The sequence below is a fragment of the Brassica napus genome, chromosome C6 (assembly GCF_020379485.1).
Source record: "Brassica napus cultivar Da-Ae chromosome C6, Da-Ae, whole genome shotgun sequence".
Lineage (NCBI taxonomy): Eukaryota > Viridiplantae > Streptophyta > Magnoliopsida > Brassicales > Brassicaceae > Brassica > Brassica napus.
In genome coordinates this window covers 46,941,346-47,004,407 of record NC_063449.1, presented here as the reverse complement: position 1 = coordinate 47,004,407, position 63,062 = coordinate 46,941,346, and the positions used below count along the sequence as shown (strand labels likewise).

The window sequence follows — 63,062 nt, the reverse complement described above, 5'->3', positions numbered from 1 at the left end:
CGCGGTTTCCGTCACACACTCCTCGTTTCAAGACTTTTTAAATCTAACAATTTGACCCCAAAAAAAAAATCTAACAGTCGTATGCCACGTGTTCTAACCAATGGCTCAGATTTTGCCGTCATCTAACTTAGCTGTATGGTCATCGTGAACTGTGCGACCTACCTCCACAGGCATGATTAACTCCGGTCTCTTGACTGAAACTCTTATTTTCAGCTAAAAGACATTTTTAATTTTTCTTAGATTTTAACTAAGAAAAACTAAGAACCATCGCTTAAATAAGAAATTTAAGAACCGTCTCTTAGCCGAAAAATGTAAAAAAAAAATGTCAAAACATAAGTTAAGAACCTCGAGAGACCGGTCTAAGTGCATGATTAACCACGGTCTCTTAGCCGGGGTTCTTAACTCATGATTTGATATTTTTTTTATATTTTTTTAACTTTTCGGCTGAGAGACGGTTTTTAGAGCATGATTAACCGAGGTTCTTAATTTGAAGTTCTTAACTCATGATTTGACATTTTTTTTACATTTTTCGGCTAAAAGCCAGATCTTATATCTCTTATTTAAGAGTTAAGAACTCCACCCTAAGAATATGGATTAATCATAATCTTATATTTCTTATTTAAAAGACAATTTTTAATTTTCCGTAGTTAAAATTTAAGAAAATCTAAAAATCGTCTCTTACCTTGAGTTAAGAACTCTTACTTAGAGATTGAGGTTAATTATGGGCTTATGCCTCTATCTCCCTTTTTGTACTAAGAGTATCTTATTTTACTCATATTACAAAACAAAATCAACTTTAGCATAATAGTGTTACAAATTAAATTTTGTTTGTGTTATAAGATAACCATTGAAATTATCATCCACTTCTTTACCAAATTAAGCACCATCTTTGTTATTTTATGTATTGTTGTTCACTATAAATACCATCACTCATCTCATTCTTTTGTACACCAAAAACAAGAACAAGAGTTTATAATCAAATAATCATTACATTTTCTTCTTCCTTCTTATAATAAACTCTCTCCCTTATACTAGTGTTATTTGCTTCCTACGGGTATTAAATTTTACTCTTATTTAAATTTCTCGATACTATAAATTATAAGTTATTTCATAACACGTTATCAGCACGATCGTTCTGCAATTCGGTAAAATTTATTGTATCATATATACTCTGCTATAATGGTCGGTATACCGCCTGTACTATTATTTATATTATGTTATAATGACCGGAATACCGCCTATATTATTTATTAATATTTTAATTTATTTATTGGTCAGCCGAGCCGCCTTATATTCTATTTATTGTTAACTGGACGGCCGAGCCGTCTTTATTTTCTGTTTGTTGTTAACTGGTCGGCTGAGCCACCTTATATTTTGTTTATTGCTAATTAGTCGGTCGAGCCGCCGTATAATTTATTTATTATTCTGCATTGACCGGCTGAGCCGTCGCATAATTTATTATCATAACAAAAAAAATATTTATTCACCATAATTTATATTTTTATCAAAATTTTATGAAATTTAATAGATTTGATTGATCGTTTAATAAGATATTTTCAGACTGATTTTTAGTGCACTCGATTTAACCCCAACGGTCACAAAGAAAAAATTTCAAAATTTTTCTCTTTTTCAAACGGCTATGAACAGTATTTTCATCTATAAATACAACTCATTCTTCACTTCATTCACTCATCCAAAAAACATTTCATCTCCTCTCAAAATTTTCAAATCGCCATATTTCGGTTTTTCAATCGCAATGAAGATGAGTCGCTTAGCTTTAATTTTATGTGTGATTTATATTTTTTCGGCTATGTATTTTATTTTTGTTGGAGGAACCACTGATTAATATTTTGGCATTAACATCGCCTTATGTTTGTTTACATTATATTTACTTGTTATTGCTTGTATGATTAATGTAAACGGTTTTTAAATTATGAAGTTCATAATAAATGGTTCATTTTAAAATTGCGAAATTCTAAAAAAAATAAATAAATATATATATCAACGCTTGTCTATATGTAAGAATAATAGTTATTTGATGAATTAAATTTTGCTTATTATACTTTAATATGCTTCATGGTTTAATGGTATTAAGGAAACATACTTTATGATTCATGGTCTAACATCATAAAAGAAATTATTTGTAATCGGTTAGTTTTGTAGTCGATTAGTCTTTGGTCTAATATCATAAAAGAATTTGGATTATATGTTGATATTTACTAATGTAATGACCATGTTTATATGAGCAAAATTTAAAGTTTTCAGGATTGTGTATTCTCTCGGAAAGATATGTACAAGTTATCAGCCAATTCAGAAACGTGAACAGCTGAAAATTTCATCGCCGATATACTTCTGTTTATAAGATAAGTATTTTATGCTTTATATACAAGTTTAACAAACTTGGTTAGATAAATCAATTTGCATGAAGTTGGCAGTGATATAATTTTGTTCATTAAATTGATTGATAGGTTAAACTTTGTTAAAAAGCACGAGAGTAATAATATAGTCTATATAATAATTACTATGAAAGTTTTATTTATTTTCTGATATAATAAGACACCTTTGTTAATACATATTTATATATATTTGAAATATTTTGATTTTATTACCATTTATATTGAGGATTTTAAGTTTAAAGCTTCACTCTAAAAGATCCATAAGTTTTGGAGAATAATATATATAAAAAAGGTATTATCACCTGAAGTGATTACCTAAAGCTCATTTTGTATTTTGCATTTAAAGATTACAAGACCTGAAGTCTGAAAATAAAGCCAACTATGTTGGATGTTAAGTTTAAAAGTAAAATTTCTTCAATAAATTTTTTATGATGCATATATATGAAAAATATCTATTGATAAATCACGTCTAGTTGATTATGATTCATTCTCCTGAAGAGAATATGACATTTATACCCTTTTAGACGTGAGCATTGGTCAAGAAAATGAACATAAAAGTGGTTTTAGACGTAAGCATAAATGAGGTCAAGGTCCAAAGAGTTTCTTTATAGAACTCATACTCTCACTTAAAGTTGAGAAAATAAACATGGTAATAAAGAAAAGAAATTATGAATTCATCTGAAGATGAAAGAAAATTTATTGTGTGTACAATACAAGGTAGTAAAAACTTATAGAATGCTTAAAAAGAGATCTATATGATGCTCCAGAAGTGTACATAGTATTACTGCACATAAAAAATTCAATTTAAAGTTCTTAAGAATGAAATTTAAAGTTCTTAAGGTATTGTATTTTTATAAGTATTAAAAGTTAAAAGGATCTACGAAAAATACATAACCCATGTAGGATATGGTGTTGATTAAGAAAATGAGATACATTCGAGATTGATAAACCTGTAGTATTATCATCTCGAGGGGAAGAGTTAAAGAATCTCACTTTTTATGATAAGTCAAACATCCAGAAGATTATGTTTACACTAAAACTAAGATTGATGAATTTTTCTCAAAGTAAATCCATGAGATTTTGAGACACTTATGTTGAGACAATAAGCAAACGAAATGATATATACATTTCAATCAGAAATAATTCTCAAAACAGTATAAGTATTTTAGAGAAAATATCTACAGCCTCTTATATATTGTACTACACAAAGATTAGTATAATGAAGATAAATGTATAGTAAACTAGAAGTTTACATTTGGCATGAATCAGTTAGACCATTTTGGTTCATTAATAATGCGAATATATAGGTCATATGCATAGTCATATAAGAACCCAAAGATTCTTCCGAATGATTTGACATATATTGCTTACCCATAAGATAAAAGGGTAATATGGTTTTCACCAGCCAAAATAAGATATTGGCATAAATAACGAAGATGTTAGTGGACTGATCACCCACTATGCATTTTTATAATATTGGTGAATTCACCTCTTAAAGTCTTTAACGACTATACCACATTCACTGAGATAAGTGCTAAACATTTTGAGCAACACTGGTTCGCATCAAGCCAATAAATATTCACTAGTTCTCCCCATCATTGGTATAGGATCATAAACCAATCATTTTCATCTAAGAATGTTGGATGTTGCTCCGCCACAGAGCTTCAAATGAAGATGTGTTTTCAAATGAGGTTGGAAATATATGTTGGATATAAATCTCTATTGACACTTAAGAATCCAGAGCCATCCCCGAAAAATATAAGTAAGGTTATACATGAATTCTAAAAGTGAGTTAGTACTTCCAACATAAGGGGGAGAAAATAAACAGCTGGAAAAGAAAATAAGTTGAAATGAATTATCATTGATCCTCGGGCTAAACACAATGTGAAATAGAAGTCCAAAAGATAATTCATTTCAAAACTTACTAAAGCAGTTGCCAGACATGACCCATATAAATATAGTGATCAAGTCACATATAACAGCTGTAAATGCTCCAATAAGAATAAATGTTCTACAAGAACAATATCAAACTGCTAGTCACGCCTGCAGCGTGGTAAACAGATTGGTTCCCAAGATAAATCCTCGTAAATGAAAAGGAGCGTATATTGATAATGGTCAAAACGAGGCAATATAGTTTTGTATGATCTCCCGAAGAGAAATTAAACATGACTGACGAAAATTCAGGTACCTGAGACAAATGAAGAGATCTCAATAAGTTATGTCATGTATGAAACAAAATGGAACCGATAAGAAAATTGACGTCGATGATATTATACATGCAAAGTAGCAGTTGATATAATAAATGAGAAAGAGGATCATGAAAGAAAGTCTATTGAAAAGTGTACACAAAGAAATGATTGGCCAAATCAGAAAGATGCAATAGACAAAGATATAAACTTCTTGTGAAATAGAGAAGTATTTGGACCAGTAGTTCATACACTAAAAGGTGTAAAACAAGTGAGATGTAAATGGACCGTTGCACACAAAGAAGGATCAATATGAAATTGATTGTGAAGAGACATAATTTCAAATGGTAGATGCAACTAGTTTCAAGTTCCTTATAGTCTGGTAATAAATGAAGAACTTGAATAAAACAATCCACTTGAAAAATGTTAATCCCTGAAAGTATAATCCATGAAGGATTGATGATATCAAAATCATCTTCTCGGGAACTCTGCATATTCGATCGAATTGAAACAAACTATTTTATGAGATATATGAAATATTATAAGGTTAACAAATGTATCCATTTGTATTTATCAAGAGATTATAAATCAATAGAATCATGATTTGAATATAATCAAAACTCCTGAAGAGTTATAGAAAAATTATATTTTGAAAGAAAACTCTTGACAATACTATATTGTTTTTATGTATTCTAAACTGGAGATCTAAAACTGAGATGTTATCATAAAGATCCTTAAAGTATTTTATTTAAGACTCTCGTATATGTTTGGTCCTGAAATACAATACGTAAGAGTGTTATTTAAGAAAATTATTAATCTTTTCATTACTGAAAGATGTAATTTCATATGAAAAGAAAGAAAATCATAATAGTAACTTCTATAGTTACAAATGAATAATTCGTATGTACGTGACGAATTTCTATACGATTATTTGTAAGAAATTTGGTTTGAAATCCAAATAGACTAATAAACTATTGTCTAAGTCAAAAGAGAATTATGGACAAGAAGTCTAAAGGCCCTAGATATCATAATAGAAATGAATAGAGTTTATTCTCTTAAGCTCAATTCTCTGAAGAGAGTTGATTGAAATGCATATCCTGAAGATATTGTTTCCAGGGAAAGAAATATGATAGTAAGTGTGGTTGTACTCTTTTTCCTTATCATGTTTTTTTTAATCCCATTGGGTTTTTCCATGACAAGGTTTTAACGAGGCAACAAAGAACATACAAAAGATAGACACCCAAAGAGAATGTTACAATTTGAGAGATGAAAATCTATCATTGTTCTAAAGGTTCTATGACTACTCATTCGAGGGGGAGCTTACGTAGTTGTACTCTTTTTACTTTTACTACGGTTTTTCCCATTGGGTTTTCCATGACTAGGTTTTTAACGAGGCACCACGTAATACAAGATGGATGATCAAGGGGGAGTGTTATAAGATAAGCATTGAAATGATCATCCACTTCTTTACCAAATTAAGCACCATCTTTGTTATTTTATATATTGTTGTTCACTATAAATACCATCACTCATCTCACTCTTTTGTACACCAAAAACAAGAACAAGAGTTTATAATCAAAGAATCATTACATTTTCTTCTTCCTTCTTATAATAAACTCTCTCCCTTATACTAGTGTTATTTGCTTCTTACAGGTATTAAATTCTACTCTTATTCAAATTTCTCGATACTATAAATTATAATTTATTTCATAACAGTTTGGTCCATTTTAATCTCAGTACTGTAAAGTAAAATTTTAGCACAATAATCACAAACTTTTACAACATTGTGATTTAGTTTTGAAGATATATAAATAAAATAAGAAATTTAAGTTTTGACAATGAAAGATTCTGCAGATAATAATAAAAGGTTGTCGTCGTTTTCAAAGCAGTTGGACGTCGTCTTGGTGAGGAAGATGAATGTGGCATCATGTGAGCTTTAGGTGAATTGTCCCCTTCAGATTTTGTTCAAATAGTAATATCTTTTTCCTCTCTGGTTTTATCTTTTTCGCGTGAGATCGTGAGTAACGTGACATATGGTCCATTTCTCCATTTCTAAAAATACTAACAATTAGTATAGATTTTGTTTTACAGACTGGAATTCCAAAACTAGTACACAAGTTTTGGATTCTATTACGTTGTTGTTATCAGTAGACATAGTTCCCAATTTGAGTTGTAACACCGTTATATTGGATGAATAATATATCTTAACATCGATTCATGGGCATTATGGGTATAAACGTTCATAGAAATTATGATGAAGTTTGAACATGTGACTTCTGAAAGTAAAGCAAAAAAGGAAAAATCCATCAAAGAAAACAGAATCCAAGACTCTTTTACTAGCTAATGAGAAGAAAGTTAGGTGTTGAATTATGAATAATGTTGTTACAAAAAAAAATTATGAAGAATGTTCCATAAAGCTTTAACATTTCAAATAGTACATGGCACATCCTTGATCACTTTTCTTTTCCCATTTTTCAAAAATAAAATATCGACCATCAAATCACTTAGGCATGGGCGTCTTGGTAGCTGTGATGGTTTCGGTTCAGATTGATTTAAATTTTTAGATTTTCGGTATTATGTTCATAAACTTCATTCAGATTTTACTAATTATCGGGTCGAATTCAATTCGATTCTATCTGGATTTAGTTCGGATCGGATTATAACCAATGTCTGAAATCATCCAAAAATATTTTTTTTTAACTTGAAAATTGACAATTTCTCTTCAAGATATATAAATTATTCACAAATCTAATTAAAAATTAGTCATCTAAATTAACTAAAATAACAAATAAGAGAAACCGGAAAATCTTTAGAATAGGATAAAATATCTAAATTACCTTAACATATATAAAATCATTAACATAATTAACTAATTTTGAATATCTTCGATTCCGAATTCGGGTTTCGGTTCGATTATCTAAACCCTAAAGTACTAGTCTCATTCGGATATTTTTGTGTAACAGTTTGGATACAATTTCGGGTTTTTTTTGTTCAAGTTTAGATAGGTATTTCAAGTTAGGGTAAAAACGCTCAAACCTAAAATCACCTAACAATCTTTATGTCTGAATATAATCATAAGTTCATAACCACCATTAGATTAGAATCACTAAACATAGGGGTGATTGGTCATTTGGTTGGACTGTATAAATTGATTTTAGCTTTAATTTTCATCTACAGCCTTAAATACTATCAATCATGTTTTATCTTGGTTTTTAAAGCTACAACCAAAAACTAAAGCCACATCAAAAACACACAAAAAATAATTGTAAAAATCTTATTTTCTAAAACTCCATCTTTTTAACAGTAGGAAATTTTAAAACTACATTCATTAAAGCTAAATAAAAAATTTCTACGGACTAAATTTTAAAATAAATTTTCTATAGTTACAATCACCCCGTAATCCCCAAAAAACGAAAAGAAACAAATATAGTTTATAACTTATATTAGTGGACTAAAGGTTCAAAAGCCCAGTAGTATAGGCCTTCAAAAGCAACTTAACCAGTGATAGGGCAAAATTCAATCCAAACCGGAGTTTAATGTACAAACCAGTTGGTTTTATTGATTCAAAATATTACTTCCTTTTCCTTTGTTCCTAAATATAATATATTATATTTAGGTAGAAACATACATATTAAAAAAACTATTTGTTATCTAAAAATTATCATTAAAACTATAAATTAATGATATTCAACTAATTACAAAATATACTATTAAAATATGATTGAATACACAGTTTTTAATAAAATAAAAGTTACATAAAAAAATGAAAACATCTTATATATTAGAACATCAAAATTTTGTAAAACATCTTATTTTTAAGGAACAGAAGAAATCTTACTTTTAGGAACAAATAGAGTATTAACCAACCCATGTTTTAATTAAACTGAAACAACCTTGCATAGAACTAAGAGCATGATTATCCGGGATCTTTAGTGGGTTTCTTAGTGCGTGGACCCCCACAAAACCCTTAAGGATCGGTTACAAAAAAAAAACTACTAATTAAGAACTGATCTTAGTGAGTTTCTTACACTGTTCGCGGATCCCACTGACACGTGGAGACCCGCGATTGGTTTGTTTTTTAATTTTTTTTTTTTTTTTTTTTTAAACTAAAAAACCCTCTTAGGGATAATCATGGCCTAATATATCTATCAATAAACTTACATAAAGTGGGAAACAAAGGTACAAAAGTCCACAAAAACAACGACTTAACCCTTACCAACGTCGTAACATAACCTCTCACACACATAGAGCTCACTGGAGTCAGATCAGAAAATGGAATCCAAGTACAAGTGGTTACGCTTCCTACTAAACTCCAACAAGCTACCGTATGTACGATCAGCCACTCCCACGAACAGTGCTTCCGTGTCAGGACTAAACGATATTCCAGCTATTTCTCCAAACATATCAATCTCTTGACACTGACTATAACCAGCTTCCGTGTCAAACACGTGCACAAAGTCTGCTGGCTCAGCCATGGCCAAGAACCGTCCATCAGAAGCAAACCTCAACGCTCTAATAGCTCCCATGTTTCCTTTCAACACTTTGAGCGACTTAGATAAGTTCCTCACGTCCCATAGCCTGCATGTTGTGTCTTGGTTCCCCGTGGCTAGGATTTGCCCGTTTGGATGCCATGCTGATGAAAACGAGTAGTCGAGATGGCCTTCGAGGGCATGGATCACTTTACCTGATCCAGCATCGGCTAGTAAGCACTCGGGACTGTCTCCTAAGACAGCCACTAGCTTACCGTCTGGACTTGCCGTCACGTTCTAAACAAAGATGATAAAACACATTAACACTTTTGAAACACAAGAGTATATGTAAGTAACAAAGGTGATTTGATTTACTTACATTTACCGACCAGTCAAAGGTAAAACTGTTGAGGAAAGCAAAGTTTGTAGCGTCAAGTACACGGACGGTGCAGTCATTGTTCGCGGTTATAACTCTTAACGAGCCACTACATGGATTGAGAGACCAAAGTATTCGAGTTAGAAGAGGAAGGCATAGCGAAATGAAATGTTTGCATATAGCTCCAAAATTTTAAAAATAATTTATATAAAAAACTCCCAAATTTTTAAAAAGATTTTTATATTAAAACCTTATTAAATTATTTATAGCCCCCAAAATCTGAACCAGGTGTATATGTTCTGTTTAACCTAGGTTATTAAGTACCTTGGTGCGTTGTATATATCAACCGAGTTTGTGATGTCGTTTTCAACCGATGTTAGAACAGTACAGAACGCAACTCCAGGTTCGTTGATTCTCTGTAATAGAGAAGATCACAGCGAGTGAGATCACTCAAACTCAAGTGTATAAAGATTAGATGTGTTTAATACCTTACAGATAAGCTCTCCTTGGAACCCTCCCGCAACTATCAAATCGTCTTTAACTGCCATGGTGCTTATCTGGACTCTTGATATAGACTGCGACAACAATCCAGGCTGCTTCTGTAAGATTGATGTACCAATAACGTTAACTTAGCGTGAAGTCCGAGGTTTATGGACACGGGATAGAACAAGTAAAGTTAACTCACCATAGTAGGAACAATTGGCTTTGCCACGTTAAGTACTTCTTTGCTCCTTTGCAGCAAAGAAGACCAATGCATGAGGGAGTAGTTCTTCATGAAATACACGTCGTGTTTTGTTGTTGCCCAAAGCAAGTTCCTCAGCTGCAAAAAAAAAAAAAATGTGACCATGGAGGTTAGGATTCACATCATACACATTTGATCATCTTAAAGACGACAAAAGAAACATATAAGTTCACATGCAAACACAAAAGGCAAGAAGGAAACAGAGCGACCCTTCTCAGTAATCTAATGTGAATGTCAGGAGCTAATGAGTCGATGATACAAGCAAAGTGTTACAAACAAAATACAAAATGTAAAATATCCTAAAGTAATAATAATCACAAGTCACTAGTGACAAGTGCATGGTAAGGTGAAAGATGCATAGCGTCAAGGAGCACTCATATACAAGTTCAAGCAAAAAAATAAAATCCCTGCAAAAAAAAGGATTATGGCAAAGTTTTAGTCCTTGTAAATGTGCAAACATTTTCCTATCATACCATATTAAAAATGGTTTCTCTATGGCGCCAGCTGCTCTCCCAACCTGTTTAAGAAAGGTTAAATCATACAGTAACTGTTTCTCAAAATGCAGTGGAGGTAGTGGCTAGTCTTCAAGTGCTACTTACTCTGTTTGACTATTATGGACAAAATGATCCATAAATGGACACTAGGCAACGCTAATGCAATGCAAGAGAACTTATAACTCTGCCTATCAACCTCTTAAGAAGTTGTTATTTCTAAACTACTCTGCTTCGACCATCCTAGAAACATATCTTGACATTTTCTTGAATCAGTTAGAACGTTAGACAATATGGCAGTACCTGAGTAAACATTAAACGTAAAATTATTAAAAGTTAGGAACGAAGCAGGTTAAATTAAGCACCCTTTCAAGATCATCTGCAAAAGAAAAAGGACTTTTTGTGAATCAACACCCCAGCTACATAGCTGAGGAGGTATAACAATGCACATAAGAAAACAAAAGTTCTAGAACCAATAAAATAAACAAGTACAGCTGAAACACGTTATACGTCTTCGAACAAAAACGTTAGCATCATGTGACTAATACAAATAATTCCCTAATTTCATAAATGAACTAGGAGAACTCAGTTTTGATAAGAGGCCAACTTGCATAGTATCTTTTGCAGTTGCAAACTCGTTTACTAAACACAAGAGCTAAGTAACAGAGTATTTTATAAAATGAAGAAAAAAGAAACCTAGATGACTCCAGGTAACATAGGTAACAAAGTATATACCAAACAAAGTTGAGAAAGTTGTCTTGTCTACCTGAAAATGTGCAATAGTGGACTTAACAAGCCTCGTGTTGAACTGGAAGTCATAAAAGTGTTTTCCTTTCTCTACTTGCAAGCATTCCTGTCAACAACAAAACCAGAACTCATTAAGACATAAGAAACTTAAAAATAAGTAAGTTTAGATTACAAACCTTATCAAGGTCTTGTCTGGACCTAAAGAGGATCTCAAAATTCTTATACTGTTGCAACCTCTTGTAACGGTATTGATCTCTACTGTAATTAAGCCTCTCCCAAGGGATCCCTTGAATATCTTTCCCGTTCCTAGCTTCTAACGCTGACGTATCACTCTCCTGAGTCTAAAGATTAACATAACTCATAAGCTTAAACTAAGTAATTACCACTCTACTAAACTAGACCAGAATTTTTAGCATACCGGGTCAAGATCATCCTCGAAATCAGAGTCAGCTTCACTCTTGTGATCAAACTCTCCAAAGGGTTCATCATCTTCAGAATCAGAGAAGCCGTGAAAGTCATCAACGAGGTATTCAAGGTCAGAGTTGTCGAAGATATCCATTACAAACCTAGTGAAACCAAATCAAAAACATGTCAAGAAACACCATAAACACAAAAGGGTTCTCAAGAGTTTAAAGAAGCAAGGATATACTAAGAGCTCACCGTGTGATCGCGACAAAAGATTGTGGAAATGGAAGAAGAGGTGAGTAATGAAAAGCTTTCTGTGGTTTAGAGAGGAAACGGTGGGGAGGTGGTGGTGGTGTGCTTTATAACGGTGGAGGTACAAGAGAGCTTGTGTGGGTCCCTTAGTTATATTGTGGGACCGGTTAGAGCCGGTAAACCAACTTGGCGAAGAAGGTTTGAATCCGCGAGCGTTTCTAGGTTGAAGTTCTGAAGTCTTTGGGACCCACGAGTTTAACCGGAGCAGTAGTTAGATGGTCAAATGGAAAACGTTAAAAGTCTTTTAAGAAAATAGTCTCTTTTTTAAAATTGTACACATAGATTAAAAAATTATTAATTTTTTATATTTTCTAAAAAAAACATCATTAATTATTTATTTAACCAGAGATCAATCAATAATAAAATAAAAAATATATTATTATTGGTCATATAATATTAAGTATTAATAAATTTTACATAGAAAACCAAAAACGTCATATAATTTGGAACATAAAAATTTCTCTAAAACGATTTATATTAATAAATAAAAAGAGTAATAAATTAATAAATGCGAGATACCACAAAAATAGGAAACCCTATATACTTTCTTTATTTTATTTTTTTGGTATAACTTTCTTCACACTTTGAAATCTTAATTTATTGCATGTAAATATATTGGGATATTATTTCTATAAATTGTTGTTTAGTATAAAATTAGAGAATCTAATCAATAATAATAAAATATTGTAGAATATATGCTAAATAAATATAAATACATAGAAATTTAAATTTAATAAATTAAGAAACAATCTAAAATAGATTTAATGGGACTATTACGACTAATTAAGACATAAACTATCAGGAATTTATTTAAAAGATAAAATATGAGACAGCAGGCCAAGCGACATATCATAGTAATAAATAAAAGATTAGTAACAACAGACACTCGATGAAATTTTCAAACATTTGTAATAAATATATGTTTGTTGTTAGAGTCTCTCTTCCTTACGTGGCCACATAATTCTACCGACATCTCATAATCACTATTTTAATGTGCAATATTGTCACCCGCCTGTTTAGTCATGAATTGGTCACGAACCTATGACGACACGAAGACAGATACGGTTACACACTCATCACTCGTCAACCAGACGTCCCACGTGCTGGGCTCACCTTCGTTCAGGTGGCGTTAATTTGATACCAGTGGTTTGATTTTAGCTGTGAATATTTATGTATGTTTTGACTGAATATTAATTTCTACGAAACTCTTAAATACATTGAAGAATCTACTAATAAGTACTAAGCATTTTACTATGTTTTTGAAACCGACATTTTTATCCAGTCAAATCTAATTACGTGACCAGATAAAATTTGATAAATGGGAATTAGATTTATTGTGATTAGGACATCGCGATAAGTGGCTTGATTTGGAAAGTTGCCAAGTGATTAATGAGATAACATATGTATCCATTTCAACTTTTATGTGATTGGTTGGACGGTTATATTTGTTTACGTTTCTTAACAATGCATAGCTTATTTTTTTTTCCTCTAAAGCTTCTTTTACTCAATATTGTCTATCAAAGACAATAATATAACCGCTGATAAATAAACTCTTGAAAAAACACTATAACCCGACAGAACATATAATTTGACAATTACGATTACAAGAAAAATCAATGATGAAAATCAGTAAAAATTGGTTGGATAATGACAATACATTGATGACACCAGCTTGTTTCGTGTTTGTTAACAATCGAAATGTTTTTCCACATCACGACGGACTGTAGTCACTTGGGTTACTTACACGAAAAAAGTTCTCTAGATAAAGTTAGATCTTTTTTCAGTTAAATTTGTTCTAAAAAAATTCCTTCCAAAAAGTTTACTTTTGAACCCGTCGAACAATCTGTGATAATCATTACAACAATAAAACGGAACAAAATGAGAATATCTCCGATTACGAAAGCCGGTGAAAAACGAAAGATATGTCCAAAAATTTAGGGAAAAAGATCAAACATAAAACCATAGTACTGGAAAATAAAAAGAAAATTAGAAAAAAAATTCCGGATCCAGTGCTCAAAAAATCACAGCACAAAATCACAAAAAATCTCTTTTTTGTTTTGAATAAAGAAGGGAAGACAAGAGAAAAGAGGAATTGGTGTGTCTTATTCCATGAATAATGAACTCTTCATATAGGGATACAATATGAGGGTTTAGCTTGGAGACCAAGTACAAGTAAATCTCGGTGAACAAGACTTTCTATAATTGACATCACAATAAATATAACACTTCCCCTTGATGTCTATTATGCGCGTATGATACTGCCTCATTAAAAACCTTACCAAGAAAACCTAGTGGGAAAAACCATGGTTAAGGGAAAAAGAGTGCAGTGCGCAATTACTTCCCCTCATGTATACTAACGTCAAGATCCTTGAGACGACGTAATCCAATAAGATGAACCAACTTCTTGAAAGTAGAAGTGGGTAGCGCCTTGGTGAATAAGTCAGCTAAATTGTCACTTGAACGAACTTGAACGACACGAACATCGCCATTCTTTTGTAGATCATGGTTGAAAAAGAATTTCGGTAGAATGTGCTTTGTCCTGTCTCCTTTGATGTAACCATCTTTGAGTTGAGCGATACATGCAGCATTATCCTCATACATGACTGTTGGGGATTCTTTCCCTGTAGATAGACCACAATCTTCTCGTATATGTTGAATGACAGATCTTAACCATACACACTCGCGACTAGCTTCATGAATGGCTAAAATCTCTGCGTGGTTGGAAGAAGTAGCAGAAATTGTTTGCTTCATTGAACGCCAAGATATAGCAGTTCCACCACAAGTAAACACATATCCTGTTTGTGATCTAGCATTGTGGGGATCAGACATGTATCCAGCATCTGCAGAACCAATCAAATCTTCTGTGGATGGGTTAGGAAAGAATATTCCCATGTCTTTCATACCTTGGAGGTATCAGAGTATATGTTTTATCCCATTCCAATGCCTACGAGTTGGGCATGAACTAAACCTTGCCAGTAGATTCACTGCAAATGATATATCAGGTCTTGTATGACTGGCAAGGTACATTAATGCCCCTATAGCACTTAGGTATGGTACTTCAGGACCAAGAACTTCTTCATTCTTCTCTCTAGGGTGGAAGGGATCTTTATTCACATCGAGTGATCTTACCACCATTGGACTACTCAAAGGATGTGCTTGATCCATAGAAAATCGTTTAGCAACCTTTTCTGTGTAAGTTTCTTGATGCACTAAGATTCCATTCTTAAGGTGCTCAATTTGTAGTCCCAAACAAAATCTTGTTTTTCCAAGATCTTTCATCTCAAATTCTTTCTTCAAGTAATCCATTGTAATTGAAATCTCTTCAGGAGTTCCAATAATGTTTAAATCATCAACATACACTGCAATTATAACATATCCTTTCTCAAATCTTTTTATAAAGATACATGGACTGATAGGATCGTTTTTATAGCCTTCTTTCAACAAGTACTCACTTAGGCGATTATACCACATACGTCCTGATTGTTTCAGTCCATAAAGAGATCGATATAACTTTATGCTATAACTTTCTCGAGAATTAGAATTTGCTGCTTCTGGCAGTTTAAATCCTTCAGGGACTTTCATGTAAATGTCAGTATCTAGTGGGCCATATAAGTAAGCTGTGACTACATCCATTAAGCGTAAATCAAGTCCTTCCTTTATCGCTAGACTGATAAGGAACCTGAATGTAGTAGCATCCACCACAGGAGAGTATGTCTCTTCATAATCAATTCCTGGTATTTGTGAAAATCCTTGAGCAACTAAACGTGCTTTGTATCTCACAATCTCACCATTTTCATTCCTTTTTCGCACAAAAACCCATTTATATCCCACTGGTTTTAAACCTTTAGGTGTACGGACTACAGGTCCGAACACTGCTCTCTTTACAAGAGATTTTTATTTCAGCATCTATTGCTTCTTTCCATTTTGGCCAATCACTTCTTCGTGTGCACTCTTCAATAGATTTTGGTTCATGATCCTCATCCATAAGATCAACTGCTACATTGTATGCAAAAATATCATCGACGTCGATTTGCTTTCGGTTCCATTTCATTCCAGACATGACATAGTTAGTTGAGATCTCTTCATTATCAGGTACCTGAATTTTTTTTTGTGTCATGTTCTCTTCTGGAGATTTTTTATTTGTAGTAATTACCTCGGTTTCATTATTGCCAATTTCTGCTCCTTTTCTTTTTCGAGGATTTTTATCTTTAGAACCGATAGGTCTACCACGCTTCAGGCGTGTTTTAAACTCATTAGCAGGTTGGTTTTGTCCTTCTTGGACATTCATTCTAACTGGAGCATTTACAGCTGGGATATGTGACACAGTCATTCTTTTTGGGTCAGTAAGTGCATCTGGCAACTGGTTTGCTAAGCTTTGTAAATGAATTATCTTTTGGACTTCTAAGTCACATTTTTAGTTCGAGAATCAAGATAAGATAATGATAATTCATTCCAATTGATATCATTTCCCACATATTTCTTCTCTTCCCCTAATGTTGGAAAAACAGACTCATTAAAATGACAGTCTGCGAATCGGGCCTTAAATAAATCCCATGTGGATGGCTCTAAGTATTTAATTATTGATGGAGAATCATATCCAACATATATTCCTAACCTTCTTTGAGGTCCCATTTTAGATCGCTGTGGTGGAGCAATCGGAACATATACTGCACATCCAAATATCTTAAGATGGGAAATATTAGGCTCATGACCCATAATCAATTGTGATGGGGAGAATTGATGATTACTCGTTGGCCTTATGCGAATCAACGCTGCTGCATGTAATATAGCATGCCCCCACTGGGAGTTTTGATTTCATAAGCAATGGTCTAGCAATCAACTGAAGACGTTTAATTAACGATTCAGCTAAACCATTTTGTGTGTGAACATGTGCTACAGGATGTTCAACACTTATCCCAATAGACATGCAATAATCATTAAAAGCCTGGGACGTGAATTCACCAGCATTGTCTAGGCGAATTGCCTTAAGGGGGAAATCTGGAAAATGTGCTCGTAATTTGATCAATTGAGCAAGCAGTCTCGCAAACGCCAGGTTGCGAGTTGATAAAAAAGAAACATGTGACCATCTTGTTGATGCGTCAATTAGAACCATAAAATATCTAAAGGTTCCACATGGTGGGTGAATCGGCCCACAAATGTCTCCTTGAATACGTTCCAGAAAGTTTATTGATTCATGAATTATCTTGGCTGGTGAAAGCCTTATAATCAATTTGCCTTGAGAACAAGCAGCACATGAATAATCATTAGGAAGAATCTTCTGGTTCTTCAGTGGATGCCCACATGAATTTGTGATTATCTTTCGCATCATTGTTGAACCGGGATGACCTAACCGGTCATGCCAAACAGTAATATTTTCAGTAAACTTCTGGTTTACTATGGCATTTGCCTCAATTGCACTAATCTTAGTGTAATATAATCCAGTGGAGAATGTTGGTAGTCTTTCTACTACTTTCTTAGAGCCATGAATAATACTTGTAATGTGAAGAAATTCAATATTTCCTTCATTCCTAGTCTCACTATGATATCCATTTCTGCGAATATCTTTAAAACTTAGTAAGTTTCTTTGAGACTTAGGGGAATACAATGCATCAACAATTTCAAGTTGTGCTCCCATAGAAAGTATTATGTTTGCTCTTCCAGAGCCTTCAATTATCTTTGCACTACCTGTTATAGTGCTCACACTTGCTTCTCTATTTATTAAATGAGAAAAGTATTTCTTATTTTTCAGAATTGTGTGACTAGTTGCACTGTCTGCTAAGCATAAATCTCCACCATCCATTTCTCTTCAAACAAGTAAATAAAATAAATTATAATTTCATATAAAATAATAAAATAGCTTAAATTCATTAATGCAAAAGAAACAACATCTTAGTAAATAAAAACCAAAGCCAATAACTAAAAGCCAAATGATTAAAAGCCAATAAATAAACTAAAACAAAGCATCTCTTAAATAGTTATTGCTCAATCACTTTTTCTCTTCATCAACGAGAAAATCGGAAAGGTCAAGGTGAGTGGCATCACCAAAATCAAAATCATCCTCTCCACCTTCGTACACCATGTTTGTTTCCACATTCTTTCCCTTTTGTTTTACTGACTGTTGATACAAGGCAACAAGATGTGTTGGTGTACAGCACGTACGAGCCCAATGGTCTTTACTTCCACATCGGTAGCATTCATTTTCTTGTTTGTCACCATCTTTCTTTTCCCACTTCTGGTGAGAGTTAGAGTTCTTAAAAGAAACTCCCCGGACTCGAATTTGACCATATCCACGTCCACGTGTATCTCTACGACCACGTCCACGACCACGGCCACGACCGCGACCACGAATGTAGCCATTTCCGCGGCCAGTGTTGTTCTGTTCAGTCACATTCGCTTCAGGGAATGGAGCAGAACCAGTTGGACGTAGTCCATGATTTTTCATCAAAAGCTCATTGTTCTGCTCAGCCACAAGGAGACAATATATAAGTTGGGAATACTTCTGGAATCCTTTTTCACGGTATTGTGTCTGCAGGACAACATTATTTGCATGAAAAGTAGAGAATGTCTTCTCTAACTTATCAGCTTCCGTGATTTTCTCCCCACATAACTCCAACTTGGAAGTTATTTTGAACAAGACTGAGTTGTAATCACTTACAGACTTAAAGTCTTGTAATCTCAGATGTGCCCATTCATAACGAGCTTTAGGTAAAATCACAGTTTTCTGGTGATCATACCTTTCCTTTAAGTCGTTCCAAATGACTTGTGGATCTTTCACCGTCAAATACTCATTTTTGAGATCTCCATGGAGGTGATGACGAAGGAATATCATAGCCTTTGCTTTATCTTGATTTCCGGCTTGATTTCCTTCTAGGATTGTACCTTCAAGTTCCTTTGCACTAAGGGAAAATTCGGCATCTAATGCCCAAGCCAAATAGTTGTTTCCAGTGATATCAAGAACTTCAAATTCAAGACTAGAAATTTTCGACATAGCTCACTGAAATAATAAAATAGTAATCAAATTCTTATAAATAAAATAAGTAAAAATGAAATCATCCTTATTAAAAAGTAAATAAGCTATATATGCATATATTTACGTACAAAATGTATAAGGCAATATCAATATTTTATAATCAATGCATAACGTTTCTCACAAGTAAAAAAATAAAAAATAAAATTAATTAATTAATAATCGTAACTCCACAAAACTAAACGTGTTACCAAACTATCAATCTACACGGCAAGGCAATAATAAGTTAACAATCTACATGTATTAGTGTGCTAAAATAAACTCGTGTCATGTTGATCAATTCGAGCGAAACATATCTATATGTTAAAGAACAATATTATGGGATGCAGCCATAAAAACAATATTAATAAAAATATGGTATGCAGCCGTAAAGTCAAAACTATGAAATATTCATTTGTGAATGCTATCAATAATATGCAGCCGTAATTTTCTAAGATCAATGCAGCTGTTAAGAAAAAAAAAACAATCGATTCACACATGTGGGCTATATCTAATATGTCTAATCAAATAAAAACATGTGAGGAAAGAAAATAGCTAGCATGTATAAGAATTAAAATCAATGTGTACACATTATAGTTAGTAGCTAAACATATTTTAATGTTTGAGCCAATATATAAGAAATAAAATCAATGTGTACAAGCGATGTGATTAACTACTATGATTTAAAGGCATTGGTAGTTCACTTGTTTAATAATAAACCATGGATCTAGAGCCGTATTCAATTAATAATAAACGATGGATCTACAACCGTATTCAATTAATAATAAACGATGGATCTAGAGCCGTATTCAATTAATAATAAACGAGTATTAAGCCATATACAAGAAGCAATAGCGTATGGTTACTCGTGATTCGGTTCATAACGTCGATACGATCTCAACGAGATTCAATGATTTTCATTCCTTGAAAACAAGGTCGAATCAATATGGTCGACTAAAAACTTATAAACTCAATCAATCAAATATGAACTATGAATCCATTCTTACAAACCACGAATTGATAATAAGCATGATTTGAAAGAGGATTAAACAGAAACTAAAAATATAACATAATAAGAATCTCTACCTATTAGTTCAAGATCGTTAGAGTTTCGTGCTGATAACGTGTTTTGAATAAAGAAGAGAAGACAAGAGAAAAGAGGAATTGATGTGTCTTATTCCATGAATAATGAACTCTTTATATAGGGATACAATATGAGGGTTTAGCTTGGAGACCAAGTACAAATAAATCTCGGTGAACAAGACTTTCTATAATTGACATCACAATAAATATAACATTTTTTTTTTCCCTCTGACGGCTAATTTTTTCAAGATGAGAATAGACAAGTTGACAAAATCTATCCTATACTAAAAGGTTAATATGGAGTGTTTCTAACCTGTCCACGTAGGATAATATATTAGACCAATCAAAACATTCTAATAATACACGCTGGCAAAATAACCGGGTAGCAGATCTCTTGCTTTCGTACGGGCTCCGCTTTGTTTGATGGGCTTCACCGGTTCGTGTTGGGCTTCGCTACCCAGTTCGAATAATAAAAAAAACTTCAACGCACGATGGATATCACGAGGCTCTCCCTTCTCGCTCTTCGTCTTCACCTTCCTTCACCATCGTTTCACTTCTCCGATCCCGATCCAGAACCCCCACAATCAATACTACACTACAACTCCATCCATAAATTCTTTCTTTATGATTTCGATTCAGTTTACCCTTTCCCTGCTGCTCTATATACTGATTTTCTCTCCTGAGTGCAAACCAAACCCTAAAACTTTTTTGACCTCGATTCGCGATGAAACCGAATGGAAAATCCCCGATGAACTCCGATTATGATGAAAATGTCATGTTCTTCCGAGATGTCACACCGGGTCCTCCTGCATATGAGGCAAGGCTCTCTATACACTCTCGCCAGCTTCTACGGATCTAGAAGCAAAGATGGAGAAGGTCATGCATCCTGATGTGTAGGTACCTCCTTCATTGGTTAGAATCTAAAAAACACTATATTGGTTTGTGGGTTTCAGTAGAGTTGAGAACTTGGCTTTAAATTTTTGTATGCAGGAGATCAAGTTTGAGTTGGAGGCTAAGGGAAGAAATATTTCCAGGAGAATGAGATAATTTAGAGGTATTTACATAATGTTAATGCTTGTGGCTTTTAGTTGGGAAATGCATACGCTGATTGTTTCTTCTTCTTTTTTTTTTTTTTAATTGTTTCTTAATTCATTGTATATCTTCTCAAATATAATTTCAGGTCGATTTCATAAACAAAGAAATAATTTGGAGCAGAAAGCACTAGCAATGAAGATGGAGAGAAGGAAGATGTGTACCAGTTTGGAGTGATCCTACTTCAGATCATCACGGGCAAAGTAATGGCGGCTGCATCCTCAGAGTTGGGAAGCTTGAAGCTTCAGCTGGAGAATGGTTTGAGAGAGGAACCATCGGTGTTGCGTAGCTTAGCAGATCCAAGCGTGAGGGGAATGTATGCGTATGAGTCACTGAGGACCACAGTGGAGTTTTCCATTAACTGTCTTTGTGAAGATCAGAGGAAGAGGCCATCGATATAGGATGTTGTGTGGAACATCCCTCCAAGGGTTTGTGCCCCGGCCGTCTTGGTTTTGGTAATAACGTTTTTTTGTTTTGGTAATAATATTTTGGTTAATGCAGACCGTTGAGGAGATATACAAGGTTGCATCTATAGCTCTTAGTCCCAACGTCTCTACGCAGATATTTGTAAGGCTCTTTTGTTAGTTTTCTTAGTAACTAAAACGGTTCCTTGGCTGAAGAAGCCTATGGTTTTGTCTTTATGCAGATGGGTTTAATGGTTAGCCCACCAAAGCCTAGAGACATTTCTTATGACCAATTCGTTCGTGAAAGGTAATGTTATACTCTAGATGAACATTACATTGATGAAGGATCAAGATATCTCAGAAACTTTATCTTAACAGCAAGGGGATACTAGAGTCACTGAGAAGAAGAGCAAGAATCATGACTGATGGGTTCAACAGCTGCAAGAACGTTGTCTGTAATTTCACTGAGGGTGCAATGTATTCGTTTCCTCAGATAAAGTTGAATATGGAGTGTTTCTAGCCTGTCCACGTAGGATAATATATTAGACCAATCAAAACATTCTAATAATACACGCTGGCAAAATAACCGGGTAGCAGATCTCTTGCTTTCGTACGGGCTCCGCTTTGTTTGATGGGCTTCACCGGTTCGTGTTGGGCTTCGCTACCCAGTTCGAATAATAAAAAAAACTTCAACGCACGATGGATATCACGAGGCTCTCCCTTCTCGCTCTTCGTCTTCACCTTCCTTCACCATCGTTTCACTTCTCCGATCCCGATCCAGAACCCCCACAATCAATACTACACTACAACTCCATCCATAAATTCTTTCTTTATGATTTCGATTCAGTTTACCCTTTCCCTGCTGCTTTATATACTGATTTTCTCTCCTGAGTGCAAACCAAACCCTAAAACTTTTTTGACCTCGATTCGTGATGAAACCGAATGAAAAATCCCCGATGAACTCCGATTATGATGAAAAGGTCATGTTCTTCCAAGATGTCACACCGGGTCCTCCTGCATATGAGGCAAGGCTCTCTATACACTCTCGCCAGCTTCTACGGATCTAGAAGCAAAGATGGAGAAGGTCATGCATCCTGATGTGTAGGTACCTCCTTCATTGGTTAGAATCTAAAAAACACTATATTGGTTTGTGGGTTTCAGTAGAGTTGAGAACTTGGCTTTAAATTTTTGTATGCAGGAGATCAAGTTTGAGTTGGAGGCTAAGGGAAGAAATATTTCCAGGAGAATGAGATAATTTAGAGGTATTTACATAATGTTAATGCTTGTGGCTTTTAGTTGGGAAATGCATACGCTGATTGTTTCTTCTTCTTTTTTTTTTTTTTTAATTGTTTCTTAATTCATTGTATATCTTCTCAAATATAATTTCAGGTCGATTTCATAAACAAAGAAATAATTTGGAGCAGAAAGCACTAGCAATGAAGATGGAGAGAAGGAAGATGTGTACCAGTTTGGAGTGATCCTACTTCAGATCATCACGGGCAAAGTAATGGCGGCTGCATCCTCAGAGTTGGGAAGCTTGAAGCTTCAGCTGGAGAATGGTTTGAGAGAGGAACCATCGGTGTTGCGTAGCTTAGCAGATCCAAGCGTGAGGGGAATGTATGCGTATGAGTCACTGAGGACCACAGTGGAGTTTTCCATTAACTGTCTTTGTGAAGATCAGAGGAAGAGGCCATCGATATAGGATGTTGTGTGGAACATCCCTCCAAGGGTTTGTGCCCCGGCCGTCTTGGTTTTGGTAATAACGTTTTTTTGTTTTGGTAATAATATTTTGGTTAATGCAGACCGTTGAGGAGATATACAAGGTTGCATCTATAGCTCTTAGTCCCAACGTCTCTACGCAGATATTTGTAAGGCTCTTTTGTTAGTTTTCTTAGTAACTAAAACGGTTCCTTGGCTGAAGAAGCCTATGGTTTTGTCTTTATGCAGATGGGTTTAATGGTTAGCCCACCAAAGCCTAGAGACATTTCTTATGACCAATTCGTTCGTGAAAGGTAATGTTATACTCTAGATGAACATTACATTGATGAAGGATCAAGATATCTCAGAAACTTTATCTTAACAGCAAGGGGATACTAGAGTCACTGAGAAGAAGAGCAAGAATCATGACTGATGGGTTCAACAGCTGCAAGAACGTTGTCTGTAATTTCACTGAGGGTGCAATGTATTCGTTTCCTCAGATAAAGTTGAATATGGAGTGTTTCTAGCCTGTCCACGTAGGATAATATATTAGACCAATCAAAACATTCTAATAATACACGCTGGCAAAATAACCGGGTAGCAGATCTCTTGCTTTCGTACGGGCTCCGCTTTGTTTGATGGGCTTCACCGGTTCGTGTTGGGCTTCGCTACCCAGTTCGAATAATAAAAAAAACTTCAACGCACGATGGATATCACGAGGCTCTCCCTTCTCGCTCTTCGTCTTCACCTTCCTTCACCATCGTTTCACTTCTCCGATCCCGATCCAGAACCCCCACAATCAATACTACACTACAACTCCATCCATAAATTCTTTCTTTATGATTTCGATTCAGTTTACCCTTTCCCTACTGCTTTATATACTGATTTTCTCTCCTGAGTGCAAACCAAACCCTAAAACTTTTTTGACCTCGATTCGTGATGAAACCGAATGGAAAATCCCCGATGAACTCCGATTATGATGAAAAGGTCATGTTCTTCCAAGATGTCACACCGGGTCCTCCTGCATATGAGGCAAGGCTCTCTATACACTCTCGCCAGCTTCTACGGATCTAGAAGCAAAGATGGAGAAGGTCATGCATCCTGATGTGTAGGTACCTCCTTCATTGGTTAGAATCTAAAAAACACTATATTGGTTTGTGGGTTTCAGTAGAGTTGAGAACTTGGCTTTAAATTTTTGTATGCAGGAGATCAAGTTTGAGTTGGAGGCTAAGGGAAGAAATATTTCCAGGAGAATGAGATAATTTAGAGGTATTTACATAATGTTAATGCTTGTGGCTTTTAGTTGGGAAATGCATACGCTGATTGTTTCTTCTTCTTTTTTTTTTTTTTATTGTTTCTTAATTCATTGTATATCTTCTCAAATATAATTTCAGGTCGATTTCATAAACAAAGAAATAATTTGGAGCAGAAAGCACTAGCAATGAAGATGGAGAGAAGGAAGATGTGTACCAGTTTGGAGTGATCCTACTTCAGATCATCACGGGCAAAGTAATGGCGGCTGCATCCTCAGAGTTGGGAAGCTTGAAGCTTCAGCTGGAGAATGGTTTGAGAGAGGAACCATCGGTGTTGCGTAGCTTAGCAGATCCAAGCGTGAGGGGAATGTATGCGTATGAGTCACTGAGGACCACAGTGGAGTTTTCCATTAACTGTCTTTGTGAAGATCAGAGGAAGAGGCCATCGATATAGGATGTTGTGTGGAACATCCCTCCAAGGGTTTGTGCCCCGGCCGTCTTGGTTTTGGTAATAACGTTTTTTTGTTTTGGTAATAATATTTTGGTTAATGCAGACCGTTGAGGAGATATACAAGGTTGCATCTATAGCTCTTAGTCCCAACGTCTCTGCGCAGATATTTGTAAGGCTCTTTTGTTAGTTTTCTTAGTAACTAAAACGGTTCCTTGGCTGAAGAAGCCTATGGTTTTGTCTTTATGCAGATGGGTTTAATGGTTAGCCCACCAAAACCTGGAGACATTTCTTATGATCAATTCGTTCGTGAAAGGTAATGTTATACTCTAGATGAACATTACATTGATGAAGGATCAAGATATCTCAGAAACTTTATTTTAACAGCAAGGGGATACTAGAGTCACTGAGAAGAGGAGCAGGGATCATGACTGATGGGTTCAACAGCTGCAAGAACGTTGTCTGTAATTTCACTGAAGGTGCAATGTATTCGTTTCCTCAGATAAAGTTACCACCGAAAGCAATCCAAGCAGCGAAACAAGCTGGGAAAGTCCCTGATGTTTTCTACTGCCTTAAGCTCTTTGAAGCCACAGGAATCTCCACTGTTCCTGGCTCTGGATTTGGACAGAAAGAAGGGTGAGTGAAAAACGTCAGACTCAAACAAACATACTCATGTTTTTTTAGCTCACTTGGTTTGTTTCTTTTTTCCTTACAGGGTGTTTCATCTGAGGTTATGGAAAGTTTCATGAAGTTCAATGATGAGTTCATGTCTCAGTACGGTGATAAGTTTGGTTACTCAAGGATGTGAAAGAAAGGAGTTTGAGTTTGAGATCACTTCTTCTTTTCTTACCGACATTATTATTATCAATGCACACTCTTGAAAAGATATAGCCACTGGTCCTACTTTGTACAACTTTTCTTATGGTCTTAGAATCCTTTGTATCTACCGAAACAAACAAACATAAACCATCTCATCAGTTTCAGTGATGTATTAAAATGTTTCTATTTAGACATCTTTAAACAAAAAAGAGTTTTTATGTTTTTAGCCAAGTACGAATGACTTAGATTTATGTTATCTTATTTTACTAAAAATAAGTTTTAGAAGAACTGCGATTACATAAGTTTATTCATATTTTACACAATTTTATCATTGTTTTTTTCTAAATTCTGATTCATATGATTTATCTTAATGCCCTTGGTTCAAATTTTGTATTACTGATAATCAAGGATATGATTTGGTTGTGGGATAAAGTTCATGTTTTTATATTGCATAATATAATGTATTTAGTGATTGGTTTTGAGAAAACCTTATATTGAAACATGATTATTTACATAACTATTAGCTATTAACGAAAACTAATAGATAGTAAAAATATAATATAGACATATTATGTAACAAAACATATATATTTTCATTTTTAAGATAAAATTTATCAAATATATTTATAAACACATATAACGAAAATTTTATCAATGTCTAAAAAATACGTCCATTCTTTAAAAAAAATTTAAATCAAAACATATAATTAAAATTTTAGTAAAATAAGATAATGAATAAATCATGTATATTCCAGTTCACCAAGCTGTACACAATTCAGGTGCAGCAAGGATGGACAAGCAGTGGGAACCTTGGGGTTGGTGATACTTAGATGCAAGGAGGAATATTTCTTCATCATCCCTGATTGAAATAGAGAAACGGCTTGATGAAATATTCAAAACCTATATAAGAAGATGAATGTGGACCTCTGAAAAAGAGAGCAGAGCTGCAAAAGCTATATATATATATATATATATCTCAGTTGAATGTTCAGAACAGAAGTACTGAATTTGTAACAAACCAAACATAACAAATAATATATTGTGTTGGAACTTCTAATACTTGAAGTACTTAGTCTTAGGCCAGGACTCGAATTTTTAAACATTGAACAGAAAAGCCATGGATGGGAGATAGATGAAAAAGACCACAAATCCTTTAATATTTCATATTACAACTTTTTATCATTTTGGTACAACGTTGTTTTGGCACCTATCAAGAAACCCATATATACAAAAAAAAATTCTTACAGGATGGCCGTAGCCCATTGCAGAAGTTAGACGAGATACTGGAGGATCCTATGACAACGCAAGACGGGATCATGAGAGAAATTGATGGTAGATGTAATAGAGATGGTGACTATGACTTGGAAGCTAATAATATAAAGAGGAGGGACTGGTAAAACGAGTAAAGATTTGTAGTATAGAACTTCTTTATCCTAAATAATTGTTTTGTACTGTGCATAATCAATAAAACTAGAAACAATAGCTTAGAGCATTTAATTGATGTACAACTAAAGGATATGTTTACAACTATTGTTCTCTTTATTGGAATAAATTTTGTTTTTCTTTACAACTGTACAACAAAAACTCAAAGTTAAACCACGTTTCCCCAAAAAGTTCAACCATATTTTCTTTGTATTTGTTCAAACATTTATATATAACTTTCACCCCACTAGATCTTATTTCAATTCATTTCTTCTTTGTTATTTTATTTTTCTCTAAGTTAAAAATTACTTCTTCTTTTTTCCACAAAGTTAAAAATTGCTTAACCTTATAAAATTAGTACTTACATAACTTTAGTATTTAGAGTGATCACAAGTCATAAATCATTATATCAATTTATATTTGTTTGTTTTATATATAATAGTTTCACAAAACTTTATTTGTAGATTCTTTTCTTACAATTTGTATTTTATTTATTTGTAAATATTTAAACATTAAAAAATCACTTTACTAGATTAAATATAATAAAACACTAACAATTTTTAATGAAAAATAACTACCGAAATACACTTACTAAACTTAAAGAAAGTAAAAAAATATATACGAATCTTATTTTTAAAGAACAATTTACAATCACATAATTCAGATATTATACTTTAGAATTAATCATTATTTTTAATTACTAAACAACTTTCAAAACAGAAAACTATAACATTCTACATGAAATACATATAATAAAAAGTATTATAAAAAATTCAAAATAAAACAACAATAATAATAATAAAACTCAAGCAATTACTTATATTAAATTCTTTGCTTTTTATTTTTGTATCGAGATCTTATATATGTAATTTTGGGTGTGATCTACGAATATAATATAACACTTAAATATTGAGAAAATGATAAACGTTAGAATGAATTTCATTGTAAAAGATATAAAACATAATGTTTTGTTTATATTTATGTAAATCTTATAAAAGTTATATATGAGAATTATTAATATAAGATTTTAATGAAATTATATATTTATTTAAGAGTTTTAAAAAAATATCATCAAATAATTATATTTTGAATTGACCCAACATAAAATAAATATATATTTTTCGTATTTATTAATACCTATATTTTTATTTTGTATCTCATGTATTTTCTTTGATGATTTTAGGATATTGGATATGCTAAACTTGCGAACCTGGATTCTAAATACGGTTTATGTAAGTTTGATGATTTAACTCTGATTAACTATTACACTCTGACCTTATTACACTTTAATATACAAATAAAACTAAAGCAATATTTTGTAACGTCAAAATAATAAATGAATAAAAAATATATTATGTTAATAAAATAGATTTTAGATTTTAAAGACGTCTAATTCATGTAATATTACAAAATTCAAAATTTGTTTATTATAATTAATATTTTACCATTAGATATATTAAAATAATATTCTACATTGATATTCAATTGTCAGTTTTCAACTATTACACGTAAAAAAATATTATTAAGTACGTTTTTATTTTTTGAAAAAGGAGTTTTATATTTTAAGTAGGTTATTGGAGTACTTTTTCTTTTCGTTAGTTTATTCGAGATGAGATTCCAATCTTTTAAACTAAGATAATTTACGTTCTATACATAATTATATTTTTTAACATAACTCTAAAATCTCGGACTTGATTTCTCATATTTTATTAGTTAATTTTGTTACATATAATAGATACTTACTTCAAACTAAAAATATATTTTTTTTTTTTTGAAAATTAGTTATAATATAGTTTAATATACAAAAATTCACATAGAAATAAAAATGACAAATATAACAAATTTAAATATATTATCCGCGCGTAGCGCGGACAAAGTATCTAATAAATAATAAAAATGGGGTCCATGGGCCTAACAATGCATTGCTAGCTCTGTATTTTAATATCTAAAAGTTTACTATAATGTTTTAATGGGCCTGACAAAACTGTTTATGATTTTACACTAAAATGGCCTACATCAAAGAAAAAGCAATAGTCTTATTGGGCTTAGGACCGTAACTAGAGAGTTAGTGTAATAATAATATACTAATAATTATTTTAGGTCACCGATGCGAATTTTAAGGGGTATTCGCGTCAATTCAAAAAGACAACAATAATAAAGTAGATACTCTGTCAGTCTCATCAGTCTCTTCTTAATTCTTATACAGCTTCTCTCATCTCTTGTTTTCCGCATTTCGAAGCCAATGGCTAAAATGATTCTCCTCCTCCTCATTCTCTTCTTCCTTCACGGCGTTGACTCATCTCCGCCGCACGCGTGTGACGCATTGAATCCCACCACAAAGCTCTTTCAGTTCTGCCGCACCGACCTCTCGGTTAACTGGCGAGCTCGCGATATCGTCTCGAGGCTAACCGTAGACGAGAAGATCTCTCAGCTTGTAAACTCAGCTCCAGGGATACCTCGTCTTGGAGTGCCGGCGTACCAATGGTGGTCGGAGGCTTTGCACGGCGTGGCTGACGTCGGTCCGACTCCAGGGATCCGGTTTAACGGAATGGTTAAAGCTGCCACTAGCTTTCCTCAAGTCATCTTATCCGCAGCTTCCTTTGACTCCTATCTATGGTTCCGCATTGCTCAAGTACGTTTACTCTCTCTCTTGACCTTTCAACTATAAAAAGTGTTTTGATTTATTAAATTTTTGTTATTTAAATTTATTGAAATAGTTTCGGACAGAAAATAACTCACATATATTTGAACTTCAGTTCACCTTTTACTATGTCTGAAAAGCTGAAAAGGAAGTAACTGTCTCTGGATTTTTCTTTTGTGTTAATTTAATAAGTAAAATTGTTTTTGGTGGTACGTTGCTATCTTTGCCTCAGGCATTAATTTCTCTTATTAGTGTAAATTAGAAGAATATTAAAATAAGAAAGTTTTTGGATAATTGTTGTTGTAGGTAATAGGAAAGGAAGCAAGAGGAGTGTACAACGCAGGGCAAGCGAAAGGGATGACGTTTTGGGCACCGAACATTAACATATTCAGGGATCCACGGTGGGGAAGAGGCCAAGAGACTCCTGGCGAGGATCCGACGGTGACCGGAGCTTACGCGGTGGCTTACGTCAGAGGACTCCAAGGTGATTCTTTCGACGGTAAGAAAACACTCTCTGGTGGTCACCTTCAAGCCTCCGCTTGTTGTAAGCATTTCACGGCTTATGATCTTGACCGTTGGAAAGGTATCACCCGCTACGTTTTCAATGCTCAGGTATATTTTCTCTCTATAATAATCACTGTTTAAAGGTTACTATCTTTTGACTCGTCTTTTTCATTTATTTTAGTCTAATAGTAATAGTAGTACATAATTAGTATATAAAGTTTGTATTTCCTTCTAAAGTGGGCATTAAAGTAAAGTCTTTACATAATGATGTTTTTAAGTGGCATCAAAGAGCATATATTATCCCTTGATTGCACCCTTTACGTCTTATCATGAATATGTGCTATTCTTTACGTCTTGTCATGAATATGAATTTGTACTAATATAATCATCATACAATCAACATGTTGAAATTCTGACGTGGAGACTGGTCGGAATCGAGTCAAATTTTGTTAGGAATTATAGAACAATCAATTTCACAATACTATACTCTTCTCATCTATTCTATTAAAATAGCAGTGTGAACCATTGATAAAAGTATGGTCCAACTATTATTTTTTTTATTTTTATCATTATTTAGAATATTATTTATTATGCTTTATGCCATTAGACCTATATTTAAATTACCAATTGAAAAGACCTAAAAAGATGTAAAACAAAAAATATACCCACCCTTTTTATCCATTTTATTAATAAGAAAGAAACTGTTCTTCTTGTTACAAAATTCTAAATATTTCCAATGTATGAGACGTACCCTAAATAATATTTTGAGGTTGGACAGGTAACATCACGATCCTCTAGTTCTGAAAAATGCTAAATACGTCTTATTTTTTTCTTAACTCCATGTTAATTAGGTTAATTACTTTATGATTCTTTGATCTGATAAATAAAACAAAAAGGTGAGTTTGGCTGACATGGCGGAGACGTACCAACCACCGTTCAAGAAATGCATAGAAGAAGGCAGAGCCAGTGGCATCATGTGCGCTTATAACCGAGTCAACGGCATTCCCTCTTGCGCTGACCCAAACCTCTTGACTCGAACCGCTCGTGGTCTCTGGCACTTCAACGGGTTCGTGTCCCTTCTTCTTCTTCTCGTTTCTTAAAACTCTTAAAGCCACAATGATAGTAACATGTTTTATCTATCGTCTCTATATATATGTTCAGATACATTACTTCAGACTGTGACGCAGTCTCAATCATCTACGACGACCAAGGCTACGCCAAGACCCCTGAAGACGCGGTCGCTGACGTCCTCAAAGCCGGCATGGACGTAAACTGCGGTTCATACTTACAAAACCACACCAAGTCAGCTCTTCAACAAAAGAAAGTGTCGGAAGCAGACATCAACAGAGCTCTAATCAACTTATTCTCCGTTAGGATCCGTCTTGGACTCTTTAACGGCGATCCAACCAAACTAACATACGGAAACATAAGTCCTAACGACATTTGTTCTCCGTCTCACCAAGCATTAGCACTCGAAGCAGCTCGTAACGGTATCGTCCTCTTGAAAAACGTTTTAAAACTCATTCCTCTCTCCAAACGCAGCGTTTCGTTAGCTGTGATCGGTCCAAACGCTCACGTCGCCAAAACGCTTCTCGGAAACTACGCTGGCCCGCCATGCAAGAACGTGACTCCTCTAGACGCGATACGCGGTTACGTCAAAAACGCCGTTTACCATAAAGGATGCGACTCCGTGGCTTGCTCCAACGCTGCGGTTGAGCAAGCGGTGGCCATCGCGAGAAACGCTGAACGCGTGGTCTTGATCATGGGACTAGACCAGACTCAAGAGAAGGAAGATATGGACCGTGTTGACCTTAGTCTTCCGGGGAAGCAACGAGAGCTTATAACAAGCGTTGCTAAAGCTGCGAAGAGACCAGTGGTTCTTGTCTTGATATGTGGCGGTCCTGTCGATGTCTCATTTGCTAAGGACAACGACAAGATCGGTAGCATTGTTTGGGCTGGTTATCCTGGTGAAGCTGGAGGGGTTGCTCTTGCTGAAATCTTATTCGGAGATCACAATCCTGGTGAGTCATTCTTCCTCGGAAAATCACATTTTAACCTTTAAGCTGATCATTTCCAAATTAAAAACCTTTAAACTGATGTACATGCAATTTAAACATTGAATTTTAATTTTCTAATTTTGATTATAAAATTATTTTGCTGAATTATAAAAGTTGGATATATAAAAAAATAAATAAGATAAATTTGTGGTTTTAACTAGCATTTTGTTTGATTTAAGAGATTTAGACCAAATTAGATTGATTTAAACGGATTTAAATTGTTTTAAACATATTGAGAACGGCTTAAATTCATTTGAGTCCCATAATTGTTTTTTAAAAATGTTTCGGCTAGTCGGACCCCTTAGACCCTGTCTAGAACATTGATAAGAAGTTTTCTTGAAAAAAATTCAAGATTTACAAGTATCACTTTGAAGATCTAAAACGCGATTTTCACATTCTTCTTCTACCGCTAATTGAGAAGATCTGAGTGTGTTCTTACTAGATTTCGATTTTTATGTGTTTGTAGGAGGGAGATTACCTGTGACATGGTATCCTCAAAACTTTGTGAACGTGAAGATGACAGACATGAGGATGAGATCATCATCATCTGGATATCCAGGAAGGACTTACAGATTCTACAAAGGACCTAAAGTGTTTGAGTTTGGTCATGGTCTTAGCTACACAACTTACTCTTACCAGTTCAAGACTCTAGCTCAAAACACTCTCTACCTGAACCAGTCCAAACCTCAAACCAACTCAGACTCTCTTCGATACGCTCTGGTCTCAGAAATGGGAAGAGAGAGCTGCGATACAGCCAAGACTAAGGTGAGTATTGTGGTTGAGAATCAAGGAGAGATGGCTGGGAAACATCCGGTGCTGATGTTTATGAGGCACGAGAAGGGAGGAGAAGACGGGACACGAGCTGAGAAACAGCTTGTTGGGTTTAAGAGCATTGTGTTGAGTAACGGAGAGAAAGGTGAAGTTGAGTTTGAGGTTGGTGTTTGTGAGCATTTGAGCAGAGCTAATGAAGTTGGAGTTATGGTTGTTGAAGAAGGAAAGTACTTCTTAACCGTTGGAAACTCAGAGCTCCCTCTTACAGTTAATGTCTGAATCAAAAAAAACATAAATGTAAGAAAACTTCCCTTTTGGATTGGCTTTTGGGTGATTTAAAATAACATGTAATGAAACGTGATTTGTGTAATCTAATACATATCTTAAAAACTGTTCTGTTCTCACTACATAGAGAACTCAGAAAGTGAAAGACAAAACAAAAGAACAGAACACATTAGTTAAGGCTCTCATCAAGCTTCTGTCTGTATTGTGCCAATCTCTGAAACAAAGAAGCATTCTATCAGCAAACTCATAACCATAAATATAAAGAAACAAGACAAACACTTGGTCAGAGCCGGGCTTGTGGGAAGGCAAATGAAACATATACACATAGATATAAGTATATTAAAATGTAAAATAATTATTTTGTTGTTTTTTGTTTAAAATTTAAATAAAATTTAATAATAAAACGAAAGTAAAGACATACACTTTTATGTTAATGTAATCTATAACTTTTATTTTCTTTTAAAAATAAATAGTTTAAACAAAACTTTTGTTGAAATTTTTTTTTAAACAAATATTTTAATTTTTATAAAAATTTAATATGTTTTTATTTTTAATAAAGCCCCCAAAATTACAGGACCAGCTCTGCAACTGGTTTGGTTTAGTTTAGTTGTACCTTAGTATAAGCATAGACACCAGCTTCTGTAGGACCAACAGGGCTTCCTCGTCTCATGAACTTCCTATCTTTGAAGATGTAGAGCAACGGTAAACCAGTAGACAGCTCTAAACTCGTAACCTTAAAAGAACCAAAAACAAAAATTCAACACACTTACCAAAAACCAATAAAACAAGACTCATTCTAGTTTGTTTTTGTTTACCTCCTGAGAAGTTAGCTTGTCAAGATACATAATGATAGACCGCAACGAGTTCCCATGAGCAGCAATCAACACGTTGTTCCCTAACGCAAGCTCTGGTTGAATCTGCATAAAAACGATTACATAAGTAAAAAAAAAAAAAAAACAAAAATGAATATTTTTTAATTCATTACATTGTCTTCAAAGTAAGCCACAGCTCTCTCAGCACACATCTCCAAGCTCTCTCCTTTAGGTGGAGGGATGTGGTAACTCCTACGCCATTCATGAACTTGCTGCGTTCCATATCTTTCAGCTGTCTCTTCCTTGTTTAAACCTTGTAACTCTCCATACCTAACTCAAAACCAAACATAAACAAAAAATGTCAGAAACTTTGTATTAAAACAAAAACACAAAGATAACTACATCGGGGGTGGTCTAGTGGTAGGAAAGCTTTGCGTTGCTAAACAACTCGGCTTCGAACCAGCCCCACAACATTAAACCCATGTGGCCACATGAGTATGGGGCGGGCCCATTTAAATACCCGTGAGCTGCACTTTGCACTTCCACTTGGAGATTAGTCTGGGCCGAGATAATTAAAAAAAAAAAAAAAACAAGAAAAGCAGTTGTATTACATTCTCTCATTCAGTTGCCAAGCAGCTACAACAGGGATAGATTGCTTCCTGGTCTCTTCGCTGAAGACATGGCTCCAAGTCTGCGCCTTCTCGCTCTCATCGTGCAAGATGATTGGAACCTTCTTGCAGCGGTGCTGAGTCATGGCGAGCATGGCGGTCATCTGAGCACGGATGAGGGAGGAAGTGAAGATCAGATCAACGGGGATGGTGCTAATCCTCTTCCCGGCTTGGATAGCTTCAGCAACGCCTTTCTCGGTTAATGGAACGTCGACGCAGCCTGTGAAGAGGTTCTTCTCGTTCCATAGCGATTCTCCGTGCCTGATTAATATCAGAGATGCTTCATCTGAATTTAAAAAAAAAAAATTAATTCAAAATTTAATATGAGGGGGAGGACAAGGAAGAAAGAAGCATTAGTTTTACTTGATTTTTTCTTGTGAGGGGTGGTGGTGGTTTTGGAAGGAGACAAGAGAGTGTCGAGAACAGGAGTTTGAGATGCGGTTGTTGCTTCGATCTTGAAACAACGGTTTTGTCTAAACTTGATAGGGAGATTGAAAGGCTCCTTTGGGAAGAGAGAAGCTTTGGAATTGGAAGGTGACTGAGAAGCAATAGAGCCGATGATGGCTTGGAGAGACACAGCCGTAGCCATTTCCTATGCGCAAGCTATGATAATCAACAATATTAAAGCTAAAGATCTAAACTTTGATTACTCAAGTAGAGAACTGAATCTCTAACTTTTATACTTTTATTGCGTAATAAGAGGTCCGTCAAATACAGAGACATACCTGTCTTAAGGGTGTGGCGATGAAACCGAGGATGGAGAAGAGCAATGGAACAAAGATGGAAGACGACACGTCGATTTGAGTATTTGTACCCAAACTAAACCTCTCAGGCCGAAAAATTAAAGCTTTATATAGGATTTATGACATAAAAATGTAAAACTCTCTCTCTCTCTCTCTCTTTTCTTTCGTTTTGGCTTTTGCGTGGAAGAAATATAAACGAGACAACTGGTTTTAATGAGGGAACACGACGCGAGGGTTGTTGAAGTTGCAAAGCCAATTAAAAGAAAAAATGGAAAGCGTAGGATTTATTATTGGGAAAATTGCCAAAAGAGAACAAGAAAACAGCATAGTTGTCCCTATGGTATAAATCTTTTTTTGTCCATTTTTTCTCCGTTTTACCCTTTCCATATGTTAAAATTAATGAAATAAATAGTTATATGAATCAGAAAAATTATTAAAAATATAAACAATTAATAAAACACCCATTTACACAAACACATATTTTTTTTTGGGTTAAAAAACATAATAAATAATATTTTTAAATTACGTTCTACTAAAAGTAGAATTCTGTTTCTACACAAAACGGGTAAGTAGAAAATGAATTCTAGAATGAACACATCCATCTACTTGTTTTAGAACGTACAAACTACTTTTTACTATAATTCTAAATATGGGGAATACGTATTCTACTATTTGTAATGATCGCTACTTTTATTCAGAAAACTGTTTCTACTTTTATTGAGTATTCTAAGTTATCAGGAATGCAAAATCTAAAACATATACGAACGTCCACATAGTGTAGAAATTACATTCTGGAATTTTGTTATGTTCTACACAGTGTAGAAGGTGCCTTCTACGGATAAAAAAACTGAATTTTCGAAAATTAAGGAAGTTGCAGTTTTTAAAATATTCTCAAAATATTCTAACTTCCTAAAACGTGTTTTCATTGATTTGGTTCGTGAAAAATTAAAAAAAAAATCGATTTTGAATGTTCTTCTTCACCAATCTATGATTTTCCAATGATTTCTCTATAGTTTGTCTTGTGATTTTTACAAACTCTTGTTCTATGATGCATATCTATACAACATGTGGTGTTTGGGAGTTTGGAGCAACCACGGGATGGGTTTTTACGGCTGATGAGAGAGGGGCTAGGCTACTGTTATTGGAATCAACTTCTACCTTAGAGGATTTTAAAAGAATGGTTTTGGAAGATTTTGATATGGAAGAAGATAGCTTACCCGATTTGGAGTTGAGTTATCTACCTAATGAGTTGATCAATACATCAACTTGTCCGCCTGTGATCATTGCAAATGATCGACAGCTTCAGAATTTTGTTTGTTTTGTTCAAAAGTGTGTTTCTACTCGATTGTGTGTAACATCTAAAGCCAAAGTTGAGAATCTGAATGAACCAGACTTTGATCTTAACAAGTCGCCAGCTGATTCAACTACTGCTCAAGAGGAGGGAAACTCGGTTGATAGGGGGAATGAACCAGCTCCTGTGTTTGTTGAGAGGCAGTGCGAGGAAAAGAAAGAAAAGATTAGAAGAGTCGAAGTTGATGAGGATGCCTATCATGCCGATACCATGATCTCGGCCAAAGAGGACGTACATAAGATGTCAAAGTTTTCTGTGCTCAATGTTGTTAAGAAGGGACAATTGTTTGAGAACAAAACTTTGCTGAAGGCGACTTTTGAGATATGTGCAATGAAGCATAACTTTCACTATGAGGTTATCAAAACGGATAGACAACTTTGGTACGTTAGATGTGAGGATAATGCATGCAATTGGTGTGTTCGAGCAGAGTGTTTGCAGGATTCTGAATATTTCATTATCAAAAAGTATGTCGGTGAACATACATGTGCACCTTCAAACAAAACCAAACCGGGTAGGACTGCTTCGGCCAAAACTATAGGCAGTCTGATTATGCATAGGTATGAAGGGGTTAAGGAAGGGCCGAAATGCAATGATATAATACAGATTATGCTTATGGATCATGGCTGTGAGATCACGAAATCTTTAGCATGGGATGCTCGTGAATATGCGGTTAATGCTGTTAGAGGTATACCAGAGAGAAGTTATGGAAAAATACCGAAATACTTGCACATGCTCAGAGAGGCTAATCCGGGAACACATTCATCGTATGAGATTGACAGCAAAGGGAGATTTCGGTACCTGTTTATTGCATTTGGGCAATCGCTACGAGGATTTAACAGAGTCATAAGGAGGGTTATTGTGGTTGATGGCACTTTTCTGAAGAACAAATACAAAGGAGTTCTATTGGTTGCAACTGCTGTAGACGGAAATTCTAATTTGTATCCTCTTGCATTCGGAGTAGTCGACTCAGAGAATGAAAATTCTTGGGAATGGTTTATGAGACAACTAAATAGTGTCATTGCTGATGATCATCATTTGGCTTTCATTTCGGATAGACATGCGGCCATTGCTAAGGCGCTTGAGACTGTGTATCCAACAGCTAAACATGGTATTTGCATTCATCATTTGTTGAATAATGTGGTAACATATTACCATGGGAAAGGACTTGTTGGGTTGGTTGCAAAGGCGTCCAAGGTTTATAGAGTTGCTGAGTTTGAAAAGATATTTGCTAATGTGTGTAATATCAGTCCGGCAATTGGAAAATACCTAAGGGATGCTGAAGTCCAAAAGTGGGCAAGATGTCAATTCTCTGGATATAGATATGACATAAGGACAACAAACCCTGCCGAATCCATCAACTCTGCTTTGCGTTCGCCGAGAGAGTATCCAATCATTCCCTTGTTGGACAGTATCAGAGAAATGCTGACTCGGTGGTTTTATAACCGTAAGAAAAAGATTTCAAAGCATAATCATCCTCTTACCGAAGATGTGGAGAAAAAGATTGAAAGGAGAACCGAGAAAGGCAAAAGATTTGCAGTTTACCCTGTCAGCGATGGTCGCTTGCTTGTTAGAGGTGATAAAATCGACTGCTTAGTTGATTTGGATAGACGTACTTGCTCATGTGGGAAGTACAACCTGATGAAGATACCTTGTCGGCACGCAATTAAAGCTGGGTTTCATGTTGGCAGACAGCCACACACATTAACTGATTTATTTTACACTACAGAAGCTTGGCGAGAAGCTTATCATGAAAGCATCAATCCTATTGCTGTTCCTGAGGATGCTTGGTCCATGCCAGAAGATGTTGTCGTGGACAATGTGCTACCACCAGAGTCAAGAAAATCAGTTGGAAGGAATAGAAAACGGAGATATGAAACTGTTGAAGATAAACTTCGGTCATCGCAAACATCACAAAAGAGGCAGCTTCGCAAGTGTAGTAGATGTGGTATTAGTGGGCACAACAGAGCAACTTGTAAAATACCAATATAGTCAGTCACATATGGTAAGGGTCAGCTTATATAGCCAGTTCGTTTATATGTTTTTCAATCTCGATTTAATTGTGTTTCAGGTATTTATTTTTCTGTTACAGGTTGGTCTGTTCAAGTATGCAAGTTGTGGTGTTTGAAAGTGCAGTATTGCCTTGTCTCGTATGGTTTTTTCTTCTAAAAATAATCAACTTTGTTTAACTTTGGATACTTTGGATAATTCTTGTATGGTTATTTTATCAGTTTCATTGTTATACATTGGTATTATTTTCACTTCACTTCTCTATCTCTCTGTTTGTTTAGTTATGTTCAGCTATGCTTTTGAGTTCGAGTTTAAGTTTGTTTGACAATAGCTGATGTCTGATTTTTCAACAAAAAAGGTGGATTGTAAGAACAGATCACTGAGCACAAAATATAAGAACCATTTGACTGGTAAAGTCGACACAAATATTGTTGCAACAAAACACTTATTGAAGCCAATACTAAGAACCAAATGACTGGTAAAAATGAAAAAAACACACTAACAAGAAGATACTTAGAACCAGTAGACTGATTTCACTCATTCTTGGCTTCTTAATCTTCCAAAAAGCCATAGAATGCTTCCTAAGCAACCTAATTCGAGTGAATTTTTCTGCTTCCTAACTTCTTCTTCTATTCTCTGTGTGATACTACTTTTCAGATCTTCAATCTCTTCTACAATTCTCCCTTGCTCAGCCTCTACCCTTCGAATCTCATCAAGCAAGGCGTCATCAACCCACTTAAATAAATGATTTTCCTTCTTTCGCTACATAGAAACGAAAATCAAATTAGGAGAAGTAAAATGGAATGAAAAAACATGATGTTTATCCTACACAATCGAAAATCGAATCAGACAAAAAAGGAACATAACAAATCGGTAATTGAATCGAAAAACAAATCAAGACTATGAACCTGTGCCCCTATTTCACATCTATAGAACCGTCGGTAAGGATTGTCATCAGTTCTCGAGTAGAATATCACAACCCCTTTCCCGCACCAGCACCTAGATGGCACCCCGTATGAATGTCGCCTTGAAGTATTCATGTGTGTGAGAAACTGCTTCAGAGAGAAAAAGGAGATTGACGAAAAAGAAGAACAGAAAAAAATGGGAAAAGTCGGGTTTGGTTGCTGAGTTGGTGTTATATATGTCGGGTTTTAGGTTTATTGTGGATCTAGTTCTGGTCGGGTTTGATTGTTGAGTTGGATCAAAAGTCTGGTTTGCAAGAAGCCAAGTTAAGTGTATTACATTTGATTCGATTTATTTACTCCTACGGGATGATCTAGTAAAACAATTATTCTAAATGTTCTTGTGGTCTTGTTCCGGGTTTTTGTTTCGTTTAGGGTATGTTTAGGGTTTAGGTTAGGTTTGACTGTGGTCTTGTTATGGGTTTTTGTTTCGTTTAGGGTATGTTTAGGGTTTAGGTTAGGTTTGACTGTGGTCTTGTTATGGGTTTTTGTTTCGTTTAGGGTATGTTTAGGGTTTAGGTTAGGTTTGACTGTGGTCTTGTTCCGGGTTTTGTGTTTCGGTTAGGGCATGTTTAGGGTTTAGCTTAAGGTTCTAATTTAAAACAGTGTTAAATTCTAGCATTCTTCAGCTAAAAACTCTTAATAACAAAACCACAAGATGTACATTTGATTACAAGAGTCAATCCTAAAAATCATAATTAAACACTAGAAGTTATACAATAAACTAAGCAGTCTTGTTCCTAAAAATGATAATAAAATCTAGAAGTTATACATCAGATTAAGCAATCTTGTTCATTACATTAGAACTTGAAACCAAGCAGTCTCACAAAATCTCTTCTACAGTCGAAGAGAGACACTCCGGGGATTGATACTTTGACATCCTATCAATCAATTCCGGATCATTAGCTGCTTCCCAAAGATCCCATAGAATCCTGTGGCGAGCTTCGATAATGTTACCATCATGCAACAACGACAACTCCAATCCAAGCGCATGACACTCAATGAACTTCACTGCATAGACGCCACAGTCGCATGCACTTTTATTCAGATTCCCAACGGGGACATAGGAAACAGTATATGCACCGACTGCGAAATCCTTCTGGTGTCTCATAGGCTGAACTGCCTTGACAATACGCGGAATAAGGTTTGCGAACCCATCCACCTCCTTGTACCTTTTCTTACCCGAGCAGTCGAACACTTCAATGCTCCTCGTCACGAAACTGATGCACAAGGCGATCCAATGATTCCCACTGACATGAACAGGGACATACAGGCGATCCACATCTATATTCCATATCTCATGTGTCCTGCCATGTGGTGGAAGGACTCCTTTACCGAACTGCAGTAGCAAATTATGAAGCATGTAGCTCTTTCTACCCTGAGCTTCTAAATGACCATACTCTTTTTTAATCATATTGCTGAAGACGACAGTCATGAAGGCGACACGATGAGGTCTCCATCGTTTCAAAGATGTTCTCTCCCGGAATACGTACATTGCAGCGTCAATCTCCTGCATATTTTGAAAATCTTAGCACACACAATGTATTTAAAAGACACATATGGAAGCAAATAGTCTCTAAGGTTTACCAAGCTATTTAACCACTCAGATTTATCCATAAGACGATTAGCAATCTCAAAATCTAAAGTGGCAGGTCCAATCCGTATAGGTCTGAAACCAAATACAATGATAAAATTGTAAAACATTCATTAGTTTATTTTAAATGTATTAATACATGTCAGATGAATGAGAATAGAGTACTTACGTGGAGGAAGTTGACCAAGTTCTAACTTTTTCCCAATCCTCTTCACGGAAAAACACCAACGCGGCATCTGGCGAGTCTTCTTTGGTTCGATCCATTTCCTCATCATTCCACTGCAGTGGAGCCATGTTAAACGGTTTCGATTTACTTAACGTCTCAACTTTCACTTGAGACAGATCAAAACCGTCAACAAATGTAGCTTGGGACAGGTCCCGCAAGTCTTGTGTACTCAATCCAAAATCAAAATCATTAGTTTCTGTAGCAATCTTTTTCCCGTCCTATTCATTAAAATTTAAAACATTGCATATAAGAAGAAGCCATTTATTCATAACACAAACAAAGCATTACATTCATAGAGTTTAATACACAAACATTCAAACATATTACACTTTAGAAACCTATTACACAAAGTTTCACATTCCATATTACATAATATTACACAGTCAATATAAAGTTCCATAAGCCTAGCTCCAGCACCCTAACTCAAGCATCCTAGTTCCAGGTTCATCAAGTTCTACACTTTCTCTTAGGTAGTACCTTTTTTGTTGGAGTAGGTTGATCGCCTTTGCGCTTAGGTTGAGCTTGAGCGCCTTTGCTCTTAGGTGGAGCTTGAGCGCCTTTGCTCTTAGGTGGAGCTTCCTTGGCTTTGCTGTTTAGTGGAGCTTCTTCAGTTTCTTTCTTACTAGGATAGCTTCCTTCACCAGTCAAACTGATTGCGTCCTTGAGCTGTGAAACCTCAATCTCCATCTTTCCCATCCTCTCTGTAAACACCCTCTCCATATTCGCCATTTGCATACTGAGCACATCTCCCAATGAAGTGACAGATGTGCGGATAAGACCCTCAATGAAACTCATAGTTTCAGGACCAAAAGTCAGAAACTTTTCTGCTGATCGCTTACACAGCACCTTCTTCTTTCTTGTCTCTGCTCCTTCATCAAGAAACTTTCTCTTGCCTTTTCCTGCGACCTTAACCGAAGAGTTCTCCTCGTCTGCTACAACATCCGTATGATCCACGATCTTATCAGCTTCTGACCCTCTATCATGGCTGTCGGGTTCCTCCATTTTAGACTCTTCAGGGTCTAAAACTGGCCAGTCTGTGTTGCTCCAATCATACTTGTTCCTGATCCTCCCCAAAACAAGGTCCACTCGTTCATCTTCCATCTCACCCTCCCTTGTGTACTGAGCATCTAGAAACACATCACCATTACCAGTCACTGATATGACCGAGAAGAAGTTATCCTGCAAACAGTTAAAACATGAAAATCCAAACAAAATATATACAACAACCATATAAAAGAAAAAAACAGAGAGAATGTTACCTTCTTAGTTAAGGAGTCCTCGAGCTCAATGATGTCTTCATAAGAAACTTTTGCAACTCCTTTCCAATTGCCACACCTTGGACCTTTGAAGCTGTCTGAGACTCTTCTGCCTAATATTTCTCCAAAATCAGGAATTGCCTCCATAATCCAAATCTGGAGAGCATAGGAGAAACCCTCGAAAATGTAGCTCTCCTTCTTACCCAACTTCTTCATTGCCTTCTCAATCGAACTCAACAGGAAATCATACGAGTGAAGACCCCAATGGAACTTCCGAACCTTGTCAAAATCCATCACCAACTTGATGTACATATGAGGGATGGACACCTTCTCATCTCTCCCCATCACCACACCCACTATTACACACAAGTAGATCAACCTCATCCTATCAAGCCGCGTCCAAGTGTGAACTTCTTGTAGATGAACCTTTCTGATCGACTGCAAGGTGATCTTACCACCTGTGTGCAGTAGGTTACTCCAAAAACCCCCGTCGTTTTTCCATTTCACTACGTCACTGTTAGTTTCCCGTGTAATCTTGAGGCCTGTCACAGCATGGTACTCCTGAAGCGAAAACCGGAGAGGCGTCCTCGCAAAAACAAACCACTTCTCATGCAGCTTTGAGGTAATCAGCTGTCTACATATGAAGCTATCCACTAGTTTCCCAGAGAACTTGAGATCATTTTCGGCAATAGCCATGATATGTGTGAAAACAGGATCTCTCTTCACATCATCGTACTCTGCACACATAGCTTTCTTCAGATCTCTGATAAGTTCCATGCGGCAACTGTTGTTGATCTTCTTAACCCGAGGTTCTGAACCCTCTGCATATAATCGTTTAGGTAGCTCCAGCTCCATATCTACAAAAGATAATAAAACACATGGTTGTTAACAGCAATATCATAAACATGCAAACGCCCGAAACAAGCGTAAGAGTGAAACTGAGCCAGAGTGAAACTGAGCCAAACACAAGATAATAATCAAAAGCAAAACACCATTGTCTAATCAAATTTAAATTTAGAAACACAGTAGATCGATTAATCAAATAAGACAAGTCAATCTCCATCTCGCAATCAAATCAGCAAATTAAGACAATTAACAGTCAAATACACACAAACTTTGTTCAGCGAAATCAGTATCGTAACACTCATAAAGACAAACACAAACACTAACATTGTTCACCAAAATCGGTTCACATAATCAAAAAGTCAATTCAGACAAGCAAACAAATATTGATCCAAGTCAAAGTAACAAACTTAATAATGAAACAAAGACTAAGACAAATCAAAGAAACAAACCGTTCACAAATTGAGACCAGATAGCCGGATGAGAGAGGCGGAGAAGGGGAGAGAAGCCGAAAGGTGGAGAGAAATGGAGAGAAGCGACGAGAAGCAGAGAGGCGGAGAGTAGCGGAGAGGTGAAGAGAATCAGAGAGAAGCGCCGAGAAGCGGAGAGGCAGAGAGGCGGATAAGCTCGATTTTGCCTTTGATTTCACTGGTTCGTCCACAAGATCGCCATCTTCAAAGTCTCAATTTTTTGGCCATCAGAGAGAGGCGGTGAAACAAAAACGAAATTAGTTCAGAGGTGGAGGCAAACAGAGAGAAGCAGCGAGCAGCAGAGAGGCGGAGAAGCTTGATTTCGCCGTTGAATTCACCGGTTATTACACAGGATCGCCATTTTCAAAGTCTCGATTGTTTTTCTTGAGAGAGAGGCGGAGAAACCAACAAGAAATTAGGGTTACGTGTTTTGTTCCCTTTTTGTTTTAACTTTTTTAATATATCTTTGTAACACGTTTTTAAAAAAAAAAAAATTACTTAGCACATGAAACAAACACAATTAAATTATGTTTAATTAGATTAATTCAAGGTTAGTTTTGGAATTTTGGAAAATTTTATACTAAAGGGACAATTTAATGATGGATTTATACCATAGGGACAACTATGTTGTTTTCTTGTTCTCTTTTGGCAATTTTCCCTTTATTATTTGACTCTCTTTTTTGACCTGCGAGACAACTGGTTTTTGACATTTGGCAATGTGCTGTTCTCCTGCTTCTGTCTTTTTGGCCCTTTCTTTCTTCATTTCTCGTGATTTTTGCTCCCCGGCCATAAAGTTAATTTTAGGAGATTCTGTTTTCTTTATTCGAATATTCTACAAACGGAAAATTGCATATAGTTTTCAATTTTATGTAAAGTTTATTGTTAGTAGAAAGTAGAGTTTGGTGATGTATTTTAGCTGGCTTGGGGGTTGGTCAATGTGAAAATCAAAATTTTGCCCAACAACCCTTGGTGTCTTGGTGGGGGTATACACCAATCCTGAGATCTTTTTTGACTTGCTTAAATTTTTTCAAACACAAAGGTAAATAACTAGGCCCATCAAAGTCCATTAAGAATTTGGTTGGACACTAAAAGTAGTTTGGGGAGTTGAGTTTGTAGCCCAAAGACTGCATCCCGAGTTTTTCTTAATATGGGGGGTGGTTTGGAACAAGTCTACTCAGAGTTTGATTCGGTCACGGTTAAATATGTATAGTAAAAACCCATGTTCGGAACTACGCTAGGCGCTAGTCGGGCAGTAATTTCAGGCTTAGCGAGTTACCGAAAAATCGAGGAGTATTCGGAGCCTAGTTTTAAATACAATTTAATATATTTATAATATATTTAGCTAATTTTAAACATGATGATACAAGTTCTTAGATATAATTCTATAATTTTTTATATATAATTTTAGCAGTTTCTTTTTGATTCGTAAATGGTGGGTTTGGTACGAAAAAAATCCTTAAATGTAGTATGTATGTGTTTGTTTTGGGTTTGATAGCTAATTATAATTATTTAATAATGAATAATTACACAAAATTTGTCAATAATGAATAAAAAATAATTAACTGTGTTTTAACTTAAGACGGACGGAAAAAAAAAATTTAGGCGGTCAACGTGGATTACACCGATTTGAACATAATCACCGCGGTCAATCTCCGAACACCATAGGCGGCCGCGTTTTGATTGATATATGAATTGTCCCCCAAAGGATTTTTTTTTTCCTTTTCAGAAAGTTCATGTTTTGGACCATAGTCTCCATAAAATCATAAGTTTAAGCTGACATATTAAAGACACTTCCCATAGTCTCCATAAAATTATATCTTAATGAAACTTTAATTAGAAGAACCGAAGAAATCAAATATTAAAGACACTTCCCAAGCAGGCAAGTGTGAACATATATCAATAAAAGAAGCTTACACAAACATAGTTCCGATCACTGGAGACATCATCATCATCTAAGACAAATAAATATTAAAGAAGTACAAATATAATTCTTCCATAACCAAACTCATTAAACCAAATCGAAAACATCAGATCATAATGACACTGATCAAAGATCTTAAACCTCATCCTCATCAACCTGATACTTCTTGATGAGCTCAGAGCAAAACACATCAGAAACATCTTTCTCGAACCCCATGTTGTTAGCATGCCTAATCTGCGACGCAATGCCGTTGTAATGGTTCAAGATCACACGCGACTGTTCACGCCCCTTGGAGATTTTAGAGCAACCCTTGTCTGAGCTTTTGACAAGCATAACATCGCACATCTCGTCCTTGTGGTCCTCGTGGACAACGAACATGTACTTCCCATGCCTGTTTGAAGTAGCTACGTTTGTGTATAACTCTTTCATCGTCTTCCTGTCTCTGCACACAAGCTTCACCGTCGCACCTATATAATATATATAGATTTGTTTATCAGACTTGGCTCTCAAGTAACAGATAATATACACACACACATCAAGACTTGTATCTCAAGTAACAGACACACACATCAAGACTTGGATCTAGGACACAAGCAGCAGATAAACAGTAAGCGAAGCTCTCAGATCTAACTAGAATCCATCAACAATGCAATTAGATCTAGGACTTAAGCAGCAGATCTAACACTGTAGCTAGATCTAGGTCATAAGTAGATAAAGATTCCTTGGATCAAAAGTAAGTGAATCTCTCAGATCTAGAAGAATCAGAGAGAGAGAGAGAGAGAGAGAGATGCGTAGTACCGGGGACGGTGTAGGAGGATTCAGCAGTCTCGAAGCCGAACTTGCAAGTGTCACAGTAAGTGACACCTTGAACCACCAACGTGTTCTTACCGATACGTGGCCTAGGCGCCGCCATGGCAATCGCCGGCAAGAAACAGAGGACCATCAGAATCACTAGTTTCGCCATTTTTTGCAGAGAGAGAGAGATGAGAGGAAGGCGTAGAGAGATGAGTGAGATTTAAGACAGCGGATCTAGGGAAAGAAGAAGATGAAAGCGCGTGAGATTTAGTTATGCCACCAGGGGTATTAGCGTCAATTTGGTGTTGGGATATGTTGACGTGGCGATGTATGATTGGAAGGTGTTAAGAAAAGGTGGTGGGTTTGCCGTGATTGCAGCTGGACAGAACTAGTTGCTGTCTGTCTCTGTCGGTGCTTAACTCACATGGGAAGAAAAGCATCAAAAGGTTATTAAAAACATTGGATAGGCCCAAACTAATAAACAAAATAAAGTTTATTTAAGATAGAGCCCATTATGCTTCTGTAGATCTCTTCCTGGGCCATTAGTTTCACTGACGAATCTGAGTTATTATGTAATATGGGCCATTGTAGATCAAATACTTTTTAGCCTACAAGCAATTTTCAGACCTAACAAGAATCAGAGAGTATTCCATCTTGTTTGCGTTTGTCTTTGCACCACACACTGACACACATACAAAATGATACATTTTCCTTAGATGATTATATATTAATTAGAAACATCTGTTGAAACCTTTTCAGCAGGGATTTCTTTTTTTTTTGTTTGTCAAAATGATTATGATGCAGTGAAAATAAGGGAGAAAGGAAAGGGGTAACATACTGAGATGTGTTAATGTTATAATATGAGCATCATCATAATCATTAATAAGTTTGAGGATAGTTTATTCAATCACATGATGATGACTAGCTACTCATGTAATGTAATGTACAATTAGTGGCAAACATCAATTATTTTATCGTACGAAACCAACACCTTTCTGTTTAACCATTACTTTGATTTTTATCTTTTGCTATTTGATCATTTCGTCACTGTTATGTACTTTCTTCTCATTGTCTAAAGAAAAATAGTTTCATCACTTTCTTTTTCAATATAGTTTTTATTTTTTCAGTGTGTGCGTTGGTTCTGGTCATGTGATGGGACTAATCTATTTGATGAATTAAAAAGAAAGATGAGCATAATGAATGGCCACCCATAGATTGGAGATGAGTTAAAAAAGGTGATGATGCTTCTAAGAGTATTGAAAGTGAAACTAAAAAGATCCAACTAAAATCACTGTCCAAAAACGTTTTATAATTTGACTGTGAATGGCATAATTGAAATCATCAAATCGCTAAAAAACAAAACTATTAGATTACACGACTCCTATACATACTCTAACCATCTTATAATAGTACTTTATGTGGTTATATATTGAATAGAGTTCATATAAAATTATTATACAAAAAGCGAGGAACTCTATACCTAAGCAAGTGGCGGTGAGGCATGAGATTATAATATCTAAAATCAGATCAATAATCAAAATAATTGAGGTACTATTTGACTATGCTCTGTTCTTACTGCAGATACGTGAGATAATTGTTAAAGTTCAAATGAATAAAGAAATCAACAATTAACATGACTCGGACTTTCACATGAGCTGTTCCCACTTGCCTTTGCTTAACATGGATGGAACAACTCGATCCGTAATATATAAAATGGGCCAACACCACTTATATCTGAATAAATAATAAAATGTCTAATAAAAATGAAACTTTAAGTTTGGCATAAAGGTGAAAAGACTATACGTGTGTACGGTTTTAGAATGTTACGTACCTTCATACAAACGGAAAGAAGTTTACGGCCATGCTTATAATGTGATTAAGTCGATATCAAGATTCAAAGAGCCTTTCTCAACTGTACGTAACCTTATATCATATCATTGAACCCTAGTATATTAGACTCGAAGTAATAAGGATCAGTAACATTTATTGTCCAACTGGATTAGACAAGTATAAAATTTAATGGAAAGCATATTTGCACGTGTACTCCTTAGAACTATTCTACATTAAGACTAATTTTTTGAATATATGAATTTAGAAATAGAACCAAAGAGTAACGGGACAACTTCTCAAGTTCTCATATCTTGTCCCCTCATAAAAAACAAATACGACACATTAACATATATATGACACATACTCTATTATTATAATATATATATATGGTAGCCAACAGCTCTTGGCTCATGCTTCTCTTTAGACACATGCATGATCATTTATGAAAACCTCCATCCTTGTTAATCCCTCTACTGAAAGTTAAGCTATAAAACAACATTTCAACTTCTGTATAAAGACTATCTTCAACCAACTTAATAATTCAAAATTAATACATATGCAACGTACCGATACACACGCACAACACATCTATGATGCATATATCGTGGTGGTTTGATAATGGGTTTTCCCTTAAATACAATAAACCAATTAATGATGTCTTGTCTATTGTTTTCAGCAGGAGCTAGTTTTTCTAGCCAATCTGCATGCTGTAACTAATTTTAAATAAATAAACGGAAAGCATGCAGTTAATCTCAGTTTCTAACCATCTTCTTTGGTCGAGAAAGATGCTAACCATCTTCTTTGGTCGAGAAAGATGCCAACCATCTTTATTTTAAATATAACTCGGACTTGCTTTTAGTTAGCTTTTTAATAAAAAAACATAATTACACCGCTTTTGTTCCGTAAAACAATAATTAAGGAGCATGGATGCTAGGTTGGAGAGATCAGAATTCAGATAGTTGGCCAAATCTGATGCGGACACATGCCAATTTGGCCAAGTGGTACTATAAATTATATTAGTCACTTAATACGTTAAAATGATTTAATATCAACTTGCTACTACTAAATGTATCCACAAAGCAACATATTTGTGTGTACGTGCTATAAACTTTATATACACTTTGTTGTTAGTACGTACCGTTTCTGTTTGTACTCCATTGTTCAAAATACGGTGATTTTTTCTCTTGGTACTCCATTAGAGGACTTGTTCCGAAAACTATGCACATGTAGACTTTGATTTATTTTTGTTGTGCCAAAGCAACTAAAAGAAACCTGCGGCCTCCGATCCTCAGGTTACATATTATTAATGTCTACTGTGTATCGTATGCATACAAGTATATAACAAAATGTAAAAAGGCAGCGTTAATCATTTCGTTAGAAAAAGGAACGAACTAAACTCCAAAGTTTGTGTGTGTTTGCAAGAGTTTTGAAAACAAGCACGCAAAAAATGTCATTAGGACTTTTTTCAAAACCGTAACGACTAGACAAAAAAAAAATCATATAATAAGAGAATCTATTAATTTTTCCTATTGGTAGATACTACCCATGCTGATTAGGCATTAGATTCCTGACTCCAAGCAACATCGTATTTAATTAATAGTGTCTATTCAAATACGTATATATACCACTCAATCCATCTCTACAGACAGCGTTACATATCTTCAACATTGGTTCCGATATTTCCAACCGTAGTTCGTTCAACTCCTTTTGATGCTGCGAATGGGTTTCATTTAGCTTCTTTACCAGCTATGTGCTGCTGTCTTTGTTTAAGTTTTTTATTTTTTACTTGTGCTAACTTTTTGAAACAATGTCTCTTTCGGAGAGATGGGAGAAATGAGAAAGATGAATAAAATAAAATAAAAAAAAAAAAAAAATGTCGTTCCACTTTGCGTATTCAAATACAAAAGAGTATTTATATCCAAAAAAAAAAAAAAAAAAAAAAAAAGAAAAAAGAAAAGGAAAATATTGTCACACAGAAGACGAATACCGTATGTATATAAATGTGTTCTATCAAGAGGTACACAAGGCCACACCCAGTAAAAAAAATTGTACATCTACTTTAGTTGACCTAAATTGAAAAACTGGAATTAATTCTCCCATAGAATAAACGTTATTGATTCCAGGGTTGATATTCTTTTTTGTTGTTGATGTCTAAACATATATACACACACACTTGTTCTAGCGTTGAAAGAGTGGATACATATGTGATCAATTAACCAATCACACTGCGTTTCTTTTTTTTTTTTAAGGTTTCTTCGTAATCTCCGATGATATCTAGCTTCTGATACAAATGACTACTGTTAATATTTTGTTTTTATCGTTGATTCTAAATATCTAGATTCAATCTCTTAAACTGCAACCTCACCCGCATAAAATCATTGTATACTTCAAATCTTAAATTTTCTCATTAAAATAACACAAGTCTTACATTCATTTGAATTATAGTTTCAAATAGATCAAAACTTGTAAAATTTAAACCCTCGTAAAAAACATCCAATTCCATGCACCACAACACACGAGAGTGATTAACAACAGGTTAATTGACGCTCAATGCTTTGAATATGTATTACATCATAATCATATACAAACACATAACAAGCCACACATAATACATAGTATATAACTATATAATGTATGTGAATATGGGGTGGGGAGGAGGATCACACGGCGGCTGCAGCTCTACCTCTGCCGGGTTTGGCTCTGGCTGGTACCCCCGATTCTTTCGCCGGCTTAACTTTCTCTTTCCCCTCGTCTTGTGTCATTTGCTGTTCCCTGCACTCTGAGCTACAAAAGGCCGTATCTCCCCTGCCATTTTAATGACAAAAATTAATAATAAAAATTATACAACATTCCAATTATAAACAACAAATTAAATAAACATAAATCAGCCAAATTAGGGAAGCCTAATATCTTCCGGAGCTACTTATTGTACTTTTTGTTAGGGTTTGGATTCCAAAAATCAGACACTCATAAAACGGTTAAAAGGTAACACTACAAGAAAACGTTGTGTACTCCGACAAAAAACTTCCGACAACATGAATTGTCACAAAAGTTTCGAGTGTGAGCTTTATTCTTGTAGTGTAAAAAGAAAATTTACTTTTTGTTTTGTTTTTTTTTGCTAAAATTTGATGCAAGAAAATTTACTTTCATTTTAACGAATAGACTCTATGATCAAGATTCAAGAGTCTGCAGTTTTAATTATTATTTGGTTCATATACATACCTGTACATATAGATGTCACGGCCAGGAACAAGTAAGCGTTCACATAGGGAGCAAGATCTCAAGAAATGTCCAGCGTCGGAAAACTCGCCTGAGTGTCTCCTCAGGTTACCTCTCGGTGAGACCATAGCTAAGTACCGTGGATCGACGGCTGCTGCTACGTATTGACCGTTGGAACCGGACAGTCCCACCACAGTATTTTGGCTTGGACTCTGCTGAGTTGATGGTACGTCTGATTCGCTGGGAAGGTTTAGATCGAACTTTATCTCGGACAGGCTAGTTGTTCTGTTGATCGGTGGTCGCTGTCTCTTTCCAAGCAACATCTTATTAGTGTGTGTATGTGCTCTGATTTAGGCTCTGAACAGAGAGCGAGGGAAGAGAGAAAGAGAGGAGGGAGTAAGGTAAGGAGAAGAGACGGAGTAGATAAAGAAGAATCATAAGCTGAGGTTTTAATCAGAGCCGTTGATTTTTTCTGATCTCGCTTCATGATAATGCCACGTCAGAATTCTGGAATTAATATTTTTTTAAGACGAGAACATTTTGCATGTAACAAAAACTAGTTTGTGTAATACGGTAAAGATTCTATGTTATTGTCTGCCTATACAAGGTACAAAATAAAAGAGTTATTTTCTCCGCGGTTAAACAGGTAAAGAGATAAAATTTCACATATCATTCGAAAAGGGCCCATTGGGCTAAACGATGGGCCCACTGAATTAACAATAATTAACTTTCCACATCAAAGATGGTTGTCCTCGAGCATTAATTGTCCATTCCATCCAGTCATTTTCCTCACTCGAAATATAGCCAAAAGAAACAATAATAATTACCAAAAAAAAACTCATCTCAAATTCGAAATAATAACAAACATATAGTAGAAAATAGTTGTGGAAGTAAATGAAAATTGAAAGGGAAATGTTGTTATTTGGTTCCTCACGTCTTGGCTATTAGAAATGGACCACCTTCTTGACAAATGACAACAATGTTTATAATTCAATTTGGCCTTTGCAGTTTTATAGAGCCTCCTCTCGTTTCTCCACTTCACAATGTTCACATGCCTCATATCTCTCACCAAGTTTCAACATTTACCTTACATTTATTTGTAGACGATTTAATGACCAAACAAAAATTAATTGTTGAGCATATTTTGCATGGGGAAGATACTCCTCAAAACTCAAAAGCCTACTTGCCTTTAAAAAAAATACTTTGTGATCGAAAATCACAACAGAAGCTTGTTCTGATTGGTGCATTGTCACCTCTTTTTACAGAAAACTAGAGATAAAACAGAGCGGCACATTGTACCAGAATGGTCGGTATCGACGTTGTAAGCCCAACATTAAAATGATAATTTTGAAAATGAGATCAGCATGAGTTTATTTTATTTCTGCTTAGGTCAGGGTGAAAAGGTTTGAGATGACGTTATTTCAAAACTTATGTATAAGTCACTGAGAAGATATAGTAGCCAGGCCGGCCTGTTTCATCTTGTAAAATGTTTGTAACTTCTTAAATCTTGTTCTTGACCTTTTAAATCTTAGATGATAATATAATTGTGTAACTAATATTAATTAAAAAGGTAGAAGATGTAGTTTAGTAAACAAAACTGAAGCACAAATACAGCTAGAAAAGATCAACTTATCCATTCTACCCTCAAACTCGAGTACCAAACAAAAGAGTTATGGCCTAAACTTCAAAGTTTCCACAAACAATAAATTTTGTTTAGTAAGAACATACAGGAATTTTATATAGTTCGTAATTAGAAAACTGTTATACTATCTTAATAAAAAGACAAGTAATCGTCTAAAAATATTTATATATCACGGAAGCCAACATATATGCGATGAATTAGTATTCAGAATCTATGAAACCCCCATGTATCTTTGCTAGATAATTAAGGAGTTTTCTATTAATGGCCAACCATTACTGAAATTGAGAAGATTCGAATCGTAATCTCTTTACAAAACAAAAACCATTACAAGTTTATTTATGTGACAGTATACGGCATTGAAAATAAAATTAAAATAATAATATTTTGTTTCAATTAGTCTAAACAGCCCAGAAATATTTCATTTGAATGCAACACACAAATAACGTTAGCATTCATTTGATAGTACTTCGACATCAATTGCATAACTCGAAATAGAAAATCACGGATTTATTTTTAGATGTGATACCAAGCATATGAGTATGACTAATTAATTTTTAAAATTATGTGACATTCGTTGACAAAAAAAAAATTATGTGACATTCAAATTTATTAAATGATAATAGTAAATGAAAGTGAAGGGGAAGCTGAAGCTGACATGGAAGTTTGGTATGAATGTATGATTGAGAGGACAAGTGGATACAAGTGAGTCAAAAAAGTGAAGAGACGTTAATTTTTATTTATTTTTCTTTGGTTGCTGATTCGTTCAAACAACAAAAAGGGTTATTATTACACAGTAACCAAAACACAACTGGTCCCCCAATTCCAAATATCAATCCCCAGTAATTGAAAGTGGGCCATCTTCTCTTTCAGTAGTGGGCTTCAACATCTGGCCCACACCTTTCATTATTTTTGTTTGGTTGGGTTGGTTACTTTTCATTATTCGCTTTCATTATTATTTTTTGACGTTATTTATCAATTAGCGTTGATGATCATTCACAAGCAACAAAATCAATCAGGTCATTTAGTTACTACATTAAATCCCACACGTATTTACTTCTTCCTCAATAATTGTACGTCAATGATAGGAAATATTAAAAAAATCAAGAATAATAATTTATATATTAGTTTTTGCTTATATTGTTCCGTATGTAGACACTAACATAAGTTGAAGCAGCAATGAATTTTATTATTTACCAATACAAAACTTGGCAAAAATGGAGGATAAGACCTCTTCAGAGACATCTTGGCCACTGATCTGAGCAAGAGCCAAAGCAGCTTCTCTAAGCTCAATAGTCCAGAAATCAATCGGAAGCTCATCTTTGATTGCTTCTCTCAGCCTCTCTAACGCCTCTTTCGTCCGCACCAGTTGCTCACATTGTCTCTGATACACAACACACACAAAAAGGGAGATAAATGCAACGTTCAAAAGTTAACTGCTAATGACAAAACTACATTTTAGAAATGAGAAAGACCTGATTCACTGTCCATTGATGCCCTCCACTAGGGACACGATCGAGACCAAGAATCTCCAGTATTGCTTCTTCAAGCTCTTCAATTCCTTGACCAGTAACAGCAGATGTAAATACAGATCTATGGAAAGCTTCTTCCTTCTTATCTTCTAGTTGTTCACAGGTATCAGGAGTAGCACTGTCGATTTTGTTCATCACCAGAATCATAGGCTGTTTCATTTTTAACCAATATCAGAACACAACAGCTGTCGTAAGAAAGAAGAAGTGAATAAACGTATAACTACCTTGTCAGATTGTATCTTATGTAGAAGCTCAGTGTCTTCTTCAGTCCAGCCTTCAACAGCATTCACCGCCATGATTATTACATCAGCAAGTTTAGCTGCTGTTTCTGATCTCTCAACTCCTGCAGTTATTCATCACTCACAAGATCTGAGCTTTGGCAATTAATCGTTAAATAATTATTTTAAAATATCCGAAAACAATTTTTTTGGTCTAAGCTGTTTTAAATCGGTTAAAATCGGTTTAATTCAATGGTGTATCTTGGTTAAATCAATTAACAATGTTAGTGTAAGTTCACAAATTTGTCTGATTTCATTTTTTTTTTTGTATATCTAGATTCTATAATCAATCACGATAATTTTATAATTAAATCTAAAATATTTAAATATCTAATATAAATATATAAATTTATAATAAATAAACAGATAATAGTACCCGAATAATCCGCCTAGTCTCTAGACTTATAGAAAGCATTTAACTACTACCTAGCAATCTTTTGAACATTGATTAGAACACCTTACCTATTTTTTCGACAATGTCCTTGGTTTCTCTGATACCAGCAGTGTCAAGAAGAGTGACAGGCACGCCACGGAGCGTAACACTAGCTTCCACTACGTCTCGTGTAGTTCCAGCAACTTCCGTAACAATGGCTCTCTCACTCTGCACGCTAATATTAAATCACCAGTTGAAATCTAATACGATTCTATCTGAACAAACTCTGTTAAAAAGATAATGAAAATGATCATTTATGTTCCATACTTTGCTCCAAGCATTCAAAAGACTCGATTTCCCTACGTTCGGTCGCCCAATAATAGCTACCTGTAAGACAAATGATATAACCAAAGCTTCAAGCATGAACAAGAAGAAGCTTGCGTGAGTGTCTTTTTTACCTGCAACCCGGTTTGAAGAAGCTTGTCATAGTTTGCTGTATCTAACGCGCTCTCTACATCTTCAGACATTTTGTTTATTTTGCTTATAACCAAGTCTGTATCCAATGGAGGCATCTCGTCATCGAAATCCAAACGAGCTTCTATTTCAGTGAGGAGCTCAATGCATTGCGCTCTTAGTGATTTGACCAAAGACGAAAACCCTCCCTAAAAGGAAGAAGAACAACACTTACAATGATCAAATAATATATTATTAGATCTCACAGGGAATGTAGAGATGTTATTATGCCTGAATCCCTTCCAAAGCGGCATCTGCAGCAGCAGAAGACTTGGCTGAGATAAGCTTTTCAACGTTTTCAGCTTGCGTCAGGTCTAAACGCCCATTTAGAAAAGCGCGAAGTGTAAACTCTCCTGGTAAAAAAAACAAAGGACTCAGAATCTATAGCCAAAACATCTTATAATACAAGGATGGACACAGAAGATAGTTTCTGACCTGGTTCTGCTAATCTTGCTCCAGCGTCAACACACGCCCTCAAAACACGCCGCAGACAAACCTCGCTACCGTGACACTGGAGCTCAACTACATCTTCCCTTGTGTATGACCGAGGAGCCAACATAGGCACAGCTAAAACCTAATAAGCAAAGTCACACTCTCAATAATCAAACACTCAAAATACTAATCGGTTTAAATGGTTCTAAATCGGTTAAAATCAGTTTAGATCGATCTAAATTTGTCTAAATTAATACTTTTAGTACAAATTTGTCAAATTCATCAAAAATAATTTTATAATTAAACACAAAAACTGAATTATTTTATATAAATATATATTTTATAAACGGATAAGCTAGGCCTCGAATAACATCAAGAAAACGCAAGAAAACCACTTCGAATTGTTGATTCGGCGCCAGAGATGGGTTTAGAACCAATAGTTCATTATCTAATGGATTTTTCCGTTCTAATACTCTATCCGAGAATTATCAGTATTTATCAAATCTAAGGAACGCTATTGGATCAACAATGTCAAAATAATCTTTCTACTCCTTAGTCTTAGCCCCGCCTAGTTATTTCTTGAACATTGCTGCAATCCATCAATCTAACCACAACGTACCCACTAGTATTAAACATCATACAAAGTCTGAAGCTTTCTATTATTAGCGTCAACGGAATTGAAAAAAAAAGTTGAGAACTTTTTCAAAGCCTACCTCGTCAACAACACTGCCCTTTGAATCAACAACAACTCCATACTCAACAAAATGACTCCTTGGCCTCCACGAATCTTCAGAACAATCACTCTCCTCTTCCTCCTTCCTCCTCCTCCTCTTGGCAGAACGAAACACTCGTCCAGCAACTTCCACCGCCTTATCCCCCGACAACCGCACGATCCCAACCGCGCCAGGTGGACCACCGACCGGCGTCACGATAGCCGCGATGGTACTCGAGCTCTGAAACTGGTTATCGAACGCGTTGTTGCTGCTCAGAGGACCTCTCATACGCTCGTCCCCCTTGAAAACAAAAGAGCCCTTCTCTGACGTGGCTCGGGGTTTGAGAAGAGGGGTTTTAGCTGAGGAGGAGAATAAGAGAAAGGTTAGATTTTTAGAGGTGGGTTTGGTTATTCTGTTGGCTCGGGTTATGATCGGAGCGGCGTGGCGGAGGAGGTGAACTCCGGCGGAGCGGAAGGAGAGGAGAAGCTCCATTGACGGCGGAAAGACGCTTTCGGATTAACCACGGAGGCGGCAACGAATACAACACAACAGAGAGAAGCATCGAAACGCAGCGTTTTAGAATATACATAAAGAAATGGGTTATTGTGGGTTTATATAGTTTGGGCTTTTCTTCAATAAAGCCCGATAAAGCAGAGAGAAGAGAGAAGAGTTGTAAAACGCAGCGTATTGTTAGTGCATTGCGAATATGGCTTTTAAGCCTCTTAAATGAATCTGGCTTTGTTTCTGGTTCAGGTTCATAACGATGTTTTGATCGGAACAAATTATTCGCCAAACCTTGGCCAAATTGACTTATTAGATAAATAATGAAATTAAAATATGATTGCTTAGTGGTAAGGACATGGTATATAAATATAATTTTTTGTCCTCTCAACGTATGGATAGGATATGATCAGTTTCACTAATACTTATACTCGATGAGTTTTTAAATTTCAACTTGTCACATTATATTGAGTTTTCATTTGTTTAAATATTTTTATCCAGAAATACAGATCTCCAAGTTGGACTTCTTTTGATCATTGTTGTTAATTTGATTTAGAATTTTTAATTTGATATTAAGTTTTTAGATTTAAAATGGCAATTCGGTAAATAAAAACTTTATTACAAAAGTAGAACAACAAGCCACTAAGGTGGGACCTAGAGGTCAACTTTACACTTGACCTCTCTTGTGCCATAAACAAAAGGGGACCAAAGATGCAACAACTGAAAGCAAAACTCACTTTCTTTTAACACTACTGTACAACACTTATACAACATCTTCTTTCTTCGTCATTATCTTCATCTTCTTCTTTCTTTTAAATCTCAGACCTCGTCTGAGAGTTTTGGACAGCAAGCTTCCACGGCATCAGCCACCGTCAGAAAGATATGGTCGTGTCCTAGCATGTCAGCAAAGTGCGACAAGTGTAGCTTCCCAATCACCAACGGTCCAGGGTTCGCAAGAACCAACTGTTATAAACATAAAACAACTTTGTAACTCTTCAAAAAGGTAATTAATCTTCTTCAACTAATCCTTAAATCTATTTGTTTGTATATGTTTACCTGAATATCTCTTTTCTGGAGAGATTTGTATAAGTCTTCTAGGGCGTGAATACCACTTGTGTCGATGTCCGTAACAGCTGAAAATATTATTTAAATGTTAATCTTTGTTTAGAAGTAATAACACGAAAACTATTGATTAGGAGTAAATTCTAAAAAAATAAAACTGTTGATTAGGAGTAAAGTTAACGTACGTGACATTTCAATGATCAGAAACTGGATCCTAGGTAGGCTTGCTGCCTTCACCTTCTCTTCTTCCTCTAGTAACCATCTTTGGATCCTGTAATATTTAAGGGTTCCCGAAATAAAGCTTCTTGTGAAATAAGTCAACTTATCTTGGCTAGGGTTAAAACGTTTGTTTAGGGTTTACCTTTCTCTGACGTAATTTGAGTTAGAGAAGTAAATCGCGGAGTCAACACGAATGGTAAGAACCCCTGGAACCATGGTGGCTTCAGGATACTGTTGGATGTTTCGGTATACTGAAGTTCTTGGAATGTTTCCAAGAACTGCGGTTCTAGGTCTTGTTACTTGCAAGAGAATCTTAGCAAACGATATAGAGACCTGTCCACAAAACACACAAACAAAATCAGAGAATGAAATCATGATGGCATAGATTTAGGGTCTATATAGCTTGAGACATACGGCAATGAGAAGTCCTATCTCAACGGAAACAAAGATGACGCCAAAGAAAGCTCCCATACAAGCGATGAAGTCTAGCTTATCGACCTTGAAGATCAAAATAGCTGCTTGGATATCAACCAGAGGAATCACTGCGTTGATGATAATAGCTGCTAGGATGGCGTTTGGTGTGTACTTGAAGAGAGGAGTGAGGAAGAGCAGTGTCAAGAGAACAACGATTGACATTATGATGTTGGAAACAGCAGTTTGACATCCAGCCATGAAGTTTACAGCTGATCTTGAGAACGATCCTGTCGCCACGTAGCAAGAAGACATGGATCCAACAACGTTCATAACACCTAGTGCTACCATCTCTTTGTTGCCGTCGATCTGGTAGTCTTTCATTGCAGCAAACGTTCTTCCAATCGCTACAGCTTCCTGTGAAAACATTGAAAAATATTCAGTGTTCTAAAAATCGGTATATGTCGCCTAGAATAATGATTTTACTAATTTTTTTATATAAAAAAATCCCTTTAGATGGCGTATAAACACTAACCTTTTATAAAATGTCTAATTACCGTCTAATAATTTCTTAAACATTAAAAATATTTGAGTCTGGACTTATAACTAATTGAGTTGAAGTCTTAGTTGTTGAATTGTAACTTACTGTTAGGGCGACCATTCCAGCGACTACACCGATGCGAATCCCCTTTGCCAAGTTATCTCCGGAGAAGTAAATTTGATCAAAAGAGGAAGGATTGATCCCTTTGTCAAGATGTTTCACCTTTATTCATCAAAAAGGGAAACATGTTAGCACAAAGGCAAAAAGCTTGTGACGCAAGTAAATACTTAGGTTGAGTGAGTTCTTACAATTTGGACTCCTTGTTTGTCGGCTCGGGTTATGTAGACAAAGAAGGTGGAAATGATAACTGATATCAACGGTGCAACCGCCGGAACCCAGAACAGTTTCTTGTTCTTTTTCCCCTGTTCCATAACCAAGCCAAGAGATATCAGATTCATATAAAAAAGAATAAACTATTTGATAATTCAATAAATATATATAATTTCTTACAATGAGTTTAGAAGTGAGAAGGAAGGTCAAGAAGGATGCACCAATGAGTATAGTCTGCCAATTCCACTGCATAACCAAATTGACATGAATTAGTGAAATATATTACACAATGGAGGAATCAAGAAAACAAAAGAAGAGTTCTTACGCCGTGATGTGCTGCGTTGAAGACAGAATCTAAAACATGAATGATATCGGTTTTCTTGGTGAATTTTTTGATCCCTAGGAACCCTTTGAGCTGTTGAAGAGCAATTGTGATGGCTGCACCACCCATGAATCCAACCACAGCCGCGTGGGAAAGGAAATCAATCAAGAACCCTAACCTAAAGAATCCAAGGGCTGCTTCAGTGACACCGGCGAAAAACGTGGCGGTGAAGGCAAGTCGGAGGTACTCATCAGGGTTTGTGACTGGATCGACCTCAGCTCGAAGGAGAGTACCTAGCAGCAGAGAAACCACAGCGACGGGTCCGATTGCTATATCCCTAGAACTCCCCATACATGCATACACCAATGGAGGTACAAAACTCGAATCTGTAAAATCATTTTAACCATATAGGTTTATGAATTGTCCCATGTGTTATTACACAAAGTTCAGTAAAAGTCAAACTTACATAAACCGTATTTAGGGTCCAGATTAGCGAGCTTAGCATATCCAATATCCTGGAATCATCATAGAATATATATACTTCAGAAACAAAGCACTAATAGGTAACTTGTGACGCAAGTAAACTAGTATGATTAGGTTTTTCTCACCTGAGGAATACAGAGACTGGCAATAGTTAAACCGGCAATGAGATCACCACGAAACTTCTTGAGATTGTAGCTACGCCCCCAATCGAAAACCGGGAAGACAGACTGGAGACCGAGCATGAACTGCTTGGACTTAGGCTGGTCCTTAAAATGTCTGAGAGGATCATCATGGAAGAAAGTTTCTTTGAACGTGTACATGAAGTCATGGAACATGTTCTGCTTCGGTGGGACCCCAACTTTATGCCTGTGAGGCGACGATTTGATCGGGAGATCTCCACCGTCCGTTGCTGAACTTACATCACCGTCCACAGGATGAGCTCTCGAGGCCATAGTTATGTATCTGCAAAACAGGACAAGAGACTTGTTAGGTTGAATACAGTTTGACAATGTTTGAGGTTTGGTTTAAAAACAATTTGAGGAATATAATCGAACCAGGGGATAGAATAGATAACTGGATATGGTTTGTAGGTGACTTAAAAGTGTGATTTTGTAGCAACATTGATGAAGCTTATTTATAAAGAAAATTTTAGGAGATTGATTTTAATTAATTATGAGAAGAGAGTGTCATAAATAAATTGATGAATCTGGATAGGTAAGAGACCAAGTGCATGATCAAAGATGAAAAGTCTAAATAGATTTCAGATTGATTATTTGTGTCTGTCGACATTTAAGTTAAAACAAACCAAGTCAATGGGTTGTATGGCATATTTTATGCGCATAGCTGCATACAAATCTCAAATCAATAATTTCGTTTACTTTTTGCTATAAGGAGAGATCATTGACCAGAACAGCCACTGCCACGTGGCCAAAAGGCAGATGATTTGAAATTGAAATAAATGTAATATACGGTAAATGTCAGTACTTATAGTGACGAGAAATTAACGTTATTTATCTTCTTATCAGTTTCCTAGAATTTAATTTAATTTTAGCTTTGAGTAGACGATAAAGATGTATCGCATTATTCGAAAAAACTTTTTTCGGATATTCGAAAATAATATAATTAATTAACATTTGACATCCGGATTTTCTTATCGGTTGCTTGAACAGAAATTTTAGAAACAAAGACCTAAAAACCCCAGAATACAAACCTAACCGAACAAAAAGTTCAGAAAGAAGACCTAAACAAATACGAACCAAACCTAACTCACACATATGTATACTCTATTTTTAGTGGTTCACAGCTTCTAATATGGACTCAACATCTTGTCCAAACTCAAAAACATGTAGCTGTTATGTCAATTTCGAATAAATTTGTTTATTAGCAATATAAGGAAAGCATACATGTAT

The 63,062-nt window shown here is 35.4% G+C and overlaps 10 protein-coding genes and 1 long non-coding RNA gene across 21 annotated transcripts; 3 read left to right on the top strand and 8 right to left on the bottom strand.

Annotated features, from left to right (window-relative positions):
• Positions 1-8,726: 8,726 nt before the first annotated feature.
• On the bottom strand, positions 8,727-12,257 carry LOC106354575 (uncharacterized WD repeat-containing protein C2A9.03). 5 transcript variants are annotated; one of them, XM_013794542.3, is made up of 9 exons: positions 12,068-12,257; positions 11,826-11,973; positions 11,584-11,748; positions 11,427-11,513; positions 10,113-10,247; positions 9,916-10,026; positions 9,752-9,843; positions 9,431-9,536; positions 8,727-9,348 (listed from the first exon to the last, which is right to left on the bottom strand). In XM_013794542.3, exons 2-9 carry the CDS (start codon positions 11,964-11,966, stop codon positions 8,848-8,850), a joined length of 1,338 nt encoding a protein of 445 aa, XP_013649996.1. In that variant the 5' UTR covers positions 11,967-11,973; positions 12,068-12,257; the 3' UTR covers positions 8,727-8,847. The 5 variants fall into 5 exon arrangements, with proteins under 5 accessions (XP_013649996.1, XP_013649997.1, XP_022560710.1 ...); XM_013794543.3 differs by having other exon boundaries at positions 9,916-10,002; XM_022704989.2 differs by lacking the exon at positions 12,068-12,257 and adding an exon at positions 10,643-10,686 and having other exon boundaries at positions 11,826-11,979.
• A 5,853-nt stretch (positions 12,258-18,110) lies between these two features.
• On the bottom strand, positions 18,111-19,112 carry LOC106363586. Its single transcript, XM_048759985.1, has one exon. It carries the CDS (start codon positions 19,110-19,112, stop codon positions 18,111-18,113), a length of 1,002 nt encoding a protein of 333 aa, XP_048615942.1.
• A 1,343-nt stretch (positions 19,113-20,455) lies between these two features.
• LOC106395024 lies at positions 20,456-26,145 on the top strand. 6 transcript variants are annotated; one of them, XR_007325348.1, is made up of 17 exons: positions 20,456-21,106; positions 21,204-21,267; positions 21,394-21,733; positions 21,807-21,872; positions 21,952-22,016; positions 22,088-22,810; positions 22,908-22,971; positions 23,099-23,438; positions 23,512-23,577; positions 23,657-23,721; positions 23,793-24,515; positions 24,613-24,676; positions 24,802-25,141; positions 25,215-25,280; positions 25,360-25,424; positions 25,496-25,744; positions 25,824-26,145. It is a non-coding gene; the product is annotated as an uncharacterized LOC106395024 (long non-coding RNA). The 6 variants fall into 6 exon arrangements; XR_007325350.1 differs by having other exon boundaries at positions 23,793-24,519; XR_007325351.1 differs by having other exon boundaries at positions 22,088-22,814.
• Positions 26,146-29,474: 3,329 nt separating this feature from the next.
• On the top strand, positions 29,475-33,714 carry LOC106354576 (probable beta-D-xylosidase 7). The gene is made up of 5 exons (XM_013794544.3): positions 29,475-29,981; positions 30,297-30,602; positions 31,391-31,560; positions 31,656-32,515; positions 33,018-33,714. Exons 1-5 carry the CDS (start codon positions 29,592-29,594, stop codon positions 33,599-33,601), a joined length of 2,310 nt encoding a protein of 769 aa, XP_013649998.1. The 5' UTR covers positions 29,475-29,591; the 3' UTR covers positions 33,602-33,714.
• On the bottom strand, positions 33,619-36,061 carry LOC106354577 (2,3-bisphosphoglycerate-dependent phosphoglycerate mutase 2). Of its 2 annotated transcripts, none has more exons than XM_013794545.3 (7): positions 35,813-36,061; positions 35,451-35,690; positions 35,031-35,373; positions 34,593-34,749; positions 34,423-34,524; positions 34,221-34,340; positions 33,619-33,821 (listed from the first exon to the last, which is right to left on the bottom strand). In XM_013794545.3, the coding sequence occupies exons 2-7, from the start codon at positions 35,674-35,676 to the stop codon at positions 33,777-33,779; spliced, it is 993 nt and encodes a 330-aa protein (XP_013649999.1). In that variant the 5' UTR covers positions 35,677-35,690; positions 35,813-36,061; the 3' UTR covers positions 33,619-33,776. The 2 variants fall into 2 exon arrangements, with proteins under 2 accessions (XP_013649999.1, XP_013650002.1); XM_013794548.3 differs by having other exon boundaries at positions 35,451-35,679; positions 35,813-36,045.
• Positions 36,062-36,878: 817 nt separating this feature from the next.
• On the top strand, positions 36,879-39,170 carry LOC106357335. Its single transcript, XM_048759984.1, has one exon. The coding sequence runs from the start codon at positions 36,879-36,881 to the stop codon at positions 39,168-39,170; it is 2,292 nt and encodes a 763-aa protein (XP_048615941.1).
• Positions 39,171-40,774: 1,604 nt separating this feature from the next.
• Positions 40,775-45,070, bottom strand: LOC106354578. Its single transcript, XM_013794549.3, has 6 exons — positions 44,522-45,070; positions 43,230-44,083; positions 42,448-43,149; positions 41,914-42,188; positions 41,738-41,819; positions 40,775-41,660 (listed from the first exon to the last, which is right to left on the bottom strand). Exons 2-6 carry the CDS (start codon positions 44,079-44,081, stop codon positions 40,974-40,976), a joined length of 2,598 nt encoding a protein of 865 aa, XP_013650003.2. The 5' UTR covers positions 44,082-44,083; positions 44,522-45,070; the 3' UTR covers positions 40,775-40,973.
• Positions 45,071-46,395: 1,325 nt separating this feature from the next.
• LOC106354579 (protein DOWNSTREAM OF FLC) lies at positions 46,396-47,576 on the bottom strand. Its single transcript, XM_013794550.2, has 2 exons — positions 47,259-47,576; positions 46,396-46,927 (listed from the first exon to the last, which is right to left on the bottom strand). Exons 1-2 carry the CDS (start codon positions 47,422-47,424, stop codon positions 46,596-46,598), a joined length of 498 nt encoding a protein of 165 aa, XP_013650004.1. The 5' UTR covers positions 47,425-47,576; the 3' UTR covers positions 46,396-46,595.
• Positions 47,577-51,468: 3,892 nt separating this feature from the next.
• On the bottom strand, positions 51,469-52,737 carry LOC106400165 (FCS-Like Zinc finger 6-like). Its single transcript, XM_013840564.3, has 2 exons — positions 52,308-52,737; positions 51,469-51,890 (listed from the first exon to the last, which is right to left on the bottom strand). Exons 1-2 carry the CDS (start codon positions 52,625-52,627, stop codon positions 51,746-51,748), a joined length of 465 nt encoding a protein of 154 aa, XP_013696018.1. The 5' UTR covers positions 52,628-52,737; the 3' UTR covers positions 51,469-51,745.
• Positions 52,738-55,037: 2,300 nt separating this feature from the next.
• LOC106354581 (tRNA modification GTPase MnmE) lies at positions 55,038-58,366 on the bottom strand. The gene is made up of 9 exons (XM_013794552.3): positions 57,785-58,366; positions 57,075-57,213; positions 56,871-56,992; positions 56,585-56,788; positions 56,454-56,513; positions 56,216-56,354; positions 55,700-55,818; positions 55,419-55,625; positions 55,038-55,327 (listed from the first exon to the last, which is right to left on the bottom strand). Exons 1-9 carry the CDS (start codon positions 58,274-58,276, stop codon positions 55,133-55,135), a joined length of 1,677 nt encoding a protein of 558 aa, XP_013650006.1. The 5' UTR covers positions 58,277-58,366; the 3' UTR covers positions 55,038-55,132.
• A 496-nt stretch (positions 58,367-58,862) lies between these two features.
• On the bottom strand, positions 58,863-62,362 carry LOC106354582 (sulfate transporter 1.2). The gene is made up of 12 exons (XM_013794553.3): positions 62,228-62,362; positions 61,779-62,115; positions 61,637-61,685; positions 61,174-61,556; positions 61,029-61,094; positions 60,827-60,940; positions 60,624-60,740; positions 59,981-60,394; positions 59,709-59,899; positions 59,533-59,618; positions 59,342-59,418; positions 58,863-59,248 (listed from the first exon to the last, which is right to left on the bottom strand). Exons 1-12 carry the CDS (start codon positions 62,272-62,274, stop codon positions 59,105-59,107), a joined length of 2,025 nt encoding a protein of 674 aa, XP_013650007.2. The 5' UTR covers positions 62,275-62,362; the 3' UTR covers positions 58,863-59,104.
• Between the last annotated feature and the right edge of the window lie 700 nt (positions 62,363-63,062).

Bases quoted from the DNA above. Each gene is read 5' to 3' on its own strand.
- LOC106354575 (XM_013794542.3), bottom strand. From the start codon at position 11,966: ATGGATATCTTCGACAACTCTGACCTTGAATACCTCGTTGATGACTTT. The intron at 11,749-11,825 runs GTATGCTAAAAA...GTTAATCTTTAG, and splicing joins TCGAGGATGATCTTGACCCG to ACTCAGGAGAGTGATACGTC. The intron at 9,537-9,751 runs GTACTTAATAAC...CAATCCATGTAG, and splicing joins GATATATACAACGCACCAAG to TGGCTCGTTAAGAGTTATAA.
- LOC106357335 (XM_048759984.1), top strand. From the start codon at position 36,879: ATGCATATCTATACAACATGTGGTGTTTGGGAGTTTGGAGCAACCACG.
- LOC106354577 (XM_013794545.3), bottom strand. From the start codon at position 35,676: ATGGCTACGGCTGTGTCTCTCCAAGCCATCATCGGCTCTATTGCTTCT. The intron at 34,750-35,030 runs GTAATACAACTG...GTTTTGAGTTAG, and splicing joins TGGCAACTGAATGAGAGAAT to GTATGGAGAGTTACAAGGTT. The intron at 34,525-34,592 runs GTAATGAATTAA...GTTTTTATGCAG, and splicing joins TGGCTTACTTTGAAGACAAT to ATTCAACCAGAGCTTGCGTT.
- LOC106363586 (XM_048759985.1), bottom strand. From the start codon at position 19,112: ATGTCGAAAATTTCTAGTCTTGAATTTGAAGTTCTTGATATCACTGGA.
- LOC106354576 (XM_013794544.3), top strand. From the start codon at position 29,592: ATGGCTAAAATGATTCTCCTCCTCCTCATTCTCTTCTTCCTTCACGGC. The intron at 29,982-30,296 runs GTACGTTTACTC...TTGTTGTTGTAG, and splicing joins TATGGTTCCGCATTGCTCAA to GTAATAGGAAAGGAAGCAAG. The intron at 32,516-33,017 runs GTGAGTCATTCT...ATGTGTTTGTAG, and splicing joins ATTCGGAGATCACAATCCTG to GAGGGAGATTACCTGTGACA.
- LOC106354581 (XM_013794552.3), bottom strand. From the start codon at position 58,276: ATGGAGCTTCTCCTCTCCTTCCGCTCCGCCGGAGTTCACCTCCTCCGC. The intron at 57,214-57,784 runs GTAGGCTTTGAA...TTTGCTTATTAG, and splicing joins AGGGCAGTGTTGTTGACGAG to GTTTTAGCTGTGCCTATGTT. The intron at 56,789-56,870 runs GCATAATAACAT...TCTTCCTTTTAG, and splicing joins CCGCTTTGGAAGGGATTCAG to GGAGGGTTTTCGTCTTTGGT.
- LOC106354579 (XM_013794550.2), bottom strand. From the start codon at position 47,424: ATGGCGAAACTAGTGATTCTGATGGTCCTCTGTTTCTTGCCGGCGATT. The intron at 46,928-47,258 runs GTACTACGCATC...TATATTATATAG, and splicing joins ATCCTCCTACACCGTCCCCG to GTGCGACGGTGAAGCTTGTG.
- LOC106400165 (XM_013840564.3), bottom strand. From the start codon at position 52,627: ATGTTGCTTGGAAAGAGACAGCGACCACCGATCAACAGAACAACTAGC. The intron at 51,891-52,307 runs GTATGTATATGA...TTAAAATGGCAG, and splicing joins CGTGACATCTATATGTACAG to GGGAGATACGGCCTTTTGTA.
- LOC106354578 (XM_013794549.3), bottom strand. From the start codon at position 44,081: ATGGAGCTGGAGCTACCTAAACGATTATATGCAGAGGGTTCAGAACCT. The intron at 42,189-42,447 runs GTACTACCTAAG...TTTAATGAATAG, and splicing joins AACCTACTCCAACAAAAAAG to GACGGGAAAAAGATTGCTAC. The intron at 41,820-41,913 runs GTAAGTACTCTA...ATTTGGTTTCAG, and splicing joins ACTTGGTCAACTTCCTCCAC to ACCTATACGGATTGGACCTG.
- LOC106354582 (XM_013794553.3), bottom strand. From the start codon at position 62,274: ATGTTGCTACAAAATCACACTTTTAAGTCACCTACAAACCATATCCA. The intron at 60,741-60,826 runs GTAAGAACTCAC...TGATGAATAAAG, and splicing joins ACAAACAAGGAGTCCAAATT to GTGAAACATCTTGACAAAGG. The intron at 59,619-59,708 runs GTAAACCCTAAA...TAAATATTACAG, and splicing joins TCAAATTACGTCAGAGAAAG to GATCCAAAGATGGTTACTAG.